Source organism: Argopecten irradians, unplaced genomic scaffold, assembly GCF_041381155.1.
Source record: "Argopecten irradians isolate NY unplaced genomic scaffold, Ai_NY scaffold_0189, whole genome shotgun sequence".
Lineage (NCBI taxonomy): Eukaryota > Metazoa > Mollusca > Bivalvia > Pectinida > Pectinidae > Argopecten > Argopecten irradians.
In genome coordinates this window covers 7,751-69,289 of record NW_027187656.1, presented here as the reverse complement: position 1 = coordinate 69,289, position 61,539 = coordinate 7,751, and the positions used below count along the sequence as shown (strand labels likewise).

General features: G+C 34.6%; 1 protein-coding gene across 1 annotated transcript; it reads right to left on the bottom strand.

Moving 5' to 3' along the window:
- Positions 1-5,748: 5,748 nt before the first annotated feature.
- LOC138312031 (neural cell adhesion molecule 1-like) lies at positions 5,749-32,347 on the bottom strand. Its single transcript, XM_069253111.1, has 15 exons — positions 32,327-32,347; positions 29,612-29,720; positions 20,901-21,167; positions 20,221-20,526; positions 19,107-19,436; positions 18,579-18,869; positions 14,241-14,363; positions 13,535-13,571; positions 12,945-12,964; positions 12,332-12,367; positions 10,744-10,977; positions 10,470-10,517; positions 10,117-10,152; positions 8,658-8,764; positions 5,749-8,510 (listed from the first exon to the last, which is right to left on the bottom strand). Exons 1-15 carry the CDS (start codon positions 32,345-32,347, stop codon positions 8,328-8,330), a joined length of 2,148 nt encoding a protein of 715 aa, XP_069109212.1. The 3' UTR covers positions 5,749-8,327.
- Between the last annotated feature and the right edge of the window lie 29,192 nt (positions 32,348-61,539).

Genomic DNA, 61,539 nt, shown 5'->3' with positions numbered 1-61,539 from the left:
CTATTTTTAAACTTGGGGTTTCACTGCACGGTTATTTATTAAAAAACTCTTATGAATAAATAGTTACTCACTATCATTTTTCGTTTTTATTATTAGTTTGGTCTCATTTCGTTTAATTATAGCAATCATGATGATAACTGCATTTTTATTAGTTAGAGATCTTCGTGAATAAATATTCGACAAAATGTATGGTATAGCTGTACAGCCCCCCTTTATATGACCAAAACTAAAATTATTTGTGAATAGGTTATCAACAGTAATGTAAATGTTTAATTCGGCAACCCAGGAACCAGCCATATGGGGTTATTGGGTGAATCCACGATCACTCAGGGTAGGTATCAATTTCCGTCTTATATAAGTAACAAAGAAATCTGTGTGCGTTATATTGATAAGGTTTACCATACTTAAAATATGAGAATAAATGTAAAAGTTGAATTTCAGCCTCTTATTTTAGAGTGATATAAAGTCTATAACGCTTTAGACCCTGTTCAATACTATGGAACAATTGGTATGTCTATATATCTCTTTTTTGAGGTGATGAGTTTAAAATTAACTAACTGAAGTTCATAAAAAGTGTTGGAAGTATGCATTAGGCTAGTCCTAACCTTAACTGTTGAATCATAGAGTGTTGTGTTTGCAATGTAAATTATGTCAAAATATTTATAAATATTGCATTTCAGTTCTAGTAAGTTCATAAGGTTCGTTACATATATTTTGTCACCAGAATAACCATGGCCCATTACTGGTTTACTAGTGTTTAAAGCAAGTTTCTAAGAGCAGCTGATTTGGACCGAAATTCCAAAATTTACAAACAAAACACAACAATCTACGACTGTCAATAAAATGATATCTAAGGTTAAAGACGGCTGCATATGACATCTTTTTGCGACTACGTTTTGTTCAAGTACACCTATGATTGTGAATTATATTATGTAGCGAAATAAAACACATCACTAGTAGTGCGCACAAGTCTAAAACCTTAAAGCGATGGTTTTTAAGAAATTGTACTTACGCCTTTTCCATCACTCTTTCTTTAAAATTAAAAATGTAACAGTGTACAATGTAAATGTGTTTAATTATCAGATTCATTTTTGATTTCTCATTGTCCAACAAATAAATTCGGGACAAAAACAGTAAGCAGTGGCCTACACAGATTGTAAATCAGACTTGATTGATAGGCGTGTAAGGGTGTCTTATAACTGTTTCATAACCATAAAAACCAGGGACACTGACATCTGACTGATTTTCGGCATGACAAGATTAACCGAGTAGTATCCACTGAAAATGTCGGCTATGAAAATGTGAGCGAGATCGATCACTGACTAATAGGACTGGCCTTGCTGTATTCTATATGTTAAGATTGAACATGCGTATAAACAACCAAAACACACTGGTTCCATGTATTCAATAAAATGACGCATGCGCATAGGGAGTCTAGTTACCGTGGAACCGGTTGTTGAGCTCTAGTCGATAAGACATGCGCATTACAATTTCTGTTTCTGTTCATATTGCACAACTGTAACTAAACAAGTTTCGATCAAACTTTCACTATGGGTCACTATAGCTTGACGCTCGAAACGCTTATATCTAGTTCAATATTTACATTAAACGAATCATGTGTTTACAGTTTTGAACCGACGGTATATTGAGTTTCAATTTTATTGCACTAAGTCAAAGATCAAATCATTCTAATTGGCATTTATTATCATTTGCTTTCAATCCTTTAATAAAGATACTATTATAATATACTGTTGTAATGGATATCATCCCGTAGGTAGAAACTTAAAATGTTTAATCCTGTAAACGGTCAAGCATCGCCTTAATAATCGGATTTTTAAGCCTTGCGCAAATAGTGTATATATATATTAAATTATTCCAAAACCTGATTTCTTCATAGTATGTTTGTTTACAATGTCTTACACAAATCGATTGCTAAAATTATTTAGGATACAACTCACTTTAAACAGTTTCGTGGTAAAAAATCGCTTAATGTAAAACCACGTTTGATCAATTGTTTACGTCATTTTTTTTATTTTTTTTTATATATTTTTTGTTTTTACTTTTTTATTATTTTGTGCAAATTTTGCACTATAAAAGACATAATTCTGAATACTAAAATAATATACTTTTAAATAATCTTTTAATGCCTTATACCCGAGAGCTTAATTCAAAGAACGTCAGAAAAAGAAACTAAAACATAGGTCCCGTTTTAAAAATACTTTGCATGCATCATTATTGGCTCACATACCTTACCCTTTTTATACTTGAAGCAATGATGACTTTTCGTATGTTGTTGTTAAACATTACACGAATAAATCCATTATATTAGATAATATTGCTTTCGTTATTAGTTTTTCCTCTAACAATTGTTTCGTAGTTATTTTTGTACCTTGTTAAGCTTTTAAAACCTTTTCTCGGACAGATTCGAACATTTCACTTTATAGATTTTCGTCATTTCTGGACACTACGGCATGTAGAGCAAGCGAGAAGTATATGTCCTCTTTCTAAATGTCTAATTGATTTTTATGTTATTGGGTTGGTTATGATATTTAACGCATTTGAAGTTTTTTTTTCGAAAATTAGTTTTGAAATCTTTGCACGTGCGTTAAGATGGTCTTATTGACAAACAATGCTATATTGTTTAAGTTACTCATTTAAATTCTATAGCCGTATTGGTAAATTTATCCTACTAGTTGGTAACAGTTTATTAAGATGTAAAAAGCAGTAGACCCAATGGCCCTAAAGTTTGATGTGCTGTAACTGGACGAATTTTTAATGTTATTTTGCTTCAGTAATCTAATGAAATAACCAGTTTTGATAAATAAAGCTTTGTAAATATGGACAGACAAAACATGTATAATGTATAGAAAATTACTTACAACACACATTTTGCTCTACAAAAGCTCTTGGTTTTATTCATTCGGTATGTATAGATATATATATATATGTAAGTCACTTTATTATTATTAATGACACTGTAAAAATGTGAAATGAAACTGTAGACCACACCTATGCATTACACATATTGTAATTCTCAAAATGCTGGTAAGTTTTGATGGCAAATAAAACATTAAGAACCGTCCTTGATTCGTGAGTATGAAAATTACAGGAATTTATAACTCTAAACGGTTACCTGGCTAAATACAATTACCATATTATAGTAGAAATGACATTTCAGCAAGTCGTTAAAGGTTGTAGTCTATTTGATTCCTGTGACTATGAATAAAGGTCAAAATCATTCATATCAACCAAATTTTGTAGCCCTTCATCCCAGCACGCCAGAGGCCCAATATCAGGTTTCTAGACTTGGTAGTTATTCATTAAAATATTCTTTAGACACAATATCAGATCTGTTCGTTATTCACAAGACGTCATTTAAAGATTATAGCATATAGCTATTTGACCCCTGTGACCTTGGATGACCTTCAAGTCATATGGGCTAAAAAGGCACACAATGTCTTAAGACAGACACAAAGCTATCAACTCCACAACATTATACAAGTGTGGAGTTGGATAGGTTTTGGATTTCGACACAAAAAGAAACTACAAAAATAGGTCCGTTTAAAACAAACTATAATCTTTAATAAAAACATGTAATCATCATTATATACATATTACATATCTATCCTGATATTTTATGAAAATAACAATACACAGGTCACAGCATCAATTGATTTGCACAAGACAAATTAGTAAAGTAAACAAAATTCCTATTTCCAGTTTCCGTAACAAAACAGTTCAAATTACTTGATGAATTTAACATTTCCACTGCAAACTTAATCATGTAATATTAAAGATGCTACACCGCTGATAAATGGTATTTTTCAATATCAAAAACAGGAGCAGACGATTTAGTATTTTTCTTCAGTTACAAAAGTTACTTACTTTACACCATTACCATCATTGAACAATTTAAGCTTCTAATTTTACTTCAAGTTAAAAATATGAAAAAATAATTAATTGCATTCCGAAAAAATTTCGTGGCACTATATCCTAAATAGAATGAAGTAATGATTGCGCATGCACCAAAGGCGAAATAAACTATTTCATGTTATTTTTTGTGTTAAATAGGCATATATATACACGATTAAACGCCAATTATTGTTCAAATGATGAATATCATTTATGATCTGTCGGCGGTGGAACATCTGTAAACATTAAAATTCCAGGTAAATCAATTTTTGACAGACATAATAAATATTTGTTAAACCCTATTAGTCAAAAGTCACAAAGGGCATGCATAGAATTGTAAATCACTCAGTTCAACTTAAATAAAAGCAAATAAGAATAGGAGGAATGAAGGAAAGGAAAGCAAGGAACAAATGGCTTTTGCATAAGCTATCAACAACTTAAGATTGAAGCGATGTTTCGATGGTCAAGTTTGCATCCTCTAATCCTCATATTTTTTCATAATATGTTGCACCACGGAACAGCAAAATGACTTCGGACACCTTCGCCCGCCTTCATTATTTTGATTGAGTTGTAGTTTTTGCAATTCAATTGAAGTATATAACAGGCTACTACTGCATTATACAAACATATTGAGAACATTGCAATTGGGATTGATTTGATTCGTTCATTCCTGGAATTTTGAAATCTATAGAATTGTTTATAGATAGTTAACCAAGAAAACAGTATGTAATACTAAGATTCAATCAATTATTAAATTTGCCTTTTCTTTAGATTTTCATTTGACGTAATAATTACAACTAGAAAAACTAGCATCCTCAGAATAAGCCAATCACTGCAATAAAATCGGAACTTGATATATTTTAAACACATGTCGTTCCGTGATATTGAAGCACTTGTATAAGCATAGTAATTATAACTAAAAAATTAATTATACATATGTCATAAAAGGTTATACTATAATGAAAAATATGTTGAAAAAACAACAAAGTTTGCCATTTACAATCAGCAATCGTGAAATTTAGAAACTAAGTGAACACATACACATACTGCAAATGAGATAAAAGTTCGATATATTATACTGCGATTGATTGTCCATCTTCGGCACAAAACATCAAATTGTAACATCCAAACACTTAAAGTCATATTTAGCCCCGCCCACCTTGTAAACGAACCATCCATTGACGAAACGTTTTGATTCTCGACACCGCGGAGTAATTGTCTTTGATCATGTACTATCGATACTTGTCGTAACTGTAGTAGTTCAACGGCAGTAATCATCCAATCATTGTAACCATGATTATGCCAAAACTAGGTGCGTTAAAGTCTATCAAAATCACCATCCGGGTACGGCAAGATATGCACTGACCAAAAGACACATGAATTTTTAGTCGATTCGTTTTGCTCCGAATTGAAAAGCATAAGTAATTTTGACGCCGTCACACTTTCGGTTGAAACTGCAAGCAGCGATTGGAGTACAAAAACATGACGTCATTTGACTATTGGTGAAACGTGAAAATGAGAAAAAATGTAGTTCGGGTCAAAATCTAAATCAATCAAAAACCGGAAAGTCATATTCCATCAATGAACCATATTACACTAGCGAGATAATAATATATTTATCCAACACCAAGCACATTTATACAATATCATGAGAGTGGAATAGCATGACGTATTGTGTAAGAAATAAAAATATTTGATTTTCAAGATAACAAAATATTCGAGAATCATGAACATATTTGAAGTATTATATGGCGGGTTTAGCTGGAAGCAAACTACACATTTCCACTATTTATCTATGAATGCATAGTATCTCATTATCATTACGATATAGTTCCGTGACTTCAGCATACAGCAACAACCAAAAACAATCTAAAGGTAAGATTATCTTTCGAATGTTCGAATATCTTAAGTCAACGAATTTGAGTTACTGAGTAACTGGTAAGCGGTCCCTACATGGGATTATGACAATTTCGATATGCATTGGATTCATTATTCTGGGACACTTTTACAGTATGTATACAAAATAAATTAACATTTTAACAAAATATAACAAACAAATATGTACATATTGTATTTGGGGATAGTAAAACGGTTACAATGTTACACTATATTTATCACATAACTGGACCGTCCAGTCAAGTCATATAGCCATGTCATATATATCGTAAGGAACATGTGCAATAACACTATTATGACGTCACATGTAATTTTGACGTCATAATATATATATCTATGACGCCGCATGATTGTTTCAGTAGACGGAAACGTCATATCCGAGCTGGATTTCTACTGTTTTATATAGAGACGAAACTTAAAGTTTTGCTTATATTTCTATCAATAAAAATTATGTGATAAATATAATCTTATATTCGTGACTATGTGATATGAAATATATCAAACTCATTAAATAATTTGATATGCCACTCGTTTTAAGGCTCGTGGCATATCAAATTATTTAACGAGTTTGATAACTTTTTATATCACCCAGCCACTCATGTAAGATCCTCTTTATTTACAACATTACAATGTCATACATTTTATCTTATTTAAAACGAACTCGAGTATTCAATTCGTTAAACAAATATTACCTTTGATACATAGGAAGCAAATGTTAATTCCCAATCATTGTTTTGAAAACGTACACATAAGTTTATCGATTCACGGAAATAGCAAAATTAACCCCTTTTGACCCCCACCTTTCAGGCCCCGGGGGGTCAGCCCCATCATTTGCAAAATTTTGAATCCAAACCCTATAAGGATGTAACCATTGCATTATGAGCGTAATCCCATGTTAAGTTGCAGAGAAAAAGTCATTTATATGGAAATTGACCACTTTTGACCCCGCCCCTCAGGCCCCCGGGGTCAGCCCTATCATTTGCACAATTTGGAATCCCCACCCTATAAGAATGCTACAATTGCATTATGGGTGCTATACCATGCTTAGTTGCAGAGAAGAAGTCGTTTATATGGAAATAACCAAATTGGCCCCTTTTGACCCCGCCCCTCAGACCCCCGGGAGGTCAGCCCTATCATTTGCACAATTTTAGTCCCCACACTATAAGGATGCTACCATTGTATTATGGGTGCTATACCATGCTTAGTTTCAGAGAAGAAGTCGTTTATATGGAAATAGCCAAATTGGCCCCTTTTGACCCCGCCCCTCAGACCCCCGGGAGGTCAGCCCCATCATTTGTACAATTTTGAATCCCAACCCTATAAGGATGCTACCATTGCATTATGGGTGCTATCCCATGCTTGGTTTCAGAGAAGAAGTCGTTTATATGGAAATAGCCAAATTGACCCCTTTTGACCCCGCCCCTCAGGCCCCCCGGGGGTCAGCCCCATCATTTGTACAATTTTGAATCACCACCCTATAAGGATACTACCATTGCATTATGGGTGCTATCCCATGCTTAGTTTCAGAGAAGAAGTCGTTTATATGGAAATAGCCAAATTGACCCCTTTTGGCCCCGCCCCTCAGGCCCCTGGGGGGTCAGCCCCATCATTTGCACAATTTTCAGTTAGTAGCCCATAAGGATGCTACCAGTCAAATTTTGTTGAAATCCGACCAGCGGTTATGGAGAAGAAGTCGATTGTTGACGGACGACGGACGACGGACGACGGACGACGGACGCCGGACACTGCGGTATCCCATAAGCTCACCTAGGTCCTTCGAAAAAAGTGTATCTATATCAAAAACATGAACATTCGTTTTACCTTTAGTGTCTTTCATATCTCGACTCCTTTTGCAACGAATTCAAACTACGAACCACTAGTTGTAATTTACATTTACATTTGCTATTACACTGATTATATCGTGAGTAAGCATACTGATTTAGTTAATTGCGTATTTATTGCTTTTTTATTTATACATTCCGATATTTCAAAATAAATAGTTTATCGGTATGTGTCAAAGTATCTACGTTATCTACCTTTTTTCCGATTCCACCCAATATTGTCAATGATAAGATTTACGCTTTTAAAAAGTAAAAATAAAATCGCGTTGGCTGTAATAATCCCATGAAAAAAACAGCTTAAATTTTGAAGAAAGGATTGATGTTATTGCTTGGTCAGAAAATCTAAAATACCAAAATAATTAAATCGAATTAGGCACGATTTTCAAAGAATTAGTATAAACGATATACAAATTAATTATAAAACACTGTAATTCATTTCATAAACATCATCACAATAACCAATATTTTGGTTTGCTTTCTTTTGTTATGTCCATTATACTGATTATAATTATAGATTGTTTGATTTTAACCAAATATTACGATGGACGGTACAAATGATTGAATCTTATAAAATCGTAATCACAATTTTCTTCTGCAAATGATCTTTAATGCAAGAACGATACATCTGATTATTCAATCGCCTGCATACATGCTAAATAATTTTGGTTTCATTTCGTTTTATTCCCCTGCTTTTTCCGTTTCCCCAGTTGGTTCATCCAAATCTGGAAGTGGGTCTGCACGCTTAGTAAAGTCAATGTCGGCATAGTCGTTCCTATTCTCGATACCATGTATAACAGCCCTACGACCAGTGTTGCCGTCATCTTTAAATTCAACTTCCAGGTACACGAGGCCATCTTTGTTCTATATCATGAAATATATATATCGTTAGATATGAGAACTTACATTGCAGAATACAAAAGAGGTTTTATTTTGTCGTTTCGTATACTCTTATTTAAATATTTGCATACGAAGAACAATAAGTAAATAATAAATGTAAAAATAAACTACCTTTCTCCTAGAACAAGGTAATTCTTCAGACTTGCCGTTCGAACCATCATTTGCATACACTTGTTCTTCTAGCACTTTTGGGGTTACATTCTCATATACATCACCACCTAAACATAATCCAACACCATTTATAAAAATCATTATTATCAATAACATTACTAATTGTGGTAGAAAATATAGTATATGGTATCATGTTCAGATTTATAGATTGAATTGTTCTCTTTGAACAAAATGAATGTAGTAAGCTCTCACTTCAGTTGCATAAAAGGAACAAAATGGATGAAATCAAATAGAGATTGAACAGTGTTTTGATTGCGTTAAAGGTGATATGAAAGCAATGGAATACAGACATATTTAATGTAGCGCCACGGTAAAATATGCCTGTATCCCATTGCGCTCATACCACCTTTAAGGCTATCACAACACTGATCAAATTATATATTTACATAAATAAGTCTACTTTTTCGTCAAACTCAAAACGGTGATGGTTGCTAAGTTGGGTAACTACGGTAATCAGGATGACCGAAGATGTAGTTCCGATTGTTGAATGTTATAGCTGCAGTATGGTTTGAAATATGAAAATGTCACCTTTTAATTATTTTTAAAATATGTTGGTTTTTTTCAATTTGATAATATAACAATAATGTCCATTTCGTATAAAAATTGAGATAACCGAGACGGAACGACTACAGGTATGTATCGTTGTCAGGGTAGTGATGCGGTCCGAAGTGGAGTTAGCCGCCATATTTGATTTTTAACCGAAGATAGAAACTGTCATAGCCTATTGATGGTATGACCGTTAAGCTGCTGAATGTTTGTCATGTATCTGTCGAACGAGAATATAGACTAAATTCTTCATAGTCATGACTTTATTTTATTATACGGAGGATAGACAAGTTTTTGCATGCTGTGTGTTGCCATATTTCGAATGCAAAGATGGGGTAAAGCTGATGTTTCGGATAGGGTAATACCTGCAATGGGTCTTTTTATTTCTTCTGGAAACCTGTACATGACCTGGTAACCTATTTTTCCTTTAGACGATTCCAGAATTGTTCTCTGACAATCGTATGTGTTCTGTATATTTAGGTGAGATGACTGACCGTGGACACATACTGACGTAACTACTGTATGGAATTTCCCCGAACATTTCTGAGAAAAGCCCCCGGTTGTACCTTGATCAGTTATTCATTTTATTGTTTATTACCGTTACAATGCTTGGACACAGCTTTTGTTTTGATGTCAAATACATAAATTAAATTGGATCTGATAGAAACTCTTTATTGTTATTTTGAAATCCGTCAACTTATGACTCGAAATCTTATCGAAGCGTGAACTAGAAGTAGTCGGAACCTGCATTGCGTTTGTATTCATACGTCATTGCGATTAAGCTAATTTGATCGCAACTCCCCTCCCATTGACTATATAGGGGCATATGTAAATATACATCTATATACATTACCATTGCCATAGTTGGTTTTCTTTTTCTTTTTTCCACCTGAATAAATGAAATTCGATCTATTTTGTAATATTATCAAAAAACGTTATGTGAAAAAGTAGAATATTGACATTTAGAGCAAGACATTGTTATTTTGAATATAAATATTTTTTGAAAAAAATCATACAGCAATATTGTTATTTTTAGTTGAAGACCAATATGCGAGAAATTCTGCATGTAATCTAACTCCAGTCTTTCGTCTAATCGCAGACTGTTTCATATTTTAACTGCAAAATTTAAAAAAAAAATCAAAATTGAGTAATTATTACATAGATGATTGGTTTAATAATAGGATTTCCAAATTTATTTTTGTATACCTTTTGGTTCTTTCGGTTGTTTTTGCTCTTTAGGTTGCTTCTTTTTTCCTGAAATATAAGTATGAATATTGAAAACAACTACCGAGTTTATAGGAGAATGCAATTTGACTAAACCCTTTATTTTTTTTAAAAAAAAGGTCTGTACAAGTACATTATAACTTCCTTTTCATACTTAATGGGCTGTTTTCCACTGTTATGGGTATATAGAATGTTAATTGTTAAAATTCAAACACGGGCAAATTGAATTTTTGTCTCTGTTCACATTTTCCCTTACCTTTTCCACCCTTCTCCTTTGGCAGTTTCTTTACTTCTGCATACACATCATTTTTTGGGTTCTGCTCCTTGTCTTTTCCTGACTTGTCCACCACAGCATACAATGAACTTGGATCTCCAGCGTCCACATTCTGTTTCTTTGGCTTAGACACAGAAGCATATTCCGATGAAGGAACAGGTTCTGGTATGTAGTTGGCACCGGCAGATTCGTACAAGACATTTGCTTTTAGGCCATCTGGTAACAGGTTCAAAGGTGAAATTTCTTTATATATCATTACGATGATTTTGTATCGGTTCAATGTAACCCTTTATAGTGATTTCACCCTTCATTTCCATGACACCAATATAGTATTGTACCGATACTAAGGGCTTCAAAACTTCTCAATGGTGGCTTATTATATTTAGATACAGTAGTTCTATAATGCATATCAATATCAATAATTGACACAAGGGAAGCTATACGTTGATGAATGAATCAAGGGAGGTCTCGGACGGGGAATTGAACTTGGACATCGTATAAAGCAAGAGCTTGTGCTCTGAACCAGAATATTAGCGACAATCGATTGTTTTTTGCTTGAATGGACGCAAGCTTTACAAATTATTTTAAGTCGTATCCCTTTACTCTTACAATTGTATGCATGTATAACAAATATGAATGATGATATTTACAGAGCAGAAGAGAAAGAAAGGAATCGATAGATAAAATACATACTACACGAATATTTTTTAGTATTTCTTGAGAGGAACGAAGGAGAGAAGAGACGAAAAGAGAGACAATTATCATAATCGAATTACGTATGTTAGTGTTTTCCAAAAGTGACATCGGCAAAATGGGAAAATGCGAAAAAACAAAAACGTATAAGAATTCTGAATTATTTGATAAATTGGAATCTTCATACAGTGAAAGTTTTTTTTTCGGAAAGAGGAATATAAGCATTGAGATTACCAAAGAGTTATTCTTTGCTATTATTCTTTGCTATTTTAGTAAACAAACGGGAAATAAGAAATGATATATGTCGGGAAAACTGCCGTAACAGCACTGATCTGTAATCAAAATAGCTCTTAATAGGTGAGTTTTAATGTAATGGCATGGTTCCATAAACGAGTATGAAAAATAGTAGTTTTTGTTGCCAATGGATAAAATAAATTGCAAATAAAATTTAGGTAAATCTGTGTGGCAAATGACCTTATAAACGCTGAAAAATGCCTGATGTTAAGGTGCAGTTGATCCCATTGTACTATTTAAGAGGGAAAGGAAGATGTGTTGTTTTATCACTTTTTGCACTTGAAACTTAGCGTTGGAAGGCATAGAGAAATATGTCAAAACCTAAAACGCTCAGGCAACGTGTCTCCATGAGCTGAGATATAAATATGAGTTTTACAATTTTTTCTGATAACTATTTTACGTCTACATTTACTGACGCTCTATATAGCCTTTTTTGATATTTTATAGGTGAACATATTTTGTTAGCTGTGATAATAAAATATTTATGTATCAAACTAGCCGCAAATTTTGAATATAGCAACATTCCCTTTATGCAGATCGCCATCTTTAATAAATTTGATAAATTGAATAAAAAAATACTTACCAGATGATTCATATAGAACGTTTTGCTTCATACCGTCTGTAAATTAAGGTAAAAGTTATATGTGTCATAGCTGGGCGAAAAATGTGTTCCTCCTTCAGTAATCTATTGAAAACCATTAAGTGTGATTACTTAATTAATAAATAATTTAATCGATAAAAAATTGTATGATGGCTTATTAACATTTATTTAAATTATATCACACAGAATGCATGCACTGTAACATTCTGATGTATTATGCCTTTTATTTTAGATACCAACATACCTGCAGAAATCACTTTTTAATTACTAATAACACTGTAAAACGGTGAAATGAAATTGCAGATCAAAACTTGGCTTCATGGTTGGAATATTTTTCTCAATTCAATGCAGTGTAAATTTAAATATAAGGATTTCTGGCAGTACTTCAAAAAATCATTTTCATCTCTTATTTGCACTCTTAAACTGCTGTTTTTAATAAAGCCGTATCGTTAAGGTAAAAACAACCAATACTAAATATAGTTTAATATAGTTTCTCATTCAACAGAATAGATTTATAGGCAGCAACTGCGTCATAATATGGATATTTTAACGTTTTGCACATTTTAAAAACAATGTATTTAAATCACTGTCTTACCGGAATCCTCATCCGTAGAGCTGAAAAGAACAATCAAAATCAAACGATTGTTATATATGCAATAGTTTATAGATAATAATCATGTAAAATGCTATTGATATAATAGTGATATATTCGTGTATCTTAATGGTGTTTTTAGCATTGAATTATCTACATTATCTAAGAGTTTGGTACTGATAAGTAACTAATTTGGAATATGATACCTTCACAGAAACGCCAGTAATAGTATTCATACCTTAACTTCCGGAATAAATTTTAAGCTCAAAAGTACAATCCTAGATTACTCATCCGAATTTATCAAGTCTAAATATGGGATATTAAATGGTTTCTCCAATAAATATATGTGTTCATAATTCATTAAAACCCAACAGATCATTTATCTATGTACACTATATATTTTACTTTCAAATAATCATAATTATGTGTATATATATATATATGGAAGGGGGAGGCTATTATGTTTCAAAATCTTGAGTCCAAGAAAGAAGATAAATTTACATATGACACAATACATTATAGGTCTAGTGTGGAATATATATTTTAAATAATCGAGCTATATTAACTCATAGTATATTATGATATTGACTTACATATTACCGGGTCGATTAATCATCTCCAGGTCGTCATCTACAAACATCAAAAGTTATAACTGAAAAAATAACTAAAATACGCGAAGAAACTGTGTGAATTAACTGTGTCTGCTATATTCAAACTAGCAAGATAACATTTAGCACATTAACAGAGGTTTTATATAAAATGATTTAAAGGTACAAGTCTTGTTTCAAACGGCGATTGAATCCGAATATCGAATTAAAATGTGTTTGGTAAGTGTATATGCACTTGTTTCAAACATTTCGTATAGATGTTCTGAAGTTATAATTTATAATTAATCAACTTTCAATTTATATTTCGGAAATAAGGAGTGCCTTTAAATCAGCTTTAAAAACATCATGAAAAAGGAAAGTTAAAAAAACGAAAATATAGAGTGAGCATAAATGTATTGTTGTAAAGTGCTTGAATAAGTTATATCCACGAGTTATACATTGTATTGTTTTCATATAGGAAATGATATCATTGAAGCGGTGGAGCATCTTTAATATTGGTAGGGTCTGCACACAGTCAATATATCCTTTTCAGAACATGCAAATTTAAGCACAAAATAATAACCCGTGTGCAATTATGAATGTAGAAATCCTGTAGTGTTGAAAAGGTACGATTACAGTAAGAACATTGATATTCTAGCGAGACATGTATTTAAGATTTGTTCATTAAGCAAAACAAGGAACACATCCTTACGTTTTTCTGTAGTTCTCCTTTTGAAAATGATGACAGCAACAACAGCTATCACTATCAGGCCAACAGCTGATCCTGAAATTCCACCAACCAATGGAGCAACGCTCGATTCCTGTGCATTAGCAGCTAAATAAAAACAATATATGATATTTACTGTTATGTGATTTAAACTTAAAATCGTATAACTAAGCATGCATCAAAGTGAAGGTGAAACTGATCATCGCATTATGCAAAGAGCACAAACAGATAAGAAAATTAATCTTTTGTCACTCTGAAAAGAGAATCAACATAGAGCTTTAACAAAAAGCATTTCATGGTGTAAGTGAGAGAGCAACTCCCCTATACTTCACAGGGATATCCCGTGGTTGCCTGGGGAAATATAGCTGTTTTCTACCGGAGTTGGTAAAATACAGCTCTTAGTCAAATAAACGCGCTACACAATGATGTGACGTCATCAATACATGTGATGACCATTGTCGACAACGTCATTAATTTTGAAGCATTGCAACGTCGATGCGATAACTGTGTGGTTTGAAAAGTTTCTAAAGAACTAAATTTTCACCATTTGTCACTTACGTATGGGAGAAAAAGATAGTAATATGTCAACCCTAGTGAAAGATAGTAATATGTCAACCCTAGTGAAAATCTTTCACTCGGGTTAAGATGTCTCTGTTCACATGACAAGTCCATGTAAGATTATATATAACTGCCCCATATGAATCCTTACCAACAGTCAAGTTAAGAACTGAATTGCTAAGAAACTGAAAGTCAATGATGAGGGTACTGGTTAGAATGTAACACGGAATTTCAAATACGCATTAAACAGCTAGTACCCCTCTTACTATGCTAAGTATTTTCACATGAGCCACATTTCTTTCATTTAAAACACATTTACAAAAAAAATATCTGCTATTGATAACTTAACATGTCTTTGAATAAACCTATACGGGGTCGCGACCAGTTACCATGATGAACCAGTTACCGTGATTTCTGCGCACGCCCTATCTCTATCACTTTTGTTTGGAAGTTTTTGAACAGCTAAATTACGGTAGCCATGTAAGTGTTCATTCAACAAAATTTGCTCATTTCCAGCCGAATTTGCTAACAAATACATTTTCCTTTTCAATTCAAAGTTTGTAACATTCAATAACAGCGGGGGATAACTTTAATCATTACTGTTTTTAGTGACACCCCTCGTCACTGCTCGAACGCACCTTTTGACAGTCTTTTTTCCCCGTGATGCTTCCCCGTGATCCGTCCAAAAACCCGAAATATCCATGCATTACGATTGTAATTTTCCATTAAAATATGTAAAATAGATTTTGGTTTCTCTGTTGCATAACATACTACTTTTTGGTTCAATTAGAAGGTTTTTAAAAGAGCATTTTCTTTAAATTTTGAAACTACGGTAACTGGCCCCGATTTCTCTAAACAAAAGTGCTCACTTAAGTCAAAACTAAAGTTTTTCTCCTCATGCAAGTTATATAAAAATTTGTGACTTAAGTCAGTTTTTGACCTAAGTTTGTTTCGAGAAATCTGGGCCAGGTCCCGTAGGTATCGTCAACTGTACCAATTAGCGGTGTAAATTAATGGCGCCTGGTCAAAAAACATTATATTAAAATTAAACAATGACTAGTATTACTGAAGCATCCTGGCCTAAAGATAATTCGTGTCGATTTTCAACGCCTTCTTTGCGTTAGTTTTGACAAAATCCTTAAAAAAAAAACTAGAAAAAATCACGGTCACTGGTCGCGACTCAGTAACCCCTTCGAAATGAATAATTTTTCTATTTAGTAGATTCACGTACATGTAACATTATTATTGCACACTACATATATACTGTTCGTTCAAGGATTACATCAATGTATAACCCGCGGTGTGGGTAATCTGGAGTTTAATCTACAAAAATCATAGAAAATACCTGATTTTGCTTCCCACGATAAGTGTCCCTGCCATTGAAAGTAATATTTAAAAAAATAGATTTATTCTTTTAAACAAATAATGAAAAGACTGACGGAGGGGACGATCTACATTGAGTAATCATAGCTGTAAACTTTAATTATCAATTACACCCTTTATGCAATCACAGCTCAAAACAGTATCAACGACAACCGTCATGCAACAAAAACATCTTTATTATTCCCAGCAAACCCTTCATACAATTCGGGTTAAGTTGGTAGTTTCATGGTAAGGGAGACAAATAATGACATTGCAATGCAAGCACTTGAAATATGATAGATGCCTCCAGCTCTTAAAGCATTTAAATGACAGTAATTTAATTTAATACCACTTTACTGAACATTTCACTGAAAGGAGTAGATATAATAGGACCAGTATTTGGCCTTAATTTTTCAGGCCGAAAAAAATTAACTCTGATCCCCATCAATTTCATATCAATAAATACTCTCATACTTGCCATTCATCAAAACATAATTTTTTATAACTATGTACACGATGTGTCCCGCCTATGACGTCATCAAATTGATGATTTTCCTCTTCTCGCCAAATTTTGCTAGAAATTCATCATCTTTAGGTTAGAAAAGGCTTGAAATTGATTTGGCCGCCACCTTGGAGCAACTTTACATTTTCCATGGGTATGCGTAAATATACGATACACAACGTGTGAAAATCTCTTTCTGCTCCACGAAGGCGGCCACGTTCATCTTTAGAGAAAACCACTCAGAAAGTATGATTTTTCAAGGATTTTTGTGAAAAATGGCGGGAAACTACATGTTGATGACGTCATAGTGAACATAATTGGCCCATGCGGGATATTTTCGAGATGTAATGTGTTAGCAAATGTATTCAGCTGTTATATGGCAAAACATGTTGTTCTTAACTGGGGAATTAATTTTGAGGCCATATTCGAGTCTTAACGTACCTTCTCCTTTATGAATACACGAGGATTTTTACAAACAAATCTGCTATTATGAAGAGAATGAGGGATTTTTTTCTTGAGAAAAAAAAATATATCACATCTATTTAACAATACAATACAGATGTCATAGAACATTTTGTTGAGCAATACATTTCCTATAGAACGATTTGTTTAAGAGCTTTATTCATTGGTCGGATTTACCTCAAACGAATAGTGGTTTTTCATGTGCAGAAATTGTTAATAAAAATATCAATGTAAAAAAATCTAGGTTCATTTTTTTTTTATGTGAGACTCCCTCCTTGAATCAATCCTAGAACAAGTATTAGTTAAATGCACCACAACTACCATGCCATCAAACAGCAACAAACACTAGTGAATTCATATGTAAATTACTTTTTACATACCATTGTAAATCTAAAATCGACGTGCAATATCCCTTTAATTGTAAAACCATATGAAATTAGAGGTTATCATATGATAATTTTGTTATCGCACCCTTTATCAGCCCGAGACCGATATGGCTGATATCGGGTTTTTTCTCATACATTTTGAAAAACAGAAAAGTGGTAATTTTAACAGGTTTTTTTCTCTCATACATTTTGAAAAACAGAAAAGTGGTAATTTTAACAATGTAAAACATTTATTAAAACGTATTGAGCAGTATCTACTTCAATGAAATTAACAATGATATTTCACTGGTCATAACGTACTCTAGGACAATTTAATGTTGAAATAGTAGGAAGCGTTTCATTACATATATGTATGTTTTTTTCAAATACGTAATCACCGGTTAAATGAACGATGTTGAATACGTATTGAAAGCAAATGAAATATGAATGGCGATGGTTCGTTTTTGGCAATGAGGACATAACTTGTTTCGACCTTATTCTACTTAAGACAACATTTCCAGTCCAATTAACACGAAACAAACTATTTTTGAATTTTGATATCTATCTCAATACGTTTATCCGAGCAATTTTGATATTGAAAATTTCATCCGCCGTCCAACTCATCTTCCGCGCCGGAAACCGAATCGAAGCGGCAATGCTAAGATCCGGATGAAAAAAACCAGGATGCATGATATCAGCCCGGGCCGATAACTCATACCAGCCCAGGCTGATATCACGTTATGACGTCATAATTTGATATAGGCCCGGGCTGATATTAAATTATGACGTCATAAAGTGATATCAGCCCGGGGCTGATATTAAATTATGACGTCATAAAGTGATATCAGCCAGGGCGCTTACCACATGGGCAAAACGTTCATTATCAAAGACAAAAGTGTGATCAATTATATTATATGAATGTACAAAAGACCATTACATGTAGTTTAGAGAAACATATCTGAAACTTATGGCAAATTTCGAAAACAAAATTAAGAAGTTTTAATAAAATAATAAATGAATATAGCGCTGTGTGTTGAACAGGCGAAATATGTTAAATATTAATCAAAACCATACCTGCTGTTGTTTGGTTGAGATATACATAAACACTTCGGCCTATTTCGTTCTCAGCATACATCCGGATGTAATGTGTTGTCCCAGCCGTCAGTCCAGTGATTTGGTAAGGCTGGGTTGGTTCGTGTTGATCAGGTATAGGATCCAGGTCTATAAACTCATTTATATTAGCTGTCCGATACCCAATAACAAAGTGTTGTTCTGCTCCACCATTGAACCTCGGGGTCCATTGTACAGTTATACTACTGCTACCATGGGTCAGCTGTTCAAAGTTGTCTGGTGGTACAGGTGGACCTGTTGTAGAGACCAGATTTAATGTATAAGTAATGATGTAAAAAATACATTCGGATTTTAGATTGAAGACAAATCAGATACTAGTAGGTTTCCTCTACGAGTTATAAGAAAATTAATATGGATTTCAATCATAAAAAATTGTCAGCGACCTTGATGTTTGGCGTTTTAAATGACAATAATAAACATACAAATTTAACATCAATCAGAGAACGGACTGATTATCAAACGAACACTTACTTGCAGATTTAAAGTCAAATTGGTAGCTGGCCAGTCCCAGATTATTTTCTATTGTCACCGTGTAGTTACCAAAGTCCTGCTCCACTAGGTTATGCTTTGTTAATGCTGTCATAAAACCGTCGACATGGTTTTCAATTCCATGAAATGGTAATTGAATTGGACTCTCATTTACAGATGTGACATTGTTATCCAGAGGAACATTATTTGATCCCTTAGTCCATGTAACGTTAAGTAGGAGGGACGGTCTGCTGTAGAACTCCACCTCTATAGTGATGTTGTTACCTAGCTGGCCCTTCACCACCGTAGTGTTAGTAATAACTACAGGGGGAGCTACAATAGATGATGATATGAACAAAAGTTATTTTCTTTTCATTATTCAAAGTAAATTCATTTAAAAACTGCATGAAAAAAAAACTACACGAAATTAATAATGTGTGTTTTATAATCAAGTAATAACCACCTGTGGCTATTTGAAGAGGAAAGATATGTTGATTTGCAATATGTTATAAGATAGATTACAATCATAATGCATGCACAACATAAATATATTAAATGCAAAACTAAACCTATAGATTTTAGTTAATCTATTTGACCTATTTACAAAAGTAGCAAGAAAACTGGTATATCACATGAAGCCATTTCTGTGAAGTTTACTTTCGCATGTGTAATTGTAGTAAGGATTTATGACATCCTACCCATCCGGCCAGTTATCAGTCATCATGTAATCGTTATTCGCTACACAAATTTAAATATCCTCACCAATTTGTCATTGCATTCACTGGTAAAACAACTTGAAAATGGAGCTTTAAGGAAAGATGCGCGAGGAAACTTAAAAACAAAATGTAAGCTAACGTCAAAACTATTGTCCATAAAAGTGTTATTTTTTAAATAAATAGATAGATTGCGGTATTTCATTTCCTTGTTTTGAGTTCCATATTTTCGTTTTCTGAATGCGTTTAAAAGCTATATTTTTAGGAATTAACGAAATAATAATTTGATCATTTGTACAAAAAACATACGCATAAAAGATGAAAGAAACGGACTCCCCTCAAGATATATAAAAAAGAAACACAAGCATTAACAAGAAAAATGTTTGAAATAATCGGTAACCTACCCTGTACAACAAAGAAGACAGACTCCGTCCTGGAGGTGGACACGCCTGGTATATTGTTATAAGCTGTACAAGTGTAGTAACCGGTGTCCTCATACCGTCTAGTTATACCGGGGTCAGACAGGGTCAGGACAGAGTGGGTTGTATTAGAACTTCCGGTCAGCTGACGTATCTCTGTACCGTCCTCCGCTATGTGGCGCCACTGACCAAACTGGTAGGAGGCCGGGTTACCATCCGGGACACACGTCAACAACCTGTCTGTTACTGTGTAGGTGGTGTTGGTATACAGGACATGTATGTCTGGGGGATCTGAAAATTGATATAGACTTTTATTGTTGGCTGCAAATACAAATGTAGCATGCTGTAATGAATTGAATAAAACTATCAACTATTGTATATATCATCACTATTTATAACAGAGTGGACGACTAATACCCACGCAGCACAAATTTAGTAATAACTCCATTAATAGGGGACATTGCAGAACCCTTTATAGTTTACTCAACTCAAAGTAGTGTAGGAGGAGTTCGCGGACAAAGTTTTGTCGACAGACAGACAGACAGACGGACGGACGGTGCTTTTATTGTTTCTTGTTCAACATACTGACTTAAATCATACTTACAACGAACTGTAATGAGTAATGTTGAGTACTTTATAATTAAATTAACCAATTCAGAACTTACAGTATATATCGATGACTATTGTGTCATCATCACTCCCGATAGAGTTTACAGCTACACATCGGTATGTTCCTCTGTCTGTCCGGTGTGTAGACGTTATACGTAAGACACCGGAAGTGGTGTCAGCATCAGACGGAGGTTGACCTCCCACTTTAGACCATATTACAGATGACGGGGCGGGATTACTGTCTACGTCACATCGGATCTCAAGATTTTCTCCTTCTACCACATTCACTCCTGTATTTGGAGTTATTGTTATATATGGTCGATCTGTTAAAACAATAAAATCACCAGAAAGTTAAATAAATAAAGGTTACATTTAAAAGTCAGTTGAATGTTTGATTGCATTCAAAAGAAATGTGTTTCATGATGTATGCAAATAGGAGTAGAAAGAGTATAAGCAATATTCAACATCATTATGTTATAAAGACCATATTGTTATGTATGACACTAAATACGTGTAGTCATTGAGATAACTGCTGTGGATATACGATCAATATCTGCTATGGTCATATAATTCATTTAGAGAAAAGAGCTTTCTGAAATATTATCATGTATAAACATACATGTTTGTAAACATTTTGATTATAAGTAGGAATCCAGAATGATTATTTCTAGAAAGTTATGTGTGTTTATTTGTTTACTGTTTTTAGTTAGATATTTCTAGAAGTAGAAGGTTCTGCAATATTCTTGGATTAGGGTTCAGCTATATATACTCCAGCTGTGCAAGGCTAATCAGAACTGTAATGGGACCTGTAATTAGAGCTGTAAAGAACTAGTTTATACATTATCAAGAATTGTACAGAGCCATATTAGATTCTATTGGGAGAGCTATTGTGACATTATATGTGGATTGTTACAACGCATTGTGAGGATTTATTCATATTGACTGGAACCTTTCAAATTATCCGTGGACATTCATTTTTCTGATGGCATTGTGAACATTATCAATTCGGAACCCGGAAGGTTAAGGAATATACCAGGACATCCATATACAGATAGGTAACATTTTAAATTATCGTATTACTGTTGTACAACCACCAATTACAATCTCTGTATAATATTGCATATACATTTATAATTAAATCGTGTTTTGTATTTAGCTGCTGATTTCTTTTTTCTGTTATTCTTGGTCGTAACAATATGAATGTAGATATTATTCTGGTATGGTTGGAAATAAGACATTTGTAATTGTCCACAGGCATTATTAGTATAACCAGCAAATAATGAAATCTTCACCAAGTTAAAATGCTGTTATCCTATATCCATAAATATTTACAGCCGCGCGGATGACTATGTGACAATCCGCATCAGATACTGATAATGATTTTAGTACCGATCGTACGTAAGAGGTACATGTATCAAAATAGATTTTAACACACATACATATATACATATACATATAAGTGTGGGTCAAAGAGTTAATATCAACAGGATTTTCCAGATGACACGGGATCCAATCAAACGTAAGTCTGTTTGATACGAATTACTTCAAATGGTAAATATGGGACAAGGAAGTAATTCCAACCGTCAGATACCAATATATTTCTAGACACTAGATCCACCTTAGTTGAAGGGGCCATTAGTACTGACTTGTATTCCAAACCTACTGAATCCCATCTATACCTCCGTCCCACCAGTTGTCATCCCTCGCATACCACCAGAAGCATTCCCTATTCACAAGCTTTACGAATCCGTCGAATAGTGTCCGACAATACCACCTTCGAAGACCGGTGCGAAGAGATGAAATGCCACCTTCTCTCTAGAGGATACAAATCGCATTTGATCGACCAAGAAATCGACAAGGTCCGCGCCCTAGATAGAGCCAATCTCCTCATATACCAAACCAGAACTGCCACTAAACGTGTTCCCTGTGTGGTAACATTTCATCCCGACTTACCACATCTCCCTTCTATCCTTAGGAACCACTGGAAAATCATTGAGTCATCAACCAAATTTAGGCGTATTTTCCCAGAGCCACCGCTGCTAGCCTACCGCAGACCAAAAAATGTAAAAGACCTTGTGGTGGGCAGCAAACTTCCTCCTCTTGCTCCTGTTTACAAACGGGTTCATTCCAGACATGCAACAATGAACGGTGCATGATGTGTCCATACACAGCATCCACAGACACATTTGAATGTGTTATCAACAACAGAGCATACAACATCCGACAGAACCTGACGTACAAATCCGGCAATCAACAATCACCGCTGGTCTATCAAACAGAACAAACCTGACTATCCGGTTGCCATACATTTCAACTTACCCAGCCATAGTTGGGAAGACATGCAGGTGATTGCAATAGACTATTTGCATTTCTCAGTGATGTAATCGGCATATTTTGTAATGACGTAAGGAACACCTGACAAAAACGGCACTTCCTGTATATTACCCGATACATTTGTAACCGATGTAAACACGACGACGAAACGCGTTGATTTTGGTGCAAATATCGGCGCGACAACTCATGATAAGATAATAAGTACTTGGATAAGGTATCTTTATACTATTTTCTTATTTCTGAAACAGTCACAGATGAAATGTAGGGGTAACTCATCGCTTCAATGCAACGTTATATTACACACTCTAATCATCCATTTGTACGGAACGCAGATTAAAAAATGTTAAAAATCCTCAATTTTCTATATGAAACCTGATTATACTGACAATTTATATCTGAAAAATTATTGAGAAATAATTGTGGACCAATCTTTGTGTCTGTAGTTACTGCCATTGTAATAAAAATAATAAATTCATTGATCAAAAGTATGACGTACAGTACGTACACTGTAGGCCCCCTACATTACTGTAGGCAATGTACAAGTATACATGTGTACATTAACATTATACATAATGCACATGTCCGGTATATTTAATACCTATTTTGCACCAGAAACATTAAGTACTTGGTTTTGACAACACAGGCAATTTAAATATGACGAAAATGTCTATGCAAATAGAAACAGATTGCTAATGCACTGGAAAGGAAAACCACAAATATACAAATTGGAGAGGATAAAGTCTAATATGTATATGAAAATCTCCAAAATCCGGAAATAATGGCATGTAATCATTAAAACAAGTGATTTTAAACGTGAACTGATCAAAATAGAACTATGGTTATTTTAATAGAATAAAGAATTATGTATCAATGAAATGCATAAATATGGGTTAAGATCGACGACACAAAATAAGTTAATCTTACCTAGAGCATATTCTGAATTGTTAAAAAAATCCCATCTTTACAATGGAGTTGCTGCTGCTGGAATAACTTACCGCTAGTTTAAAAAAACTGTGCAATCAATATTTGTCGTTGAAAAGAATATTTAAAATGATTGTTTAAACAATGTATTTTAGCAAAACCACACTGGCTACTGACCCCCTAGTACATTTGTAGTTGCACTTTCCTGCTACATTTTTGTAAATGATTAATAAATTATTGTTATGAATATGTGCAAGGGATATACCGGGTATATTTGATATTAATTAACATAAGTTTATTCGTGTTAAAGAATTATGTGTTTGGATGTATGCCTATTTGAGTGAAAAATTGAAAGATTACAATATTTAATGTTTATTTTCTCTGTCAAATTGAATGCACTATTTGGTTTCTTCGTATAGCTGTGAGAGTCATATGTAAGGTTAGTACTAATACAGTACTAAATATGTAACCATCATAATTTTTTTTTAATATTGTTGTTATTATTATTTTTAATCAAATGGCGGGATATCTAATGTGATAATGGCGAGATATGATAGAAAACATACTTTTTCATACTTTTTTTTTAAATTGAAGATTGTAATTAATGTAATGATGTTTTTGTCCCAAAATCGGTTGTGTGGCAATGCCACACAGAAGAACCGTGTGGATCAACTGGAAAAATTGTATAAGACACGGAAAGTAATCAAAATCCAAGATGGCTGCCAAGCGACCATCTTGTTCACCAATCAGTCCTAAAATGTAATATGCACAACTAGGGCCCTATGGGGACTTTGCAAATGAAATTTGAGAATGATTTCTTCAGTACTTTCTGAGAAATAGCGATAACAAACATCAACTGCCAAAATCCAAGATGGTCTGCCTGGCGAAAATATTGTTTTTTTTCAGATCAGTCTCAAAATTAGCATGACACTCCGAGAGCCCCTAAGAAAACCTACATATAAAATTTGAGAACAGATCCCTTCAGTACTTTGTGAGACCATAGCGGGGTAACAAACGTAAAATCAAAGATGTCTACCGTGCGGCAATATTGTTTTTTCGGTCAGTCTGAAAAACAAAATGACACTCTTAGTAACCTATAGGCCATGGCTAGGAGGGTCCCACATGCATCCCCCCATCCCCAAACCTCCGAACCAATATTTTTCTTAACCCATATGACCCTATTGATCACATATCAAAATATGTTAACATTGCATAAGTTGGGATGAACTTCCGGTTATGACGTCATCAAGATGGCTAAAAAAAATGAAAAATAGTCATACAACATTGATTAAGCTCAAAAATGGTAATATTTTAGTAATTTTTTCATATTTTGTTTGATGCAGCAAAAAATGTTTTCCAACAGCAAAATACTATTTCTAATCAGTTTTTTGTCCACTTATAAATCAGTTTTAACACAACAAAAACAATAAAAACCCAATGTAACATTGTGTAAGTTCCGGTTATTGACGTCATCAAGATGGCCGACATCTCAAATTTCACTCAAAAATGAAAAATCATAAGTCATAAAAGTCAAAACCATTGACATTTTTTCAACTTGAAGTAGACAAATGAGTATCAAAATGACCACACTAGAACAAAAATATACATAGCAGGACCTAACAATCCAATTATATGTGGAGATTTGTAGCCAGGGAAAATGTAAAAAAATAAGATTTAAAGCTCAAGAAATGATGATTTTTCATATTTAGTATCACGCAGCAAAAAAAGTTTCCCAACAAAAAATTATTAATCTAAGATCAAGTTTATTTGATCTCTTATCAATCAGTAAAAAACACCAACAAAACAGAAAGTATATATAAATGCAAAAGAGAATTATTGTTTGTACCCCTCAGATTAGGTTTACCAAAACTTCCACCAGGTGCGTAAATAATGGAGCAATATGCGCTATTTTTTTTTTCCAGAACCCCAAACCAGCTGACCTCTAACCAGCGTTTCAAAACATATATTATTACAGCACAAAACACATACTGATAGAGTAAACAAAATTGTAACCTAAGCCTGTGTTTCTGTCTACTATCTATTAAACAGTTTTCCAGAACGTTTTGTGTCTTTGAAAATGAGAACATCAAAGTGGTATTTATTTCCTATGCATAGCATAAGCAAAATGATTAGATGGGTTGACTACAGTGTCCAACCTCTTTCTTTCTACTTGGTTCTTTAGTGAAGTAACCATGAATCATATAGTGCGTGCCTTTCTACGGCCTCACCGCTACCATTCCAATGAAGTGTCTGGTGACATGTAGCTGGTAGTCCAAATCATCAGAATAATCGAGATATCAGAGTCAGATTTCGTTCGAAAGCCTAGAGCGTCGTCCTTCAATGTCGATGGAGTCGATGATAAGACACTACATTACCAGTGTTGTTCTAGCCTGGTCCCAATCTTTCAATGACCCAGCCATGTCCCAGAGTCTGCATATCAGGAACAACAGGTTTAGAGATGTGTGATCTCCCTCAGATTCTAACATATAGTATATCGCTGTTTCAGACTTCTCCGGCATAAATGGAACCCTATACCAGATCAACATTATTTCGAATGGTGGAATTGGTTCTCCTCAGCACATAGCTTCATAATTTGTATGAAGTACCATCAATCCCGTGGACCCTCTTGCGACCAAAAATGGCACGGGTGAAATCATCGAGGTCATTAATGAGACCATAAATGTTAAATGTTTTTTCATTGGTCTGGCTTTTCCCACCCCCCTCGATAGGTGCTGGTTTGGTGTCTCAGCATCTGGTGTCTGCGTTAAGAGAACTATTGAAGACCTCTCCAGAAAAAGAGTTCTCTAAAAATGGTTGTGGCCCCTCTCCAGACTTGGTAAATAGTGAAACTTCCACTACCGACCCTCATTTTATGACCTCAAAGAATCCACCTGTGCCATCTATGGTCACTGAAGGTTCACAAGAATGAGGAATTGTGCTTCATACGAATTAAGGAGAACCAGCTCAATCCTTCGCAAAATGAGGATCTGGTGTGTCTTTTAAGGTGTGGAAAAAATGATATCAACTCCTATGCCCTGTATAGGCATCCGATGATGTTTTGTAAACCAAATTTTGGTATAACCACATAATTCTCTTTTTGCATTTCTATATATATATTTGTTGTTATTTTATCGATTGACAAGAGATAAATAACTGATAATGAATAATAATTTGTTGTTGGGAAACATGTTTTGCTTTGCAATAAGCCAAATATGAAAAATTTGCTGAAAATTCACCATTTTTGAGCTTAAAATCTTATATTTTCATTTCTTGCGTACACATCACTACATTTATTGAATTACTTGATCTTGATACGTATTTGTTGTTATATTGTGGTTATTTTGATACCTCATTTGTCAACTTCAGTTGAAAAATGTCAATGTTATGACTATTTTTTCACGTTTTAGTGATATTCGTAGATGACCAGCCATTTTGATGGGACGTCATAACCCCGGAAACTCATATACAATGTTAACATTGGTTTTTATTGTTTGTGGTTGTTTAAACTGATTGATAAGTGGTCAAAAAACTTATTAGAATTATAGTTTGCTTTGGAATAGACATTTTGCTGCGTCAAGCAGCCAAATATGAAAAAATTACTGAAAAATCCGCCATTTTTTTAGCTTAAAATCCGATCTTTTCATTTCCTGCGTACAATTCCTCTACATATATTGGATAATTTGGTCCTGATATTGTATTCGTTGCATTTATTGTGGTCAGTTTGATTACCTCATTTGTCTACTCCCGGTTGAAAAATGTCAATGTTAATAACAATTTTTTCATTTTTTTGTGAAATTCAAGATGGCGGCCATTCTTAATAACGTAATAACCGGAAGTTCATCCCAACTTCTGCAATGTTAACATTTTGATTTGTGATCAATGGTCATAAGGTAAGAGAAATATTGGTTTGGAGGTTTGGGGGTATGCATGTGGGGAACCCTTCCTAGCTCATGGCCTACTGGGAACCCATGCATGTAAAAATTGAGAAAATATCCCATGCAATAACTTTTCAAGAAAATAACGATCACCAACATTGTTTATGGGACGGACGGACGGTCCATGAACCACGGACGAAAGGGCGGATTTGAATTGCGCAACCATCTGATCTGATGGGTTAAAAAAATCTTTAGATATGGCCGTTACTGTTTATCAACGACAGATGTGGATAAAGATATAGATTTCAGACTGTAAAGGATGTGAAAAAGTTGATGACGGTAGCTATTACAATATTTATATTGTAGTACCACTTATGTAAAATAGGTCAAAGAGTTCCTACATTTAATTCTTTTGGTAGGTTTTTTGGACATTTATAAATATGATTGGGTACCTGTTTTGAATGAAATATAAATTTAAACTTTCCAGCACAGTAGACGTTATACATCGATTACAACCGACACACTTACACCTGATATCCATGTAACGGAGGCCGTCCTCTCTCCCAGCGTCCGACGTCCACGTTCTGGACCACACACCTGACAACGTTACCGTCCCAGGGTACCTGTCAGATAACGAGTTGTAGGACCTGTGTAGATATAAAACCCCCCCGTAACTTCCTGACGTGTTGGTGACGGCCGCTGTGTTAGGTATCTGTATTGTACCGTTGTACCACGTGATGTCTACGTGTCTGTTGTACTCCTGTGTTGTACAGGTCAAGGTCAGAGTATTGGTACCGTTCCGCCACCACCACTCTGTTACCGGTTATACCCACACTGTCAGGTCCGACTGTGAAATGTAAAAAAGGGGGGGATTAATGGATTGTAAAACAAATTATAAGGTTGTTATACTCACACTCTTTGGTCCGAATGTAAAGTAATTATAAACAATGTTTACACACCAATTATGAAATGTTTTATGGAATCATTCATACACTATAGCATATATTTGATATCTTTTTCTGATTCCAACAAACAGTTTGTTAAAATCATTTCCTGAATAGTTAACATCTATATTATAGGTATCCGTGTTGTACCGTTGAACCTCGTCAGGTGTACGTGTCTGTTGTACTCCTGTGTTTGTACAGGTCAAGTTGGAGTATTGGTACCGTCCGCCACAACTACTCTGTTACTGATTATACTGACACTGTTTGGTCCGACGAGGACAATTCAAAAGTGATTATTTAAATTGTTATAAATTGGATTAAAACACATTGTTAAAATCGCTGATATTTTATCGACAAAACATGATTTTTATTTAACTTATACAAATATAATTTGATATCCACTTGTATTTTGAAAATGAAGACAAGTTTTTAAATGGACAACACGTCATTTTTATTAAATATATCAAACACTTTACATTTTTACAATGAACACTGGTGATTGCTTCACTTTCCGGTCCATGGGGTATCTCTACTCTGACTTCCGGTACAGGTACAAGTCTGACCATTGGCCCCTGACGTGGTAAGGGTCCACTGTACTCACTGGAAGTGTAACGGTCTCCTGACTCCTGTGGTAGGTGTTGTCATGGTAACTGTGGGTGTACACGTCCACTGGAGACTAGGTATGGGTTTTACCATCCCCGGTCCCACGTGACATGTTCAAGTCCACGATTAGAGTTCTCACGTCCTTCAGTGCCACGTCTGGGTCTACACCTCCACTGTTTACAGGGGTATCCGGGTGGTCCTGTGGACCAGAACAACATTGTATTTAACGCATAATAATAAGTGAACTTATTCATTTATCGTGAACCATATTTCAACTGTTATGGTTAAAGATACATTTCTGCTTTATTTCTGAGTATAGAAGAGTGACTTTTTCTACTTTTTCGCACCTGCATTTATAATATATATCTCTGGTGGTAGATTTGTTAGACATTGTCTGTAACCTCACCGAAATAAAAAAACAAATTTTCATCGCAGTTCTCATTTAGGAGAGGTGGTGCACTTCTCTGTCATTAGAGGTCAAATAAACTTCGTTTATAACAATTAATGATTGACATTTCAATATGCTGTTTTACACAAAAGGCTGAATTCACTGTAAACCAACTTTCGTTCGCGTGCGATTTATTTTCACGCGATCAAAGTGGATTCTCCGAAGATTATTCCCGCAAATAAATAATTATTAAATACTTTTTAACGGATATTCTAAAAAAAAAAATTTCCACAAAAAGTTTTTATTTTTTTTTTCGAAAATATAACCGCGAAATAGAAGCCGCGAAAGAAAGATGGTTTACAGTACATCAATCAAACATGAAGACGGAGAAGGGTTTTAATTCAATTTCAGGAAACCTTTTTGAAACCTTGGTCCACAGAAATTAGACTATTTACTTGTAAGTACATGTAAAATTGAGGTATCCTCTATCAATAATGTTCCATATCAGCTTCTACTGTTAACATTTCAATCATTCAGGAGGATAGCAAAATATGTAAAACTAGAACCTTAAATCCAATAAGAACCAAATATTCCGCATTATGTTCTCAATGGTATTGCTATTGACGCATGTAATGCGTCAAATGAAATGGCATCATATGTTTTTTACGTACTATAAATTAAAGGCATCATATGTATTACGTATTGACTGAATCTAAATGTAATCAAAAGTTAAAAACCATTTTACAAAAACTGTGTATAGAGACTTAGTTATAAAGACATCAAAACATTTGGCAAAACAAATCAAAAACTGTATGCACATCTACACATGATTCCCTAAATTGCAGTTTCATTGAAATTGATTCCAGTTATAATTTAGGAGGAGTTGTCCTGGATATTTTTTTCATCGACAAGACAGACAGTCCACACAGGACATCGCTAAGGCCAGTATAACTTTCACTCTAACTTGCTTCAAAAAAAATATACGTACATGTAAATATGTATTACTTATACATGTAATATTGCAACTACTACATTGGTTATCATTCGGGTCAGTATAAAGACATTTCTGAGAGAAGGAAAGAAGATTTATAAAGCATGTCTAATCTAAAGCAATGAGCATTATATTTCGCAGCAAATACTAGTAGTTCTTCCTTCATACTGAGGAAATGTGGTGACTCTCAAACGGTTTTTTTTTCATTTTTTTTTTTTTTTTGCTCTATTTCATTATAATACCTCAAGTGAGAAACCTGCTTTTCTGATTGGTCGAGAGATATTTGGTATGTCACACTATCACACGACGGTTAGTATTTATAACCAATAGGAGACAATAGACACTTCGAAGAACTCCCGAGGAACGGGTGATAGTGTATTTTTTTACAGTATGTATTCAAAATATCTTTTGGTTCCAGCAAATTGACCATTATGTTTAACCCCCATAACTCAGAAGAGCCTCCGACCTGACCTTTATCATATGGCCATCATTATGGCCTAACCCACGGGTTACTGGAAAACAAAAAATAATGCTTTTTCGACCATATCCGCCAGAAGTGGTCCAAATTTAAACACTCCTCCTTTGGATGTATCAACGTTTGGCGCAAAAACTTATTTTTTGTTTTTTTAACAAAGTGCATTGTTGCAATTTAATTGGTACTGGTAAAGCCCAGAAATGTTTTGACAGTATTGCAGATCAGTCGAAGCAGCACACGTTACTGAGATTCTAAAAGTAGCTGTTGTCCCCGACTCGCAACCAGACTGTAAGTTATTGATTATGTTTCCTCCTCAGATTCCATGTACTTTATTATCTCCCCTTAGTTGAAAGGTAAGGATCCAGACATGTCGGAGATCCAAGCATTATTAAGCCAAATATTAATAATGCGTTTAATATCCTAGATAGAGACTGGTGCTGTCAGTGCCGAATGCACAGCAAAATAATTTTTATGTGGTACAATGTAGGTGTTTTCAGACAATACCAATGCTGATATATTAAAAGCTAGCGGAGAGCTGGTGAAGAGTACAGACATGTCGTGGGGCCGTAGTCTGCATTGTCACGCCTAAGCACGACCACAATGATTTTACAAGACTCTTACGTGGAAACGGGAAAATGTAATTTTACTTCCGAATACGTTGCTATAACCCAATGGAGTGCTATTTATATTCAGTCCAACACGGTTATTACAAATTCCTGGGGACCCTTGAAATCTTTATGGATTATGCGGGTATTCGTACTAATTGGGTTAACATTTGTACACACAAGCACATACATAAAATGTAAACTAAAACAACTATAGACGTGGATAGGGATATATTATTGTTTTAATTGAAAAATGCCCATCACCTGATTTTGGATTATCTACCGTATACACATAAATTGGAGTACATATAGCGAAACACGGCAATGATAAATTATCGAAACCTACTTGGTTTCGGCACTTCGGCATTATGTGAGTTTAAAACAACACAAAAAAATACCTACATGGACTCAAACAACGCTGCATTATTACGCATGTTTTACTAAACTGAAATATTGAATGCAATTTACATTGGATTCGAATTCCATTCGAGTAAATCGGAATTTTGTAATATCCGAATTTGTATTTTAGTGGGTTGGAACTTACATACTTACATCTGATATCCAGTGTACTGAGGCTGTCCTCTCTCCCAGCGTCACTGTCCTCGTTCTGGACCACACATCTGACCACGTTACCGTCCTGGTACCTGTACAGGTACGAGTTGTAGGTCCTGTGTAGATATAAAAACCCCCGTAACTTCCAGACGTGTTGGTGGATTGCAGCTGGTGTTAGGTATCTGTGTTGTACCGTTGTACCACGTGATGTGTACGTGTCTGTTGTACTCCTGTGTTGTACAGGTCAAGGTCAGATTATTGGTACCGTCCGCCACCACCACTCTGTTACCGGTTATACCCACACTGTCAGGTCCGACTGTAAAAAGGAAAAGAGGTATTTATACCATGTTTCCTTTTTTATTTTTTTTTCGCGTTGCATATTATATCTATTTCTTAGAATGATCATTTCAAAAGGAAGTTTGGTACAAATGCTCAATACATTTTTTTTTACCTTTTAACCCATTTTTTTTTTTTTTTTTTTTTTTTTTTTTTTTTTTTTTTTTTTTTTTTTTTTAGGTTTAAGAAACAATGAAATACATTTTCCTCCTTAGCTCCCAAATATTGAGGTTATTGGACTTGGAAATTATTTATATGAGAAAACCCAATAAAATCAATGAATTGTACATGTATGTTGGGTAAATCGGATCACAGATACCATAGAAATTCCTTTTCATTGTAAGTTTATTTATTTGAATATTTCGTGTGCATTAAGCCAGTCAAATATAAGAATGGTATTAACACAGATCGGTCAAAATAAAGAATGCAGATCAATATAAACTGCTTAGCGGTATTGCGCGTGACATCGCTGTGGCATTTGTAAACATATACGACAGCCGATGCTTAAATGTTATATGGTATGTATCATAGAATTGAAAATAACGGGGTTTTTTTCTCCAAAATATGTTAAGCAAATAAAAGCAAACGCAAACGCACATAAAATGGCCTTGCTAGAGTCAATTCTGGAATTAGAATATATTTTAAAAACCTAACTAACTTCCAAGCGGTAAACTGTCGCAGAAAGCGTTTCTTCATGCTTTGGTAAGTTCTTTCAATAGGAAATTTGAGTAATCAATGTCATTGGAAATCTTAAAAAAAAAACAAAAACAAAAACAAGAGGCCCATGGGCTTTAACGGTCACCTGAGTTCGGATATAGAATGAAGGAAAGACATATAAACATTATATACTGGCCCTTGAAGTCGGTCAGTGATTTTTATAAATTTTACTTTTTAATCTATGAAGAGTATTTGCTACCATCAAACCTGAGAAGATTTTTGAAATTTTAGTCATTTTGAACCTATTTGACACCGCCCCTCTGGTCCCCCAGAGGGTCGGCGAGAACCCCAGGGGAATACGTAAGACCCAAGAGTCATATAATTAACAATTTGTAAATAAAACACCTTAAAACCTTTCCATATCTAAAAAGTATTTGATTCTACCATTTCCAGAATTTTGGAAGAAGATTTTTGAAGTTTTAGCCTATTTGACCCCTTTTGGCCCCGCCCCTCTCCCCCCAGGGGATCGACCAGGACCAATCTGGATATGTTGTTAAAATACTATCTCAGGTTAATAATAGGAAAACAAAATATGACTCATTTCGTAAGGAAATTGAACAAAAAACGCTCATAAATGTGTTTTCCCTATATAAACTATACTAAACTTAATCCCCTCCCCAGGGGAGAAACGAAAAACGAGAGACCCAAAAATCATATAATTCACAATTTTTGTACAAGGACCTTAAGACATTTCCATCTATGAAAAGTATTTGATAATACCATTTCAGAATGTCAAAAGAAGATTTTTGAAGTTTTAGCCCTATTTGAGCCCTTTTGACCACGCCCCTAAGGGACCCTATGGGTCAGTCATGGGAAATTTGTTAATAAGATTCAATGACCATCTCATACTGATAATTCTGACATTTTTTACTTATTTCATTTAACAAATATGTTCAAAAATGTGTTTTCCAATATATAAACTATAGTAAACTTAACCCCCTCCCCAGGGGGAAACGAGAGGACCCCTGGGGTCATACAAGTATAATTCTCAAAATATTTGTAAAGGACCTTTATTTGATTTGATTCTAACTACATCTGTAAAGAGGAGAAGATGAATTTTGAATTTTTTTGTCTATTTTATCCCTTTTGGCCTGGGGTGAGGACCATTTAATTCAACAATTTTGATTGGCCTTAAGCCTTAGAAGTTTAAAAATAATTATTTGAAACAAAAACAAAAATCTTGGAAAATCTGAAGAAAAAAAATGTCGCGGTATATGATGAATAAGATCAATAAAGAATAATTAAGCATGATTTTTGCGGGTGTTAATTTTAAAGACACAATTAGTACATATTACTGTTTTACGGACTGTGGGCTGTTTTTCTAAGCTGTTTGATGTTTAAACATAAACTGTGTAGATAATTATAATATTTGGCTGCGAACACTTTTATAAACATAGTGGGCATTCGTTGTTTTCCATGAATTTGTTACCAATTCGTATTTTCCTTAACGTGGATTATAGGATATAACAGATAATACATTCGCTTATAGATGTACGTAACAATTCAATATCTGGTTTATTTCCTGGGCATCCCACCCCCCACTAATTATCTTAGACTTTTTGTAAACTTATGTCTTTATAATTGTCGCATTGTAATAATCAATTTGTGTTATTGGAATGATATAGCTACTGGTTACACATTTTTGTTATTATTAAGAAAACAACTAAAACTCTTGGTTTGGCGCATCTTTTGATTGACAATGATGATCATTCGTCGTGTTGGCTTTTTGCATCGGTGCTTGTGCAAGATATGTCGTGCAGACAGCTCCGATAAAATACGATGTTATGAACGACTGCTAATTTTACACATGTATGACACATATGGTCCGGTTCAACAGGTTAATGCCCCGGGATTCTGTCAAACATGTCGACAGTGTTATCCATGAAATAATCGGCAAGCAAAATACACGTATATCTCCGGTAATGTATGGTACAATACCTAAGCTATAAATATTAGACAGTCGTACACATCGTCTGCAGTGACATAAATGTGCTCAACATTTACACAGCCAAACGCTTGTTGATTACGCTAGTACGCACATGCATTGCATCAGCATCTGAATTGACTAACGCAATGTGTTCAACAATGCCCACAAAATCTCAAGAATTTTCATTCACACTTTCGATTTCAGTTTTGGGTGTGAATTTTCATAGCTGTTCGTTACGCAGGCAGGTGGTCGTTGAGTACAGGTCTATTTTATATAGCTAAATTATCGTCGGTAGAATAATTTTTAGATCGCATAAGGACGGAAGTCGGTGAATACAAGAAAGTCGTTTATACAATTTTGACTACACATGTATTATCGGAATCATGCCCACATGAGCCACATACTGTATATGAAAACTTAGGAGAGCATACAAGTAAAAAAACCGCAAATGAAAATAAACTCTCTGTATCAATCTTAAGAAAAAAAGAATAACTCGAAATCGTCTGACAATTTTTTGCCTTACTTCCATTAATTTTGCTAAATATTTAATGATAATTGTATAGATAACAACACAGAAAGTTTTTTCCAACACTTGGCAAAAATAACTTACATCTTACAATGAACATTGGCGATTGCTCACTTCCGGTCCATGTAGTATCACTCTGACTTTTCCGATACAGGTACAAGTATGGCCATTGGGCCAATGACGTGTAAGTGTCCGTACTGTGATCATTGAAGTGTGGCGGTCTCCTTGAATCCCTGTGGTAGGTGCTGTTATAGAAACTGTTGGTGGACACGTCCATTGGAGACTGGGTATGGGTTTACCACCGGTCACGTGACACGTCAAATCCACGGTGGAGTTCTCTCGTCCTTCAGTGGTGGGGTTTACACTCACATTTACAGGGGATATTGGAATGTCTGTGAAACAGAACAAAATGCATAATACTTATTAGAATTGTCAACAATCAACTGATCTATCCGGTGCTCGGTAAAGGAAGTCCGCGAATCAGTTACAAGAATAAGTAATCCCGCCAAATTGGAGCAAGCTGTTCCGGGATTCCATCAATTGACCGGCTGTTACATCAATCGTATAACGTTGTAAAAACGACGTTTTTTTATCGTAACGATAAAATTAAAATAAATAGTCGGCTGACATGTAAATATAAGGAACAACGCGCGTTATTTAAAATATCTGTCCAACAAATGCAGTTTACAAACCAGTAAAACACCAAAAAAATCATTCCTTAAGTATTGACCGATAAATACGAAATTGGAGTACCATTATGGACACAATCCTTACGAAAAACGTTAAACTTCCAATATTATATGGAGAATTTAGGCAATATCGCAAACGGTTATAGGTTGTACTCGGAATTGTAAAAATATATGTGACATCAACAACAAGAATTCCACTGGAAGGGGGGATGTGTCGCCTTGCTCAGCAGTTTAAATACATCATATAAAAAATAGTGATTTACCGTCGAAAATGTTGTTAATAATTAAGTGAAGTTATCAAGTCCCGTAACTCTCAAAATATTGACTGATTTTGACAGTATCAAACCTGTCTGAGATCTCATTGATATTAAGCAATATACCAAATTTTGGTTTTGAAATCGTACAATAAATACTAAAGTTAGGCCACAAAAGATAATATGTCTGTTAAGAGTTACATTGACAAACCAGGGGGATCTTGGCGCCCCACCAAAGAATGATCTATGTATGACAAAGAGTGATCTTTTCCCCTGCTTTTCAAACTTTTTCAATCACACTATATAAATTTGCGACAGATCGCTTCAGTACTTTCTAAGAAATCGTGGTAACAAATTTAAAAAACAATGAAATCCAAAGATGGCAGCCAGTTAACCATCTTGTGACCGACCGATCAGTCCCAAAAGACATTATGCACAACTAGGGTCGAAGGGGAACCTACGTATGGGAGAATTTGAGAGATTCCTTCAGTACTTTCTGAGAAATAGCGGTAACTATTCAAAAAATCCAAGATGGCGGACGTTCAGCCATCTTGTTGACCGATCAGTTACCAAAAATGCAATATGCACAACTAGGGGCGAGGTGTTGCCTAGGGGAACCTACATATGAAATTTGAGAAAGATTCCCTTGTCCAGTACTTTCTGAGAAATAGCGATAACAAAAACTTTTAATACTATCAAAATCCAAGATGGCTAGCCAGGCGGCCATCTTGTTGAACGATCGGTCCCAAAACGCAATATGCACAACTAGGGCCCTAGGTGAACTGACATATGAAAGTTGAGAAAGGATCCCTCGAGTACTTTTCTGAGAAAATACCGATAACAAACTTTTAACTATCAAAAATCCAAGATGCTCAACTAGGGCCCTAGGCAAACCTAAAACATAAAATTTGAGAATGATCCCTTCAGTACTTTCTGAGAAATAGCGATAACAAGAATTGTTAACGGACGGACGGAAGGACGGACCACGGACCACGGACGAAAAGCGATTTGAATAGCCTACCATCAGATGATTTTTTTTTCTTTTCACGCTAAAATAATGGCCGAAACCGGATATTTTTGATACATGGAAAGCTCCATCTGTGTTTTCGTGATAGTGAAGTGTTTTGATATTACTCATACCAAGCTTTCTGACAAAAAGCAATAAAAAACGGGACACTTCACAACGTTATATTGTTTACAATATATTCAAAATTTCCAAAAAAATGAAGAAAAACTGTTCCCATAATGACATTCATATATTATAGCCAAAAACATTGAATTTTTGAAAACGAATTATTCTATGTAGAGTATATAATGAGTTTAAGCTAAACAATTATATAGATGTTTTAGATCATAGACCAATGAATGTATAGCAAAAAAAGTATTTCTTTCTAAAGATGTTTGGGTTGGTTAAATTAGACATGTACAATCAAGCTCTAGAATATCTCATGGAAGATTGAACCTGCGTACAGCAGCTGACAGAATTACTTATCAACTAGTGTTTGATGTGTTTTATTTGGGTCTGTGATCACTATAATGTATATAAATATTAAAAATATCATTTCAAACAAATGAGTTATTTATTCAGAGTATTGTCCCTAACATATACAAAATTATACTTACAGTTGATATCCAGAGTAACTGAGGCCGTCCTCTCTCCCAGCGTCACATCCTCATTCTGTACCACACACCTGACCACATTAACGTCCTGGGTACCTGTCAGGTACGAGTTGTAGGACCTGTGTAGATATAAAACCCCCATAACTTCCTTGACGTGTTGGTGACGGCCGCTGTGTTGGGTATCCGTGTTGTACCGTTGTACCACGTGATGAGTACGTGTCTGTTGTACTCCTGTGTTGTACAGGTCAAGGTCAGAGTATTGGTACCGTCCGCCACCACCACTTCTGTTCCCGGTTATACTGACACTATCAGGTCCGACTAGACTAAACGAACAAGTATTATATCAGTCTTTTTCTATAAGGGGGTAGATATGATAGGTATGATATGGATAATGCAATTTTAGTCAACGAAAACATAAAAAGAAACAATGCATTCATTAGGATTCCCTTCAGAAAAATTCTAAGAGGTCCATTTTTGGAAAACAAAATCTAAACTACGGATTTTTAGATTTTCAGGCGACGGTCAAGAACCACGCATGGAACCAGAAATTCAGATTCAAATCTGCATGAAAAATGCAAGAAAATAAGACCTGTTATTAAAAAAAGAAATGGGGTTTTTCCAACATATGGAGCTACCTTAATCATGAGTAAACGATCAATAAATGGTGATGGTGTTCAAAACAAGACAAACAGAAAAAATGTTGAACAGTCAAATAGACAAAAAAAAATGTTCAGTCATATTGACAATGATTTTTAGTTATATAAAATCCAGGCAGACATCAAAGTCAAGGCATCAAACACGTTGTAGGTTCTCTTATACATATACTCTAAAAATGTAAAGAAAAATACGCCATCGTACTTATAACAGCTATAAGGAATACCTTATCATGTAACATCGCTTTCTAGTAAATCCAATCCATCACTTTAAAATACATAAAGATATATGCTGTTATATTAGGCCAACAGAAACTTTTAAAAACCCGGAAATGATAACGACAACAGTACATGGAAGATATTGTTCGAAACAAGTGACTGTTTAAGAGGGAAGTTTCAAGTAACATGACTAAGCCACCTTCCACGTACGTCTGAACAACAATCCTTCCTTCACAAACAATGTTTATTAATGCGTGGGATTACGAGTTCTTCGTACGAGACGATACTGATATCTGATAGTATGTCCCTGTAATTAAAATGAATTAAAAGATTATCCATGTTTATATAGATCCAGGACCAGTTTCAACAAGATATGATTTTAGTTTACACACTGAGATCGAAGACTAAAGTAGAGTGGCCAAATTTATATTAATGGGAATACTACATTTTTTAATGTATATCTGATACATGGAAGGAATCAGTAGAGGTCACAACCTAACGATGTTGTGGCTCCTTTTCCTGTATCAATATTGTCCTCCAACGTGGGCCAGATTTAACAGTTTTGAGAAAATCAATATCAATTAGATATTTTGGATGATACATTGTATTTACAAATATAACTGAAACGTATATTGAACGAGGGATTAATCTTCATTTTGCTAGTAATTTTGAAATATCATTACAACATGACTGTTAAATTTCGTTTGAAACTAACTAATCCCTCCAGACATCCCCGGTTATTTAGTACACTAACACACAGCTTCCGTACGTTTTGTGTTAAGTTGTACAAATATGACGTTACCATTCTTGAAGTTCAACTTTAACATTTAATAATGACAACTTTAGACTTGGCGGAGGTATATTTCCGCAGGTGTCCAAAATGTACGTTATGTGATTAGTATACTAGACATGACAGCTGATTTATGATATAAAAGAATGGCCTTCTGTGAAGGGATTTAAACTAGAATTGTCTTCCCCTGAAAAGACATTTATTTCTTGTCGAGAGCGAATCCAGAGAGAAAAATATGTAATAGTTAAATGTAAGACTCAATCCCTCTGACAAGATGTACTACCGACAGTACATAGGAGATACAATTATTTTATTATATCGAACAAAATTAAAAAAAAAATCATCATTGATAAAAGAACTCATGAAGTATTTATTTCACAACAACGTTTGTATATTCGTATGCAAGTAAAAATAACTTATTCAAATGTCACGTGATCAAGAAAATTTCTTAGTCAGAATTTCTAAATGAAAATGAGTATAATCAATAAAACCAGATCACGCTTAAATACATGTACAATAAAAGGTGAAAAAGTTGTCCTTGAGAGTTGTCGTTAATTATGATATTAATTATACTGCGATCAGTGTCCTTTAGATAATTAGGATGGCTATAACATTAATGCCCTCTTACGTAATAGAATAGTCCATTTCAATCTTCACTGATAATATATATTAACTATTAGTAAAACTACCAGAAGATAGCTGATACCCAATCTACTTATCACACATATGTGAGTTTTCCTCTCATATATCCAAAAGTATGTAAATGTTAGAGTACGGAATACCCAATATTGTCAAGAATAAAAAATCAAAGCCTGACAAGGAATGTCAAATTCTTCCGAACATATACTAATAATAATAGTAAATATGATAATTGTGTAAAAGTTTAACAACTAATTCCAGACAAGATCAACGACTTTTTAAAGTACAGGGACTTCCCATTGTCTTTGACGTGTGACTGTGTTAGAATACTGTATACTTTACAAGTGACTGTTAAGTAAATCGTAAAATATTTTGCATACAAACTGACTCTATTAGGGCCAGCTCAATTTGTCATGGTAATTTGTGATCAAGTTAGAAAGGGTGAAAATTCACATGTTGACATGTTTTAAGTCCTAGAAAAATTAATTATTAAAATACAATATTTTATCCATTTATATGAAATTCCACTTTGTTAAAGTCATTTAAAAAACTGATGAAAAGTTCAAAAATAGGTCCCAGAACCTAGTTAAGATTTGGCTACCCATTTTACACATTAAAATTTAATATATTTTGCTGAAAACTAATGTGACTTGTTCAACGATTTGATAACTTACATAATACTGTTTAGTACTGCTGTGTATCTTGACTGACAAGCAAGACAACGCCCTGGTTACATAGACTGCTACAGTACTTCAACTTCACTGCATATCCTTAGAGTGTGACTGTGTTAGAGATTTTACACTGGATTTTAGTCGTTTCATGAATCTGCAATAGATAATAGTTCATCACAAGAGTTGGGTGATAAAGAGGAACTAGGTCATATTCCAATGAAAGATTCGTTACTGAACTATATCTTATATGTTTTTTATGTGTAAAATCAAGTTCTTAGTGATCGTACTGTCCCACACTGAAATGACCCGATGCTGTACAAATGTGGGACCCATACCAGAAGGTGAGACATTAATAAGCTACAATGGGTCCAACCTTTGCAGACATTTAAATGTCGCTCCACTCTTTATTGTCACTAACAGAATCCAAACACCTCAAGTGTTTAGTGACATGCGTTTAACTGATTCATAGTACCTAAATGACCTAATACTTTCAGCTAGAAGAAATAACGTGACGACTTACTATTACACAATACTTTTCAAAAATCATTAACGGTCAATAGTAGCTATATATAAAAATAGACTGAATCACTACAGAGACTCACATTGGTTACTGCCCTACCAGTCTCATAGACACTTGCATATCAATTACATAAACTATGTAGAACTGATTTTCGCTCAAACAAGATGTCCTGCTTTCCCAACTCTATCACAAGACTGGAACTCTCTTCCGTCAAGATCTTTGTAATCTGTGAAAGTCGCTTTGAGACTCTTTCACAAAATTAATTAATGTTTTCGTACTGACTCTTCCCCTGTTCATAGCCAACACGTTCAACAACTCTCGACATGATCTTCAATATGATGAAGTGGTAGGTCGATTATAACATGGTAGAGTAGATGAGAGAAGTATTTTTGCTAACACCATTGTCCTGACGTGTGACTGTGTTAGAGATACTTACACAATACTGTTATAGTCTGTCGTACTGGACTCAATCCCTCCAGACAAGGCCCGGTTACTGACTCTACAGTACACAGACTTCCCATTGTCCTGACGTGTGACTGTGTTAGAGATACTTACACAATACTGTTATAGTCTGTCGTACTGACTCAATCCCTCCAGACAAGGCCCGGTTACTGACTCTACAGTACACAGACTTTCCATTGTCCTGACATGTGAGTGACTGTGTTAGAGATACTTACACAATACTGTTATAGTCTGTCGTACTGACTCAATCCCTCAGACAAGGCCCGGTTACTGACTCTACAGTACACAGACTTCCCATTGTCCTGATGTGGTGACTATGTGTTAGAGATACTTACACAATACTGTTATATGTCTGTCGTACTGACTCAATCCCTCCAGACAAGGCCGGGTTATGACTCTACAGTACACAGACTTCCCATTGTTCCTGATGTGTGACTGTGTTAGAGATACTTACACAATACTGTTTACAGTCTGTCGTACTGACTCAATCCCTCCAGACAAGGCCCGGTTACTGACTCTACAGATACACAGACTTCCAATTGTTCCTGGGACGTGTGACTGTGTTAGAGATACTTACACAATACTGTTATAGTCTGTCGTACTGACTCAATCCCTCCAGACAAGGCCCGGTTACTGACTCTACAGTACACAGACTTCCCATTGTCCTGACGTTGTGACTGTGTTAGAGATACTTACACAATACTGTTATAGTCTGTCGTACTGACTCAATCCCTCCAGACAAGGCCCGGTTACTGACTCTACAGTACACAGACTTCCCATTGTCCTGATGTGTGACTGTGTTAGAGATACTTACACAATACTGTTATAGTCTGTCGTACTGACTCAATCCCTCCAGACAAGGCCCGGTTACTGACTCTACAGTACACAGACTTCCATTTTCCTGACTTCTGTGTTAGAGATACTTACATTGTCCTGATGTGTGACTGTGTTAGAGATACTTTGACAAAAGTTTATACTTTCATACTTGCAAATTCTGATTTTGAAATGGTTTTGATTGTTTCACATGTTACGGAATACTGTTAACATTTTTCATATTTTCATTTGTTTATTGCTAAATATACAGTAGATTTAGTGTCGAAGCCCACCTATCGTAAGCGCTGCCGGGCCATCACACGTTAGTCTGTCCGATTTTCCATACGTATAAATTGAGGTTGTGAAAAAGGTGTTGACTGAATAGAGATATTTCACAATACTGTTTATGTTATAGTCTGTCGTACTGACTCAAATTTTCCAGACAAGACCCGTTTATGACTTACAAAACAAAACGTGTGACTGTGTTAGAGATACCACACAGACACGGCCGCTCGTGTATGGCTTCTGTCTGGTAGATCAATTTACTCAGACCACAGCATTTGTTGGGGAAATAAATCATATGAATGATTACCAACACTTTTATCTAAAAAAAGTACTTGTTTAAGATATATATATTTTACGTTATTTAATATGTACATAATGTTGTTTTTATCAATGCCCTTGTATCAACAAGGCCGTGTTACACGTACACGTACACTGTATGGCTGCCGATCTCGAAAAATAATATATGGTGAAATCGTTCAGTTTTCATGCTGCATATTTCATTTTTAATATTTCATTTACAGCCGCTTTGTATATGCCATGGACTGCTGTGTTAAGTCTCCAATTGAAATGGTATTAATTTTATATACCCTTTCAGTACATATTAGGTAGACTTCATTTAAATTGATATAACTGTTACAGATTCTTACACACAGTACTGTTAAATGTCCGACCAGGATACATTATCCCATCCAGACAAGGCCCGGTTCGAGACTCTAAATACTCAAAGTTTTGTTTAAAAATATGATATAATGAACTACAAATACTGACTCATTTGTATGTTATAAACTAAATCCCAAAATTGATGACAAAAATATTTACCACAATACGTAATTATTATGACCTGAAAACGGACGAAATTCGGGTTCTCGGTTGTACTGTAATGGCTGCCGTGGGCTTGGGGTAATCTACAAACAGAATGTTTAATTTTGTACTAATCACACATCGTACTGTGTTTTATCAAGAAACCCCTTTCGAAAACAGTAATTGCTTATAACTTATATTTTGAGGGTGACTTCTCAAATATGTTACTGACAAATATGATATTCACAATTGTCAATATATCTGTCACATGATTCTTATACCCACCGTGTTTTCTCGTGCAAGGCCGGTTACTGAAAATGTGTACCGCGAAAACCTGAATAAACTTACAATATGAATACTGTTATAGTCTGTAAATACTGTAAAATATTTTTATTCCTTTTCTGAAATGTAAAATAACAAGGTTTCCATCGGATTACTGACTCTACAAATTACAGATTCCCATTGTCAATAAAATGTCAAACATGTGTTAGCATTAACTTACCTGTTTATAGTCTCAAAATGTGATTATGTGTACAACCTGATTAGGTTACTTGACTCTAGAGTACATTACCCCATTTGTGTACGACAATACCTTACACAATACTGTTATAGATCTGTCGTTTACCCCCTGACTCAATCTCCTTCCCCCTGACAAGGCCCGGTTACTGACTCTAGAGTTACACTGACTTCCCCATTGTCCTGATGTGTGACTGTGTTAGGATACCTTACACACATACTGTTATAGGTCTTTTGTACCAAACTCAATCCCCTCCAGACATTGTCCCGGTTACTGACTCTACAGTACACAGACCTATCTCCATTGGTCCCTGAGTGGTGTGACTGTGTTAGAGATACTTACACCAATACGTTTACGTTATAGTCTGTTCGTACTGACTCAATCCCTCCCTCGACAGAGGCCCGGTTACTGACTCTACAGTACAACAGACTTCCCATTGTCCTGACGTGTGACCTGTTGTTAGTAGGATACTCTACAGTCTGTCACATACTTCCAGACAACGGCCCGGTTGTCCTGAGGACACCGACTTCCCATTGTCCTGATGTGTGACTGTGTTAGAGATTACTTACACAATACTGTTATAGTATCGTCGTACTGTCTGTCGACAAGGCCCTGGGTTACTGACTCTAAGTTCCATTCTCCCAGTGTCCTGACACTGTGTTAGGCCCCTTAACAATACTTGTTAGTCTGTCTACTGACTCATCTCTAACAGAACTCTAAAGTACACTAGACACTCAATTGTCCTGACGTGTGACTGTGTTAGAGATACTTACACAATACTGTTATAGTCTGTCGTACGGACTCAATCCCTCCAGACAAGGGCCGGGTTACAGGACTCTCAGTACACAGACTTCACATTGTCCTGACGTGTAACTATGTATAGAGATACTTTCACAATACTGTTACGTTATAGTCTGTCGTTACTAATCATCCCTTCAGACATAGACCCGGTTACGACTCATACAGTACACAGTACTTACCATTGGTCCTGGTGTGACTGTGTTACTGATACCAACAATACTGTGACGTTATAGTCTGTCACAGGACTCAATCCTCCAGACAAGACCCGGTACTGACTATAGAGTACACTGACTTCCCATTGTTATGTGTAGACTACATTTAGAGTACTTACCACATCTGTTATAGTCTGTCGTACTGACTCAATCCCTCAGACAAGGCCGGTTACTGACTCTTCAGTCCACAGCTTCCCATTGTCCGACGTGTGACTGTGTTTAGAGATATTACACAATACTGTAATAGTCTGTTGTACAGCTCTCCCCAGACAAGCGTCCGGTTTCTGTGTACACAGGACTTCCCACTGTATGTGTGACTGATTAGGATACTTTACACAATACTGTTTTAGTTGTCCCGTACTGACCTCACAATCCCTCCAGAACAAGGCCCGGTTACTGACTCTACTGTACACAGACTTCCCATTGTCCTGACGTGTGACTGTGTTAGAGATACTTACACAATACTGTTATTGAGTCTGTCGTACTGACTCCAATCCCTCCAGACAAGGCCCACCCCCCCCCGGTTACTGACTCTACAGTACAACAAGGAATTCCCCATTGTCCTGATGCCGTTGTGGACTGTGTTAGAGATACTTACACAATGTCTACGTTATTAGTCTGTCCCGTAACTGACTCTAGAGTCCAGACTTCCCAGAACATGCGGCCCGGTTACTTACGCAATTACTGTTATTTTCTGTCGTTATGACTCTCTCTACAGACAAGACCGATCCGTTCCCATTGTCCACAGACGTTCATTGTCTGACGTGTGACTGTGTTAGAGATACTTACACTATATGTCGTTACTGACTCAAACCATACAGTCATGGCTGTAGTACTGACTCACAATACTGTTATTCCCGTCGTACTGGACGTGCACTGTGTTAGAGATACTTACCAATGCCCCGGTTACTGACTCATACAGTTACTGGACACAGACTTCCCATTGTCCTGACGTGTGACTGTGTTAGAGATACTTACACAATACTGTTATAGTCTGTCGTACTGACATCCCCAATCCCTCCAGACACTAGGCCCATTTTCGGTGTACTGACTCTACAGTACACTGTCGTACTTCCCCATTGTCCAGAGCAAGACACGGTTACTGTGACTGTGTTAGAGATGATAGAGATTCACTTACACAATACTGTTATAGTCTGTCCGTACTGACTCAATCCCTCCTGGACAAGGCCCGGGTTACTGACTCTAGAGTACACAGACTTCCCATTGTCCTGACGTGGGCGTTGACGTATGTTAGAGATACTTACACAATTACTGTTATTAAGTCTGTCTGTACTGACTCAATCCCTCCAGACAAGGACAAGGTTACTTACTGAACACGTACCAGTTCCATTGTCTGATGTGTGACAGAGATACTTTACAATTGTCATGACTGTGTACCTCACCCTCCATGGTGCCCGTAGGTTACTGACTTAGGTACTTACAATGACTGTGGTACGAGATACTTACACAATCTGTCGTATCTGACTCAATCCCTCCAGACAAGGCCCGGTTACTGACTCTACGGTACATTTAACTTCACTGATGTTGTGACTATGTGAGAGATACTTACACAATAGCTGTTATATTTGTGGCGTACTGACTCAATTCCTCACAGACAAGGTCCGGTTACTGGACTTACAGTACACATCATCCCCTTGTCCTGATGGTGTGACTGTGTTAGACGATACTCTTACAACCAATACTGTTATAGTCTGTTGAACTGACTCAATCCCTCCAGACAAGGGCCGTTTACTGACTTCTACAGTACACTTAGGACCATCCCATTGTCCTGATGTGTGACTGTGTTAGACGATAATTACACAATACTGTTATAGTCTGTTCGTACTGACTCAATCCCTCCAGACAAGGCCGGTTTACGGAATCTACAGTACACATCATTTCATTGTCCTGGACGTGTGACTGTGTTTAGAGATACCTACACAATACTGTTATAGTCGTCGTTACTGACTCAAGTCCCTCCAGGACAAGGACCCGGTTACTGACTCTACAGTAACACAGAATTCCCCATTGTCTGACGTTCTGTGACTGTGTTAGAGATACTTACAACCAATATACTGTACACTAGTCCTGTTTAATAGTTCTGTAGTACGTGACTCAAATCCCGCTCATGTCAAGGTCCCGGTTATCTGGACTCTACAATACACAGTACTCCCCTTTGTCCTGACTTGTTGACTGTTGTTTGGACCGATTTCTTACACAAAACTACTGTTATAGTCTTGTCGTACCTGACTCATGATCCCTCCACTGACTCTACAGTACACAGGACTTCCCATTGTCCTGACGTGTGACTGTGTTAGAGATACTTACACAAATACTGTTATAGTCTGTTCGTACTGGACTCAATCCCTCCAGACAAGGCCCGGTTACTGACTCTACAGTACCACAGACTTCCCATTGTCCTGACGATGTGTGACTACTGGGTTAGAGATACCTACACAATACTGTTATAGTTAGTTCCTGTCGTACTGACTCACAATCCCTCCAGACAAGGCCCCGGTTACTGACTCTACAGTACCAGACTTACCCATTGTCCTCGGACGTGTGACACGGCGTGGTGAGTGATGAAGGGCACGGTTATATGTATGGTATCGGTAGAAGTTGAATGTGGACTTGATGTGTCTGAATACCTTGAGACTTTCCCTTGGTTACTTGACAGCAACATAGGTTTTCTTCAAACAGTCCACTCGATGTTCAGCAGCAGGTCTACTTCCTGTAGACATCAAACTCCACTGTTAGGTATGAGTTGAGCTCTGGTCTGAGACAATGGAACTGATTAGGACTGGGCCCATTTTGGTAATGTTGATACAAAAAAATTTAAATAATAAAATAGTTTGTGTAATACTCACAATTACCTAAGGCTGTGTAACCCATCGGTACGTTATATAATCCCATTACACAAGATGTGATCCATTACATAAACATGTCGACCATGTCCTAAACAGTAATAAATGGGTCGACAGTTGGAAACTGGTTAAACATTACTGTTAATCAAATACATTTGTGGCAAATATTTGCATTTTCATACAAAATGGTCCCGACTTACTTGTTCAATATCTGTATAATTTTACGCTGAAAAACAAGTAAAAATTACAAAAAGACGCATTAATGTTAAGCTGATACTTGAGCCACATTACTTTAATTTTCGATTCAAACAGTGTTATGACTTTTTTCGTCTATAAAATCTCAATATCTACTGTTATTTCGGGAAAAGTACGGGGGACATGGAAACAAACCATTAATGTACACGAGATAAGCGTTTACGAATTTCTTTATTTGTATGGAGTTTACGTTCGAATTTCAAGTATTTACACAAATATAATGAAGGCCCTGAAGTAATTTCGTGTACATTGTAAGTTAATAAAAAAAATACAAATTGATGTTCCTGTTACAATTTCCCCGAATGAATCGGGCCCCTGAATGATTTACACAGTTATTTATCAGATAAATGTTCTCAGTCGAATTACTGCAAACTTTAATAAAAAATAGTACTGTAACATATATACACTCAATTTCACAAAATTGTTATCGAACAGTGTACAATTTTTCTATTTCCATGTACATCCGGAACTACTGTCGACCATAATACTTTTATTATGGCCTTAAAGTATTCACTTTAAATGTACATTGACTGTATGTAGATTACATTATATAGCGAATCCGTTAAGAATTGATGATGGTGAAAAATCCATTGATTTTTGATACTTGTAACAACACTCTATTTACACCAGGATAATATGACGGACTAGCCTGGTGTAAGTGAAACTTAAACCAATGTTATTTGGGTCATAATTTACACAGTGGATAATAATGATGCCTCAACTCGATACGAAACTTTGAAAAAATCCAAGTATCACCTTTTACACAGGTGTTCCATATCTGAGGCATGAAAAGTGATATCTAGATACACATATTCCACATAATTTACTGACAATAAATAAATGCCCTGACGAGTATACACATTATTACCATGTACATTTACGAGAAATGTGTATTTTACAGGAAATAAACTGAGGTAAAAATGTGATTTTATTGCTCTATACAAAACCAATTTCCGGATTGATATGGTATACAACATAAATTGAAGGAGGCAAAATTGAAATGCACTTTTACATTACTGTTAATTGCTACACATATAACAATCTATTTAGGAAAAACACACATTACGAATGATCTTAGAATAAACGAAGAATTAATTCGAAACATCTGTTAATTGACAAATTTATGGGAAGGTATAGTACTTACATTTTACACAAACGAAATGACCTTAATGATCTTAAAAATCGACATGGTGCTGTTAAACCTAACAAGAAATAATGCAACGCTGTACATTCCATGAGTTTTACATCACTGATAACATTAATTCTGGTAAGTTTCTTTTTAATTAATTTACAGACCAAAACTGAAAATTTCACTTACTACTGTACAGTAGTAATTCACATAACTATGTTACTGCAACTTAACCACATTATAAAATGTGTCATTACTGAAGTTGGAAATTATGTAAATAACTGTTCCTGTATAATCCAAGTTCAATGATTTTACCTTGATACTGGTAACATATAGATGTGTCATACCACAGTGTACATTACTAATTTTACAATCTGTGGAATACTTGAAGTGTCATGGAGCCATTCTTAGAAAACGATGGAAACACTGATTACGCTTTTAGATGATAAACTACCACATTATATTATCAGACATATAGCAGTGATAAATATGTGGCTCACCAGAACATTCTTGTACAATAACATGTTAATTAATAAAATCTGAAGCCTTAGTCGAATGGTACTGTAATTGTATACAGCACTTAGACAAGATCAATGACAGATGTACTGACTGTACCTGGTACATTTATCTGGTTTACCTGATTGTCAAGGTGACCAACATGAGTGGCATAAACTGTACATTCTGTACATAATGTTGATAGTCTGCGTATTACTGAATCCTGTCACAGACAGGGCTGATAGGCATCGGTTACTGAATCTAAGTTCACACAACTTACATTGTCATGACATTGACTGTGTAGTAAATACTGTCTCTAATACATTACTGTACTTTCACATTAAATTCACACTCTGACTGCATAATGACTATCAATTCCATTTACGGACAAACGGTTACTGTAAAAAGATTTACACAGATAAACTGAAACGCATGTCCATGAAGTGTTACCACATGTATGAATAAACAGTAGTAGACTGATAGAACAATGTGTCTGTATACCAATCTGACATAATTTATCTGTACAGTAGTAGATGATAGAATGTGTCTGTATTTACCAATCTGACATAACTTACTGTACAAGTAGTAGATGATAGAATGTGTCTATATTACAAATCTGACATAACTCACTGTACAGTAGTAGATGATAGAATGTGTCTGTATTACCAATCTGACATAACTTACTGTTCAGTAGTAGATGATAGAATGTGTCTATATTACCAATCTGACATAACTTACTGTACAGTAGTAGATGATAGAATGTGTCTGTATTACCAATCTGACATAACCTACTGTACAGTAGTAGATGATGGAATGTGTCTGTATTACCAATCTGACATAACTTACTGTACAGTAGTAGATGATAGAATGTGTCTGTATTACCAATCTGACATAACTTACTGTACAGTAGTAGATGATAGAATTGTCTGTATTACCAATCTGACATAACTTACTGTACAGGTTGTAGATGATGATAGAATGTGTTGTATTACCAATCTGACATAACTTACTGTACAGTAGTAGATGATAGAATGTGTCTGTATTACCAATCTGACATAACTTACTGTACATGTACTGATAATGTGTCTGTATTACCAATCTGACATAACTTACTGTAATAACAGTAGTGATGTAGAATGTGTCTGTACTTTTACCAATCTGACATAAATTACTGTACAGTAGTAGATGATAGAACTGAGTGAAGTGTATTACCAATTACTGACATAACTTTACTGTACAGTAATAACTGAGATGATAGAATGTGTCTGTATTACCAATCTGACATAACTTACTGTACAGTTAGTAGATGATAGAATGTGTCATGAAGCCAATCTGACATAACTTACTGTACAGTAGTAGATGATAGAATGTGTTACACAAAGCATTTACCAATCCATTAATTTACACACTGTACTGACATAATTAGTCATGTACATATGTGTCTGTTAATTTTACACCAATCTGAAGTCCTGAAGTGATACTTGTACTGTACATATTACTGTACAGTTTAGTAATAATGATTTAAGAAGAATTTGTACATTACTATAATTTACACAAGATAATAATGAAGAACTGTAGTCAGTGATACAAATCTACATTAAACTTACTGTACAGTAGTAGAAGATAGCGTACAATGTGTGTTACTGTATTACCACATCTGACATAACTTACTGTACAGTAGTAGATGATAGTGATAATGTGTACTGTATTACCAATCTGTTAACTTACTGTACACAGTAGATGAAGAATGTGTGATACCAATCTGTACATAACTTACTGTACAGTAGTAGATGATAGAATGTGTCTGTATTACCAATCTGTACATAACTTACTGTACAGTAGTAGATGGTAGAATGTGTCTGTATTACCAATCTGACATAACTTACTGTACAGTAGTAGATAATAGAATGTGTCTGTATACCAATCTGACATAACTTACTGTACAGTAGTAGAATAAATGTGTTGTATTACCAATCTGATATGACTGACTGTACTACATTACAGTTAGTAGATGATAGAATGTGTCTGTATTACCAATCTGACATAACTTTACTGTACAGTAGTAGATGATAGAATGTGTCTGTGTATTACCAATCTGACATAACTTACTGTACAGTTGAATAGAATGTGTCTGATTACTTCTGACTAACTTACTGTACAGTAGTAACATGATAGAATGTGTCTGTATTACCAATCTGACATAACTTACATTACAGTAAGTAGTAATTTAGATGATAGAATGTGTCTGTATTACCAATCTGACATAACTTACTGTACAGTAGTAGATGACTACAATGTGTCTGTATTACCAAAGTGATATAACTTACTGTACAGTAGTAGATGATTAAGATACATGTGTTGTGTCTGTATTACCAATCTGACATTGATAACTTACTGTACAGTAGTAGACAAGATGTACATTGATAGAATGTGTGTCCTGTATTACCAATCTGACATAACTTACTGTACAGTAGTAGATGATACTTGTCTGTATATTACAATCTGACATAACTTACGTACAGTAGTAGATGATGAATGTGTCTGTATTACCAATCTGACATAACTTACTGTACAGTAGTAGATGATAGAATGTGTCTGTATTACCAATCTGACAGTTACTAACTTACTGTACAGTACTGTAGATGTTTGTAGAATGTGTCCTGTATTACCACTGTACCCATAAACATTTACACTGTACAGAGTAGATGATACTGTACTGTATTACCACTGTTAACTTACTGTACAGTAGTAGATGATAGAATGTGTCTGTTAATATTACCAATCTGACATAACTTACTGTACAGTAGTAGATGATATAGAATGTTCTGTTTACACTGACATAACTTACTTACCTTGTAATGTGAACTTAATGTATACAATTACTGACATAACTTACTGTACAGTACTGATTAGTAGATAATGAAGTGTCTGTATTACCACTTATGACATAACTTTACTGTACAGTAGTAGTGTACATGTTAATTTACACAAGATAATAATGAAGTCTGAAAAGTGATACTTACCTGTACATTACTGTTAATTTATGCACAACGATAATAATGAGGGCCCTGAAGTGATACTTACTGTTACATTACCTGTTAATTTACACAAGAGCTAATAATGAGGCCCTGAAGTGATGACTTGACTGAACATTACTGTTTAATTTACTCAAGGATATATAATGAAGTCCTGAAGTGATACTTACTTGTACATTACTGTTAATTTAGCTTACACTCAAGATAATAATGAGTGCCCTGAAGTGATACTTACTGTACAAGTACTGTTAATTTACACAGGATAATAATGAAGTCCGGAAGTGATTACTTACTGTACATATTACTGTTTTACATTACTGGTTAAATTTACACATTAGGTTATAATAATGAGAAGTTCCTGAAGTGATACTTACTGTACATTTAGAACTGTTGTAATTTACACAGAGAATAATAATGAGGCCCTGAAGTGATACTTACTGTTACCCATTACTGTTAATTTACACAAGATAATAATGAAGTCCTGAAGTGATACTTACTGTACATTACTGTTAATTTACACAAGATAATAATGAGGCCCTGAAGTGATACTTACTGTACATTACTGTTAATTTACACAAGATAATAATGAAGTCCTGAAGTGATACTTACTGTATATTACTGTTAATTTACACAAGATAATAATGAAGTCCTGAAGTGATACTTACTGTACATTACTGTTAATTTACACAAGATAATAATGAAGTCAGCCCTGAAGTGATACTTACTGTACATTACTGTTAATTTACACAAGGATAATAATGAAGGCCCTGAAGTGATACTTACTGTACATTACTGTTAATTTACACAAGATAATAATGAGGCCCTGAAGTGATACTTACTGTACATTTACTGTTAATTTACACAAGATAATAATGAAGCCTGAAGTGATACTTACTGTACATTACTGTTAATTTAACACAGGATAATAATGAGGCCCTGAAGTGATACTTACTGTACATTACTGTTAATTTACACAAGATAATAATGAGAAGCCCTGAAGTGATACTTACTGTACATTACTGTTAATTTACACAGAGATAATAATGAGGCCTGAAGTGATTACTTACTTACTGTAATTTTACATTACTGTTAATTGATACACAAGGATTACTGTTAAATTTACACAAGATGAAGGCCCTGAAGTGATACTTACTGTACATTACTGTTAATTTACACAAGATAATAATGAAGTCCTGAAGTGATACTTACTGTACATTACTGTTAATTTACACAAGATAATAATGAAGTCCTGAAGTGATACTTACTGTACATTACTGTTAATTTACACAAGATAATAATGAAGCCCTGAAGTGATACTTACTGTACATTACTGTTAATTTACACAAGATAATAATGAAGGCCCTGAAGTGATACTTACTGTACATTACTGTTAATTTACACAAGATAATAATGAAGTCCCTGAAGTGATACTTACTGTACATTACTGTTAATTTACACAAGATAATAATGAAGGCCCTGAAGTGATACTTACTGTACATTACTGTTAATTTACACAAGATAATAATGAAGTCCTGAAGTGATACTTACTGTACATTACTGTTAATTTACACAAGATAATAATGAGGCCCTGAAGTGATACTTACTGTACATTACTGTTAATTTACACAGGATAATAATGAAGTCCTGAAGTGATACTTACTGTACATTACTGTTAATTTACACAGGATAATAATGAAGTGAAGGGAGTGAGGTACCTGAAAGTGATACTTACTGTACATTACTGTTAATTTAACACAGGATATAATAATGAAGTCCCTGAAGTGATACTTACTGTACATTACTGTTAATTTACACAGGATAATAATGAAGTTGAAGTGATACTTACTGTACATTACTGTTAATTTACACAGGATAATAATGAAGCCCTCCTGAAGTGATATACTTACTGTGTACATTACTGTTAATTTTCACACAGATAATAATGAAGTCCTGAAGTGATACTTACTGTACATTACTGTTAATTTACACAAGATAATAATGAAGCCCTGAAGTGATACTTACTGTACATTACTGTTAATTTACACAAGGATAATAATGAAGTCCTGAAGTGATACTTACTGTACATTACTGTTAATTTACACAAGATAATAATGAGGCCCTGAAGTGATACTTACTGTACATTACTGTTAATTTACACAAGATAATAATGAAGCCCTGAAGTGATACTTACTGTACATTACTGTTAATTTACACAAGATAATAATGAAGTCCTGAAGTGATACTTACTGTATATTACTGTTAATTTACACAAGATAATAATGAGGCCCTGAAGTGATACTTACTGTACATTACTGTTAATTTACACAGGATAATAATGAAGTCCTGAAGTGATACTTACTGTACATTACTGTTAATTTACACAAGATAATAATGAAGTCCTGAAGTGATACTTACTGTACATTACTGTTAATTTACACAAGATAATAATGAAGCCCTGAAGTGATACTTACTGTACATTACTGTTAATTTACACAAGATAATAATGAAGCCCTGAAGTGATACTTACTGTACATTACTGTTAATTTACACAAGATAATAATGAGGCCCTGAAGTGATACTTACTGTACATTACTGTTAATTTACACAAGATAATAATGAAGTCCTGAAGTGATACTTACTGTACATTACTGTTAATTTACACAAGATAATAATGAGGCCCTGAAGTGATACTTACTGTACATTACTGTTAATTTACACAGGATAATAATGAAGCCCTGAAGTGATACTTACTGTACATTACTGTTAATTTACACAAGATAATAATGAGGCCCTGAAGTGATACTTACTGTACATTACTGTTAATTTACACAAGATAATAATGAAGTCCTGAAGTGATACTTACTGTACATTACTGTTAATTTACACAGGATAATAATGAAGTCCTGAAGTGATACTTACTGTACATTACTGTTAATTTACACAAGATAATAATGAGGCCCTGAAGTGATACTTACTGTACATTACTGTTAATTTACACAAGATAATAATGAAGTCCTGAAGTGATACTTACTGTACATTACTGTTAATTTACACAAGATAATAATGAGGCCCTGAAGTGATACTTACTGTACATTACTGTTAATTTACACAAGATAATAATGAAGTCCTGAAGTGATACTTACTGTACATTACTGTTAATTTACACAAGATAATAATGAGGCCCTGAAGTGATACTTACTGTACATTACTGTTAATTTACACAAGATAATAATGAAGCCTGAAAGTGATACTTACTGTACATTACTGTTAATTTACACAAGATAATAATGAGGCCCTGAAGTGATACTTACTGTACATTACTGTTAATTTACACAAGATAATAATGAGGCCCTGAAGTGATACTTACTGTACATTACTGTTAATTTACACAAGATAATAATGAGGCCCTGAAGTGATACTTACTGTACATTACTGTTAATTTACACAGGATAATAATGAAGTCCTGAAGTGATACTTACTGTACATTACTGTTAATTTACACAAGATAATAATGAGGCCCTGAAGTGATACTTACTGTACATTACTGTTAATTTACACAAGATAATAATGAAGTCCTGAAGTGATACTTACTGTACATTACTGTTAATTTACACAAGATAATAATGAGGCCCTGAAGTGATACTTACTGTACATTACTGTTAATTTACACAAGATAATAATGAGGCCCTGAAGTGATACTTACTGTACATTACTGTTAATTTACACAGGATAATAATGAGGCCCTGAAGTGATACTTACTGTACATTACTGTTAATTTACACAAGATAATAATGAGGCCCTGAAGTGATACTTACTGTACATTACTGTTAATTTACACAAGATAATAATGAGGCCCTGAAGTGATACTTACTGTATATTACTGTTAATTTACACAAGATAATAATGAAGCCCTGAAGTGATACTTACTGTACATTACTGTTAATTTACACAAGATAATAATGAAGTCCTGAAGTGATACTTACTGTACATTACTGTTAATTTACACAAGATAATAATGAGGCCCTGAAGTGATACTTACTGTACATTACTGTTAATTTACACAAGATAATAATGAGGCCCTGAAGTGATACTTACTGTACATTACTGTTAATTTACACAAGATAATAATGAAGTCCTGAAGTGATACTTACTGTACATTACTGTTAATTTACACAAGATAATAATGAGGCCCTGAAGTGATACTTACTGTACATTACTGTTAATTTACACAAGATAATAATGAAGTCCCTGAAGTGATACTTACTGTACATTACTGTTAATTTACACAAGATAATAATGAGGCCCTGAAGTGATACTTACTGTACATTACTGTTAATTTACACAAGATAATAATGAAGTCCTGAAGTGATACTTACTGTACATTACTGTTAATTTACACAGGATAATAATGAGGCCCTGAAGTGATACTTACTGTACATTACTGTTAATTTACACAAGATAATAATGAAGCCCTGAAGTGATACTTACTGTACATTACTGTTAATTTACACAAGATAATAATGAGGCCCTGAAGTGATACTTACTGTACATTACTGTTAATTTACACAAGATAATAATGAGTCCTGAAGTGATACTTACTGTACATTACTGTTAATTTACACAAGATAATAATGAGGCCCTGAAGTGATACTTACTGTACATTACTGTTAATTTACACAAGATAATAATGAGGCCCTGAAGTGATACTTACTGTACATTACTGTTAATTTACACAAGATAATAATGAAGGCCTGAAGTGATACTTACTGTACATTACTGTTAATTTACACAAGATAATAATGAGGCCCTGAAGTGATACTTACTGTACATTACTGTTAATTTACACAAGATAATAATGAAGTCCTGAAGTGATACTTACTGTACATTACTGTTAATTTACACAAGATAATAATGAGGCCCTGAAGTGATACTTACTGTACATTACTGTTAATTTACACAGGATAATAATGAGGCCCTGAAGTGATACTTACTGTACATTACTGTTAATTTACACAAGATAATAATGAAGCCTTAAAGTGATACTTACTGTACATTACTGTTAATTTACACAGGATAATAATGAGGCCCTGAAGTGATACTTACTGTACATTACTGTTAATTTACACAAGATAATAATGAAGTCCTGAAGTGATACTTACTGTACATTACTGTTAATTTACACAAGATAATAATGAGGCCCTGAAGTGATACTTACTGTACATTACTGTTAATTTACACAAGATAATAATGAGGCCCTGAAGTGATACTTACTGTACATTACTGTTAATTTACACAAGATAATAATGAGGCCCTGAAGTGATACTTACTGTACATTACTGTTAATTTACACAAGATAATAATGAGGCCCTGAAGTGATACTTACTGTACATTACTGTTAATTTACACAAGATAATAATGAGGCCCTGAAGTGATACTTACTGTACATTACTGTTAATTTACACAAGATAATAATGAAGCCCTGAAGTGATACTTACTGTACATTACTGTTAATTTACACAAGATAATAATGAGGCCCTGAAGTGATACTTACTGTACATTACTGTTAATTTACACAAGATAATAATGAAGCCCTGAAGTGATACTTACTGTACATTACTGTTAATTTACACAAGATAATAATGAGGCCCTGAAGTGATACTTACTGTACATTACTGTTAATTTACACAAGATAATAATGAAGTCCTGAAGTGATACTTACTGTACATTACTGTTAATTTACACAAGATAATAATGAGGCCCTGAAGTGATACTTACTGTACATTACTGTTAATTTACACAGGATAATAATGAAGTCCTGAAGTGATACTTACTGTACATTACTGTTAATTTACACAAGATAATAATGAAGTCCTGAAGTGATACTTACTGTACATTACTGTTAATTTACACAGGATAATAATGAGGCCCTGAAGTGATACTTACTGTACATTACTGTTAATTTACACAGGATAATAATGAGGCCCTGAAGTGATACTTACTGTACATTACTGTTAATTTACACAGGATAATAATGAGGCCCTGAAGTGATACTTACTGTACATTACTGTTAATTTACACAAGATAATAATGAGGCCCTGAAGTGATACTTACTGTACATTACTGTTAATTTACACAAGATAATAATGAGGCCCTGAAGTGATACTTACTGTACATTACTGTTAATTTACACAGGATAATAATGAAGCCTGAAGTGATACTTACTGTACATTACTGTTAATTTACACAAGATAATAATGAGAGCCCTGAAGTGATACTTACTGTACATTACTGTTAATTTACACAAGATAATAATGAGGCCCTGAAGTGATACTTACTGTACATTACTGTTAATTTACACAAGATAATAATGAGGCCCTGAAGTGATACTTACTGTACATTACTGTTAATTTACACAAGATAATAATGAAGTCCTGAAGTGATACTTACTGTACATTACTGTTAATTTACACAAGATAATAATGAAGTCCTGAAGTGATACTTACTGTACATTACTGTTAATTTACACAAGATAATAATGAAGCCCTGAAGTGATACTTACTGTACATTACTGTTAATTTACACAAGATAATAATGAGGCCCTGAAGTGATACTTACTGTACATTACTGTTAATTTACACAAGATAATAATGAAGTCCTGAAGTGATACTTACTGTACATTACTGTTAATTTACACAAGATAATAATGAGGCCCTGAAGTGATACTTACTGTACATTACTGTTAATTTACACAGATAATAATGAGGCCCTGAAGTGATACTTACTGTACATTACTGTTAATTTACACAGATAATAATGAGGCCCTGAAGTGATACTTACTGTACATTACTGTTAATTTACACAGGATAATAATGAGGCCCTGAAGTGATACTTACTGTACATTACTGTTAATTTACACAGGATAATAATGAGGCCCTGAAGTGATACTTACTGTACATTACTGTTAATTTACACAGGATAATAATGAAGCCCTGAAGTGATACTTACTGTACATTACTGTTAATTTACACAAGATAATAATGAGGCCCTGAAGTGATACTTACTGTACATTACTGTTAATTTACACAAGATAATAATGAAGTCCTGAAGTGATACTTACTGTACATTACTGTTAATTTACACAAGATAATAATGAAGTCCTGAAGTGATACTTACTGTACATTACTGTTAATTTACACAAGATAATAATGAAGTCCTGAAGTGATACTTACTGTACATTACTGTTAATTTACACAGGATAATAATGAGGCCCTGAAGTGATACTTACTGTACATTACTGTTAATTTACACAGGATAATAATGAGGCCCTGAAGTGATACTTACTGTACATTACTGTTAATTTACACAAGATAATAATGAAGCCCTGAAGTGATACTTACTGTACATTACTGTTAATTTACACAAGATAATAATGAAGTCCTGAAGTGATACTTACTGTACATTACTGTTAATTTACACAAGATAATAATGAGGCCCTGAAGTGATACTTACTGTACATTACTGTTAATTTACACAAGATAATAATGAGGCCCTGAAGTGATACTTACTGTACATTACTGTTAATTTACACAAGATAATAATGAGGCCCTGAAGTGATACTTACTGTACATTACTGTTAATTTACACAAGATAATAATGAGGCCCTGAAGTGATACTTACTGTACATTACTGTTAATTTACACAAGATAATAATGAAGTCCTGAAGTGATACTTACTGTACATTACTGTTAATTTACACAAGATAATAATGAAGCCCTGA

Coding starts and splice junctions, on each gene's coding strand:
- LOC138312031 (XM_069253111.1), bottom strand. CDS start 32,347: ATGCCGAAGTGCCGAAACCAA. Junction 10,978..12,331: donor CGTTCTATATGAATCATCTG/GTAAGTATTTTT, acceptor ACCTGTTACCAG/ATGGCCTAAAAGCAAATGTC. Junction 10,518..10,743: donor AAAGGAGAAGGGTGGAAAAG/GTAAGGGAAAAT, acceptor CTTATATTTCAG/GAAAAAAGAAGCAACCTAAA.